The 59295-nt window shown below is 33.8% G+C and overlaps 8 protein-coding genes and 1 non-coding gene across 13 annotated transcripts; 4 read left to right on the top strand and 5 right to left on the bottom strand.

Annotated features, from left to right (window-relative positions):
- Positions 1-3924: 3924 nt before the first annotated feature.
- On the bottom strand, positions 3925-9838 carry LOC108196295 (uncharacterized). Of its 4 annotated transcripts, none has more exons than XM_064081326.1 (13): positions 9506-9837; positions 9007-9045; positions 8767-8915; positions 8511-8586; positions 7602-7902; positions 7401-7510; positions 7243-7290; positions 6964-7167; positions 6596-6697; positions 6353-6486; positions 6109-6247; positions 4320-4445; positions 3925-4238 (listed from the first exon to the last, which is right to left on the bottom strand). In XM_064081326.1, exons 1-13 carry the CDS (start codon positions 9700-9702, stop codon positions 4214-4216), a joined length of 1650 nt encoding a protein of 549 aa, XP_063937396.1. In that variant the 5' UTR covers positions 9703-9837; the 3' UTR covers positions 3925-4213. The 4 variants fall into 4 exon arrangements, with proteins under 4 accessions (XP_063937396.1, XP_017219013.1, XP_063937394.1 ...); XM_017363524.2 differs by having other exon boundaries at positions 6353-6483; positions 7602-7899; positions 9506-9835; XM_064081324.1 differs by having other exon boundaries at positions 6353-6483; positions 6964-7290; positions 9506-9838.
- A 3068-nt stretch (positions 9839-12906) lies between these two features.
- Positions 12907-13013, bottom strand: LOC135148114 (small nucleolar RNA R71). The gene has a single exon (XR_010286007.1). It is a non-coding gene; the product is annotated as a small nucleolar RNA R71 (small nucleolar RNA).
- A 13196-nt stretch (positions 13014-26209) lies between these two features.
- Positions 26210-28401, top strand: LOC108194976 (heat shock factor protein HSF24). The gene is made up of 2 exons (XM_017361911.1): positions 26210-26407; positions 27760-28401. Exons 1-2 carry the CDS (start codon positions 26210-26212, stop codon positions 28399-28401), a joined length of 840 nt encoding a protein of 279 aa, XP_017217400.1.
- A 4791-nt stretch (positions 28402-33192) lies between these two features.
- Positions 33193-34992, top strand: LOC108194974 (heat shock factor protein HSF24). The gene is made up of 2 exons (XM_017361909.2): positions 33193-33390; positions 34181-34992. The coding sequence occupies exons 1-2, from the start codon at positions 33193-33195 to the stop codon at positions 34832-34834; spliced, it is 852 nt and encodes a 283-aa protein (XP_017217398.1). The 3' UTR covers positions 34835-34992.
- A 3929-nt stretch (positions 34993-38921) lies between these two features.
- Positions 38922-41686, top strand: LOC108193679 (probable calcium-binding protein CML20). Its single transcript, XM_017360446.2, has 7 exons — positions 38922-39028; positions 39945-40065; positions 40151-40187; positions 40291-40318; positions 40970-41122; positions 41211-41313; positions 41501-41686. Exons 1-7 carry the CDS (start codon positions 39026-39028, stop codon positions 41563-41565), a joined length of 510 nt encoding a protein of 169 aa, XP_017215935.1. The 5' UTR covers positions 38922-39025; the 3' UTR covers positions 41566-41686.
- A 734-nt stretch (positions 41687-42420) lies between these two features.
- LOC108195682 (cell number regulator 1-like) lies at positions 42421-43559 on the bottom strand. The gene is made up of 3 exons (XM_017362660.2): positions 43044-43559; positions 42750-42962; positions 42421-42665 (listed from the first exon to the last, which is right to left on the bottom strand). Exons 1-3 carry the CDS (start codon positions 43291-43293, stop codon positions 42589-42591), a joined length of 540 nt encoding a protein of 179 aa, XP_017218149.2. The 5' UTR covers positions 43294-43559; the 3' UTR covers positions 42421-42588.
- A 128-nt stretch (positions 43560-43687) lies between these two features.
- LOC108193246 (B3 domain-containing protein Os01g0234100-like) lies at positions 43688-47105 on the bottom strand. 2 transcript variants are annotated; one of them, XM_064081608.1, is made up of 7 exons: positions 46651-47105; positions 46455-46547; positions 46063-46094; positions 45843-45978; positions 45540-45746; positions 44765-44855; positions 43688-44631 (listed from the first exon to the last, which is right to left on the bottom strand). In XM_064081608.1, the coding sequence occupies exons 1-7, from the start codon at positions 46876-46878 to the stop codon at positions 43871-43873; spliced, it is 1548 nt and encodes a 515-aa protein (XP_063937678.1). In that variant the 5' UTR covers positions 46879-47105; the 3' UTR covers positions 43688-43870. The 2 variants fall into 2 exon arrangements, with proteins under 2 accessions (XP_063937678.1, XP_017215314.1); XM_017359825.2 differs by having other exon boundaries at positions 43688-44628; positions 46651-47102.
- Positions 47106-50348: 3243 nt separating this feature from the next.
- LOC108193518 (uncharacterized membrane protein At3g27390) lies at positions 50349-54018 on the top strand. Its single transcript, XM_017360210.2, has 9 exons — positions 50349-50584; positions 50689-50797; positions 50953-51154; positions 51245-51378; positions 51499-51787; positions 51873-51979; positions 52111-52279; positions 52905-53347; positions 53626-54018. The coding sequence occupies exons 1-9, from the start codon at positions 50497-50499 to the stop codon at positions 53810-53812; spliced, it is 1728 nt and encodes a 575-aa protein (XP_017215699.1). The 5' UTR covers positions 50349-50496; the 3' UTR covers positions 53813-54018.
- A 3113-nt stretch (positions 54019-57131) lies between these two features.
- LOC108193482 (cyclin-dependent kinase inhibitor 7) lies at positions 57132-58436 on the bottom strand. The gene is made up of 4 exons (XM_017360155.2): positions 58001-58436; positions 57864-57916; positions 57588-57767; positions 57132-57450 (listed from the first exon to the last, which is right to left on the bottom strand). The coding sequence occupies exons 1-4, from the start codon at positions 58286-58288 to the stop codon at positions 57381-57383; spliced, it is 591 nt and encodes a 196-aa protein (XP_017215644.1). The 5' UTR covers positions 58289-58436; the 3' UTR covers positions 57132-57380.
- Between the last annotated feature and the right edge of the window lie 859 nt (positions 58437-59295).

Here is a 59295-nt window from a genome sequence, read left to right as displayed (position 1 = left end):
TATGTATGAATTGCGCGCATTAATTTATCTTGTTTGTATATTATTTTTATCGGTTTTGTAACCGAAACCGAGCCGATTATAACCGAACCGGGGTTTTTTAAACCGTAACCGAAACCGACTCCGAACCGGCGGTTGCGGTTATTGATTTTAAAAACCGAAGATATATGGTTCCGGTTCCGGTTTTATCGAAAAACCGAGCCGAACCGGCCCATGCTCTCCCCTACTTTATAGGCCCTTAAAGCATGCACTCGCCATGCATCTTAATTTTGTTTAAACATTCTACGCCTCCTAAATTGCACATAATCATATCTTTAAAGTACCCTCTACGGTAATTAGCTACAAAAAGTACCCTCTAAGGCTGTAGATATGTTGGGAATAATGGACCGTTAAAGCCATCAAAAGCCGTTTAGTGGCTTGTTTAACTAGTGATTTCCAGAGTAGGTTTTAGATTAGGGACAAGCAACATTGATTAACTAGTCATAATCCAAGCTCCTGGTGAAAGTGGGGTTGAAGGCTGATTGATGGAGATGCACGCTTTGGTCAACCAACTTATGGTGCATGAGTGTAAATCAATATTCACAAGGAGATTGTGGAACCTGTACCTTTATGCAAATCAAACTAATCATCCATCTAATTGTTTTATTAAAGGGGTTTGTCTAGGGTGTGGCCGTGGGCACATGCTAAGCATCAAATTTTATAAGTTTAGTGGATTTTGATCGGTGTGGTTGGTGAATTTGCAGGGGATCCATCATTATAAAGAAATAGAAGCCAATCAAAATCACCCAAACTTATGAATTTTAGTGCTTAGTATGTGCACATGAGCACACGCTAGAAAAACCGTTATTAAAGTTAACTGCAACTTAGTGTGGTAAGATTAAAATGTCATCCTCGTAACTCCTTCGGCTTCTTTTTAGTAGTTTTGAGTTTTTATCCACAATTTCAAATGCTTGAATTGAATAGTTAAAATCATAATAAAAATAGTTGAAAATAACAAATTTTATTTTACGATTAATACTCCTAGATTTCTTTGTCATAAACGTGGTCGCAGTAATCAAGAATCGAAACTAATCAGTTCATCTATTCATGATTTATTAAAAATTTAGCAGAGGTTTTTCCAATAAACAAAAATTTCGGTCAAATCGGAGTTTAATTGATAAATCGGTAAATTATTTTTTAAAAGTTAATCAGAACTTTTTGAATAAATGAAGGATCTTTAGAACACGAGTAGAAGTGACTTACAAAAGAAAACGGTGATAAAATATAAATTTAAAAATACAAAAATCTGCTTTAAAAATAATAATTTTCATATTATAAATGAAATAAATCTCGAAAAATCAAAATTTCAACCCAAGAAAAAAGAAAAACATAGTGTAGAAAGTAAGATAGCATATATCCCCCGTGTGGGTGATCGACTGATCATATTCGTATCAAGTTCAGTTGTCGAAAGGATTTGGTTGTGTAGCCAAGAAAGTAGCAAATGGAAGGAGAATATTCAAAAAGTAATGTGAATGGCAGCAACTGAAAGAAAAGACATTTCATTTTGGGAAAGGGCAAGGCATCTCGATCTTTCTTTAATCTCTCTATCGAATTTCTAGTGTGTATCATATTTCATTATCTTTTTTACACACAATGTTAATGTGGGTGTGATCGAAATGGAATAAAGCAAAGTTTTGGAAGCAAGTTTCATCTATTTCACTTTATTCTTTTCATGAAACATAAAGGAATAGTGAGTTCCGTGTGGTGGAATCATAGAGATACATCAAGTTGAAGTATTGGGCAATTCCAAGAAAAGGAAGCTTACAAAGAATCGGCTGGCATTTTCGTGGATATTTAACAAGTCCTTTGCTTGTGAGATGAGACTTTAGAACGTAATTTGCAATATTCATTAGTACAATCTACTGGTAATTAACAACAATTTGAGTTTTTTTTTTAAAAAAAGCAACAATATGAATAAGATTTTGATACATCGTTTTCTAATAATTTTATTCCCATCCACGTGTCTGAAAATGATAAACCTCCTAGCTGCTGCTCCCTCTGTTTTGTTTTATAAATCATTTTAAAAAATGTTGTTTGATCATAAATATAGGCCGTTCTCTCTTTTTAAGAATAGTTGGGTTGTCTAATGACTTTTACTACCCTTATTTAATACTATAAGTTAAGAGAATAAAAAGGGAGGAGAGACATTAAATGAGGGTAAAGATGGAAAAGAAATGATCAATGAATGTTTTTTTATGTACTCCCTCCGTTTCAAATTAGATGTCCACTTTCAAAAAATCACACAGTTTAAGAAAAGTGGTTATTCACAAATTAATTGCATTAAATGAGCATAATATGTGGTGTGAGATTGATCTAGGAAATATAAATAAGACATATGTGGAGGAGAATTGACTTAGGAAATATAATTTTGCATTGAAAGTTGAAGTGAACAAGTGATTTGAAACAAAATAATTTCTTGAAAACGGACATGTAAATTGAAACGGAGGGAGTAATAAATCTAAAACAACTTAGGTTTGTTTAGTGTGTGCCAATGTACACATGCTAAGCACTAACATTTATAAAATTGGAGGGTTTTGATTGGTGTGGTTGTTGTAAATGCAGAGAGTCTACCATTATTAAAAAGAATAAGAGCATCTCCAACTATTGAAAGCCCTTAGCTAAAATGTGAGTTGGCAAACTAAAAATAAAAAATTTAGCCAACCTCTCAAAAAATTCATACTCCAACCGCACCTAGCTGTTTTCTATAATTTTAGCCAACCTCTTATGGATGACTAAATTTGTCGAACCTCTACAGATCTGTAAGAAGTCTGTAGGAAAGACTGCACATCATTTATTACCATATTGAACTGATATATTATATTTTAACAATCTAAAATATTAATAACATACTCCCTTTGGTCTTTATTATAAGTCACCATGACTTTTTGCACACACTTCTAGGTGCTTTGACCACACACTTAAAATTATTTTTTAAAAATTTTTCTTGTTCTGAATTAAAATATATATCAAATATTTTAATTCAGAAAAAAAAATTAAAAAAATAATTTTAAGTGGGTGGTCAAAAGACCTAGAATTATGTGCAAAAAGTCTTGGTGCCTTATAATAAGGACCAGAGAGAGTACTATTTTTAAATTATAGCCAACCATTATAGTCAATACCATCGAAACAAAATGTCCTACAGGTTTAACAAATTTTATATAATGTCTTCTGGGTCCAATTTAGCCAACGCCGTTGGAGATGCTCTAAGCCAATAAAAATCATCCAAATTCATAAATTTTGATGCTTAATGTGTGCCAAGGGCACACCAAAAAAAACCGATAAAACAAAACAGAAGGAGAATTTAACAATGACTTCAGACAGTGTTGTAAAAGTACTGAAACTACAGTTCCAAGGCTTGCTCCTTTATTGGGGCAAGTGATCACCATGGCCAAGAAACAACAACATTTTCATCAACTCAGCATCTGAATCTTAAACTTTTCTTGCACGCGGAAACAGGAGTGTAAATTTTAAGGTAATGGGTGGGTTGTCGATAAACCCGTAGTTAAACGGGTGAAAATCTTAACCTGAATTCGACTTCAGTGGCAGAATAATTCAAAAAGGGTTTTTCCACTGTGTTTCCATGGACACATGCTAATTGCTAAGCACTCAATTCCACAAGTTTGACTATTTTAATTGGTTGTTATTTATTAATAATGGCAAACCCCGCATATACAACCACACCGATCAATATATACCAAACTTATAAAAGTTGATGCTTAGCATGTCCTTATGGGCACACACCGGACAAAAAATAAGTTCACAAGATAAGTTTACAATATATGTAGTTTCATAAGTATATGTCAATATATGTAGTTTCACACATGTCAATTTATACATTTATCATCTTGTGATATATCAATAAAACTACATATATTGAAACCAAAAACCTTAAAAGCAACATTTAATTAGCAACAAAAAACAAGTAGCTTCATCAAATGCTGATTAATGATTACCTTCATTTGCCAGCATTAATTACAAACCCAAGCTCAGTTCAAACAAAATATAATGCTAATCACAACACTTGACGTTCTGGAAACTGGATGAACTCAAATTTGAGAAAAACCAACATTTCTTAAAAACATAACAGAGAGCATTACATATACTTTCCACCTCTTTATAGTCTAGCTATACAGCAAATATCCGTCTGCTTGGAGCCACTCCCAGCTAGAAATCACGATCAATACCTAGACCGGCTTCTTGTCCTGCAACCATCAGAGCTCCACTCAGATTGTCCCTTCAGTCAGAAGTAAAGGTTGCATCGTTGAGCCAAAACATATGCTTACCGAGGTGACCTGGAACGAGACAGGGAACGGGAGTAGGAGGGTGAACGAGATGGTGAGCGAGAGCGTGAATAATGTCTTCTTCGTGAACTCTTGCCCCTGCTTGGGCTTCGGCTGCGACGGTGCCTTCTGTAATAAGGCCACAAGCTTGTCATCATATACACACACACACACACACACACAGACTAATACGAAGAAGGGATCAACTTTATGGATTTTTCAACCATCTGAGTGGGGTATCTTATAACTTTATTCAACCAGAAGAATTAACCACAAATCAGCTACTTTAGAGTTTTAGATAGAAGTCCCAATAAGTTCTTTTAACACGCATTTGTCTAACATATGTGCTATGCAGTGTTGCCTGTGTATTGTGCAAGAGTAGGTAATTTGAAAGGAGCATTTTTGACCATGAGGGACTAAGCGACAGAATATAGGCAAAGCAAATCGAACTTTAAACTAAACCACCACACTATGGAGACAGATAAGTTTGTACAATTAATGAAAATTCGGTATGTTGCTAAGCTCATTCCATATGCAGACGAGGCAGGAAGGATCAGAACCGGGTGGTTGAAAACAATATTTCGGATCATGAGGGTATGACTGTGTATGGCTGGTTTGGCCAAATTGAGAGGGCCAAACCATTAATCAAACCAACCGAATTAATTAATTTCGTTCGGTTGACCGAATTAATTCAAGTGAAAACCATTAATGCTCCTCCGACAAAATCAAAGATGGAGTTAGTTGTTAATATGTACAAATTCTTAGAAATTCTAAAATCATATATACGGCGAATTACATCCTTGTATATAATTGGAGTAACGCAGTTAATGTGGTATGGTATTGGTACAGACCTGGCCAGTCACTGTGTGGTAGGAAAATGAATAACTAAAGTTTACTAAATACAAGGGGAAACTACAATTTACTAAAAATAAAATTACATTTTAAATTAAACTGACATCAAATATAGTTTCCACCTTGAAATCAAGAAGACCAAATTATAAAAAAATAATTATGTATAATTAAACATATAAAATGATTATAATTAAGTAAAAAATAACCCGTGCATTGTATAGGTCCAATACTAGTTCAATATAAAAAGCATTCATATAGACTAATCAAAGAGTGCCTGGACCAGACTTGATAACATGGAAACTGAAAAATGAAAGGCTGGATGCATTTGTTAATAGTCTGTAAGCATGTACATCAGTACAATAGCTATTCTAATGAGACTAGATCTTATAATTTATGTGCCCCGGACATATTCAAATTTAGTACATTTTAAATCCTGGTTCAATTTGGTTTTATGGGTCGGCTCAGAAGTAAAACCCAAAAACAAACCAAGAATAAAAGTAAAACCCAAAAACAAACCAAGAATAATGCTTTTCAATATTTTAAACCATTACCAAACCGAACCATCAATTTGCCAAAAAAAACAGATTGGTCAGTTTCGGTTGGTTCGGAAAATTTTTTCTCACCCCTACATGAAGGACAGGTGACAGAATACAATCCAACCAAATCGAAACTCTTTTACTTCAGCCATCAACTTTCAACTAATCTACCACTATGAAATAGATAAATTTGTAAGATTCAGGGAAAGCTGATTTATTGCTATGCTCATTCTTTATAAGACAAAAGAGGCATTTCCGGGATGGAAAACAAATATTGTTCAGTTAGTCCTATGGAATGCAATTGTCCACAAATGAACAAATGAAGAGAATGCTAAATTTTTTTTTAAAAAAAAAAAAAGGAGAAGAAGAAAAGATGCAACATCAGCAGATTGACTTCAATTTACCTTGGAGGAGAACGACTATAACTTCTGCTCCGGCTCCGACGCCTATACCGACTCAAGCGGTTAGTTTCAGCAAGTTTCTCAAGCCGTTGACGATCTTGTTCACGTTTCTTAGCCATTTCAACAGCAGTGTCCTTCTTAACTACAAAACCAATTACCGATCAGTTAAGTCTCAAAACATGACTAGAGACTCTTTAGTCTGTAATAATGAAAAAATTGATCAAGTCAGATGTTCCGCGTCACATACTCTGTTTGTTCAGTTGTTTGCTCATAATCCGTTTCAGTCGCTCTTGTGGCGTTTCTTTTTTCTCAGCTGGCTGCTTAGAAAGGCTCCCACTACCTGTTGCTTTACTTAATTTTGCCAATGCTGATGATGTGCTGCTAATTTGGATGAACAAACATTGCTTAGTGTAATATAACTAAAAGATCATCATGAGAGTAAAGCATGTAGGCTACATAATTAACCACAGGCCCACAATCCCTATCATACCTTGCTGGTGGTTTTGGCAATTTAGAATTCTTTTCCTTATCAAGTGATACACCAGATGCAGGATCAACATGAAGGGCCTCAAGTATGTGACCAGATGATGGCCTGCAGAAAAGGGGAAGCATTAGAGATGCCCATTTAACGCTTCTCGGATGCATTCACATATAGTCCATTTCAGGGAGAAAATTAAACTTCAGACAAAGAAGTTTTCTTCTATCTTCCTCTCTGCTTATGCTGACAAAACCCTAACACTGATCTAATTTTAAACCACAAAAGTTTGCCTCAGCTAACAAAATGGGTGTGATAAGCAGCAGCAGAGTAATGACTGTCCAATCTATCTTTTGCAAGAATAAAAGGTCAAGTGCTCCGACCGGTTTAAAGAGCCAGCTTCAGACCGAGGAGATGGTGGTGGTGAGTAGCCCACTATCTTTGGCTCAGCACCCTCTCCAGCTCCACCAAATTCAGTAATGTATTCTATTTTTGGAGCTCTTGACTTGCTTCGAGGAACATCATCTGAATGAGCACCGCGAGCATGACGCCTAGAACGTGATGGGGAATATGACCTTGACCTTGATCTAACAGAGGCAATAAAGAAAGTGAGTAGAGTGAACATTGTAGCAAGTAAAATTAAAGAAGTACAACAAGCATGCCTTCTAGAACGGGGATAAGCTTCATAAGTTGGACTTCGTCTGGATTCCCTGGAATGTGGAAACCATGTCGATCAAGAATCATTAAGATGTCAAAGAATATCCAGTCCATATACATATTTTCAAGCTAATAAAAACAAGCAAGATGATAAGGAATATACCGATAGGGGTCATGATGAAGCACTCTACTTCCAACACCCCTAGCAACTTCTCTTTCCCTCTCCCTTTCTATCTGAGATGCCTTTCTCCTGTCTTTGCGACTCAACTTCTTCTGCAAGTGAAAGATTATCCATAGTCGGACAAACCCAAGCTTACTTAGAATACATTAGCATCACTACATATGATTCTCTAAGAAGACATACCATTGCAGGATCTCCCTTGACTATTTCTTTTTGCCTTCTTTCTTCTTCTTTAGCCTTTTTATCCATGAATACAAGCCACCCATATCTCTTCACCCCAAAATCTTTTGCAATTAGATCCATTCCTTCATCATTGCTATCATCACTGTTAAAATCCTCGTCATCATCCTCATCCTCATCTTCGTCCTCGTCATTGTCATCTCCGTCTGAATACTGTGTTTCTTGTTTCCCCTCTCCGTCATAAGAAAAACCGACCTGAGAATAAGCACCCTTGTTTGCTGGTGGCTGAGCAGGTTGAGATCTACTGATTGGATAGAAAACAAACATATTTTAAGGAAGTATACAATGGAATGAGGTGGGTAAATTTAAACTTTGTTGTCAGCACCTCATGTCATAAATTAATCTACAAAGTGGAAAGGTGTAAGAAAAATAATTGGGTATACATCTAAACAATCTACTATTCGGTCAATTTTTCCAATTGATATTGTCAATGCTATTAGCCAAGGACTGAGCCAGGACCAACAGGTTGCGCTAAAAATTCCTAACACTTCATACATATATACATACATGTTACTGTCATACATATTAATTAGGAAAATTATAAACTATAAAATATGACAAATACACTTCCAGAGTTCCAGTACTATCTATGACTTATTTTTGGACACCGTCAATTCTATAAAAAGTTGGATATTTCATTTACAAATGTACATATTTGGAGGGGAATATATTGAATAAGTAAATAGATCACAATTAAATCAGAAAACTAACAAAATCATATTTAAAACAAGTTGCAATTATATAAAAAACTAACAATTAAATCGCCACCCCCTATCACAATCACTGTTTTCAACATAAGTTGCATCAAGTACCCAAATAGAAAAACCAGTAAAAGATATATATGATGTGAACCTGTCTAATCCAAATAATGCAACATTCTTTGCCTCCATTTCAAGATGAACATGTTGCAATCCATCTTCATCCGTAACTGCCAGGAAGGAAAAATGCACAGCTCGTAAAGCCAGAGTGTATATATATTCCTTTTCTTCCAGAAATTATAAAAATTTTGTGGGGCATTGTAATGGTTGCCATGTGAAGAACAGAATTAGACCCATTCTTTACAAATGTATTGAGCCAAATAGATTATATGAAGTAAAAAAGTACCGACATCCTCTACGTCGATGCTTAATTAAATCCCGATAACGCTCAAAATTAACGAACTCTTCAAGTTCTTCCTCTTCCTCTGTCTTATCAGGAACCCGGATTCGTCGCGAATCAGAATCTCTAATAAAATCCAGAAGCGCACGACCATCAAATCTGCCAAGGGTAAATCCAGGCAGTATTAACACTCCCACTTTCCCTCTACAAGTCGGACAAGATTAAAACTTATTCATCTTGGAAAAGTTACCTGTCAATCATGATGTCTTGTTTCCCATTCCAAGGGATCCTATTTTTAAAAACAAGATAGTGATGATTAACAAGCATGCAATACAAAATATTGATTGTATAGGTAAACGAATGGGCAACAGACGAAACATAAAAGTTATCCCTTACAAATTACTGTAATCAATATGCTTGTATACATCGTACAACACAGAAACCGTCATACAGCTACTCAAAAATCACACAACAAAGCTGAAGTCAAATTACAGCTCAAAAAATAACAAATTGCAATTAAATTTAATATAAACATATCAAACAAACTATCCGTGCGAAAATCACCGCCTTTCTAAATCAATCCTAATCCTAGTGCAAAAATATACAATTACAGATACACATATGCTACATTAACAATCAAAAGAACATTAGGTATAATATAATAACATTTAGGCCAGCAAAGAGATTATAGGAATTATAAATACTTATTAAAAAGATATTGAAAATTGGGGATTTTTTTAGATACATACAGGCCTTGCTGATCTTGAGTAGCTTGATAAAGACCGTCGTCACGGTACATACGGCAACGAGATCCGGAAACTTGAATGGATTGTTGCGGGTCGCCCCGACGCTTGGCGAGATAAACGGCGCGTCTCTGAGCTCGCTTACGAGCCGCATCCATCATGTCGTGGACCTTCCGCTCCGATCGACGAGCTTCGTGCCACATCTTTGATCAATTTTATTCGGTTCTTTTTGGGTTAATATGATTCTGATTGTTCGAGTTTGTGAAACCCTAATTATAGAACATCCACGTTCGTATCCCTTGGGCTTGAACTAAAATGTGATTTTCGCTTTCTACTCGAATATCTGAATAAAACCCGAGTCCATGTATTTTCTCAAAAATGCCCGAAAAATCTAGTTGAGAAGCCGCGCGTCGGCCTATAAAAATTATATTAATGATTTAATATTAATATTTGTAGAATAAAATAATTTTGTGGATGTCTACAAAAACTATATTAACGTTTCAAAATTAATATTTGTAGGATAAAATAAATTTTATATTATAAAAATCTTGATGTAATACCAATACTAATGTATAAAATTGCAAAATTGGACTATAATTCATGATGAAAAATTGAAAATAAAGTTATACACGTAATTAACAATTTAAAGCACGACGAAACTTAATTTTATTTGTATGTTTTTTTTTTTGAAAAGTAATCATGTTCTTACATTGTCAACTTCCGCCAATTTTTTTTGATTGATTGTGCACAAAAACATCTAAATTAAATCCGTGAGGTTGTAGTATTGAGAGGGAGGAGGTTGTGTTTAGATGATCTAAAACTTTACGATCTATAGGGGTATTTATAGGTGCAGAGAGACGTGTGTGCTACTCTTTCTCATAATTAAATAATCTGAAACAAAATCAGATTAAAACTTTAAAGCTACTATATTCCATAAATAATCTGAAACAAAATCAGATTCTGAAACTTGCTTCTAATATACCCAAAACTAAAAAGGTAGTTCTAACTTTTGATATTTTTCATCCAAAAATTCCAGAAAATTAGAAAAATAGAACGGAGCGATGTGAGAGGTGCCACCTACACGCACGTCGCTTCTCCATCATATTTTTCTGTATACAAAGTAAATCATATAAAAATTAATAACAAACATGTCCGATGAACAAAACAAATATTATAAAAGAATAACCAACACACATACATCACTAATAGTTATTTATTGGTATCATCCATCAATATCATGTCAAGACTATATTTCTTTCCCGTGTTTGAATTTGTCGGTATTGAGAGAGAGGAGCTTGTGTTGAGATGATCCAAAAGGACCAAAACCCTACAATCTATAGGCGTATTTATAGGTGCAGAGAGACTTGTGTGCTACTGATGTGTGATATTTATAACACACATTTTTCCCATATTTTAATTACTTTTGCATGAAACTGGATTTTATTTAATATATATTTTCATGTTTTCTTGTAGAAAATAAAGAATTATCATAATAGAAGGAATGGAGCAAAAAGTGCATTATTTGAAGTGATTTCTAGCAAAATTCGGATTTTGGGATTAATTGTGTTGTGTTCATTGTTTTGATCATAGCCGGAGTTCTGTAAGTCCGTTTTGGGCCCGTAAACAGCCGTTGGAAAGCTTGCGAGAAGACCTTTAATTCAAGTAAGGTTTCAGAATTTATTGACATTCCAATCAGCCCAGAATATGGCCAGAAGCAGAAAGTCCGAATTTTCTACTTTGAAGTCCTATTCTATTTGAGAAACTTATTTGTAGTATTTATTTTATTCAAAATATAGTATAGGTAAAATAGATCAGTTATTGTTTTGTTTTCTAATGGGCTTGGGAGTTACATGGGCCAAGAGACACAAAAACATCACAGGAGAGAAGTTACAAAAATGAGACAATAGACACAGGGAGGGAGATACAGAAAGAAGTTGCACGCAAGAGAGCAAGGAGGAAGAAAGCAATTGGAAGAGACAAATATAGAGTTTTTCTTCTCTTCTTTACCTTTCTTAATTGTAACATGGATTTGATGTCTTTATACTTGTGTTTAGTTCTTAGTAGTGTGATGTTGAACTAATTTCTCTTATAGGCCTTTAATGGATTCTATTGATTATATATAAGTTGTTTCTTCATTTCTCTATTCTTGTGGTCATATTGATTGCTTATGTTGATTTGTGCATATTGCTTCTCAAGGATTGATCACCTTTGAGATTGAACTAGTAACTTAAGAGGACTTGGGAGAGAAATCTTAAGTTTGGACTCAATCAACATAGCCTAAGATTAAATTTTTATATTGATTTGTGGTTGGGACAGGAATGTACCTAAGCACCTTGGGTAGTCGATTAAGGTGATGTTTAATGCTATTTATGAGTTTAAATTCTACATAGGGATATGGGGGTTAATTCATAAATAAGAGTCATTTGAGATTCGGAAGGTCCTTATGAATACTTGTTAGCCTTAGATTAGTAATTAGATTAGACCATGAGAATTGATGTATGATGAGATACTTGTTGATATCAAAAGATGAAGTTTTAGGCCTATCTTGTTAATCTTGTCATTGAAGTTGTGTTAGTTAGTTCTCTAGTGTTAATTATTTTAACTTTTTTTAGCCAATGTGTACTTTAACTTGAATTAGGAGAACAATGGTGTATGGTACTTAACAACTTATTTTTAGTCTCTGTGGGAACGAATAAATATACTACTTGTAACGATACGTGCACTTGCGTATAAGTTGTAAAATCGCTAACAAGTTTTTGGCGCCGCTGCCGGGGACTTTTTTGGCGCCGCTGCCGGGGACTAATTTTAAGTATTTATTTGTTAATATCATTACATTGTTAAGTATTTTAAGATCAAGTTATTTATTGTTCTTTTGTTGAAATTTTGTAGGAGTTCTACAGTGTATGCGTAGACTGCGCTCATCTTCACTTATTCCACTTGATTTGGAGATTGAGAAAACTGCAAAAGCAAACAGAAGAAAAGCTAAGGAATCTAGGAATCGCTCATCCACGATGGGTGATGATGCAAATGTTCCTCCCAGGCGTTTGCGGGTGAAGGATTATATTATGCCTTCTTTCGATGGCATTCATTCTAGTATTGCAAGGCCAGCTATTGCAGCAAATAATTTTCATGTTGATTCAGCAACAATGCAAGCTATTAGAGACAACAAATTTAATGGCCTTTCTGCTGAAGATCCTAATGCTCATTTGAGGAATTTTCTTGAGATTGTTGATAATTTCAAGGTCAATGGTGTTCCCGAGGAGACTATTAGATTGAGATTGTTTAGTCGCTCACTTGATGGAAGGGCTAGAGAATGGCTGGATTCTTTGCCAAATAATTCTATTACTACTTGGAATCAGCTTGTTGAGAAATTCTTAAACAAGTACTTTTCTCCTGCAAAGACCGAGCGCCTGATTAAGGAAATTCAGAATTTTCAACAGTTTGATATGGAGTCTTTGTATGAAGCTTATGAAAGATTCAAGGACCTTTTGCGAAAGTGCCCACATCATGGGTTATCTGATCAACAGAAGATCCGTACTTTCTATAATGGGTTGACAATACAATGTGCTACTCAAGTTGATGGTGCAGCTAGAGGTTCATTGACAAACCAATATCCCGAGGATGCTTTTGAGATATTGGAGGATATTACTTCAAATAATTGTAGAGCCTATGATCGTTCAAGTTCAAAGAAGGTAGCAGGTGTACATGAAGTTGATCCATTGACATCTTTTTCAGCACAAGTGGTGTCTCAATTTGAAGCTTTAAACAAAAAGCTTGAGTCTTTATCAGTGGATAGACAGCAGCCAGTTCAGTCGGCTCATCAAGTTCAGAATATTCATGTCTTTTGTGATATGTGTGGGGAAGGCCATCCGACTCAGCAATGTCCATTGATCTATCACGATGTGGCACAGTCTAGTTCCGTGAACTATGTGGGAAATTCAAGCAATCAGCAAAACAATCCTTTCTCCAATACCTACAATCCAGGTTGGAGAAATCATCCCAATTTTTCATGGAATAACAATGTTAGGCCAAATATGCCTTTCAAGCAGAATGTACCACCTGGTTTTCAACAGAATCCAAGGCCACAAGAGATGGAAAAGAAGCCTAACACTGAAGATCTTTTACTTCAATATATGCAGAAAACTGATGCTTTAATTCAGAGTCAAAGTGCATCCATGAGAGCTTTGGAGATGCAAGTGGGTCAACTGGCTAGTGCTATCAACAACCGACCTTCGGGTTCTTTGCCTAGCAACACGGAGCCAAATCCCAAAAATGACAAAAGAGAGCATTGTAAGGCAATTACTTTGAGGAGTGGAAAAGAAATTGAAGGAAACACAAAGAAAGTTGATAATGGTGGAGATCCTGAAAAAGTTTTGAATGAGGAACCTAGTGTACTCTCAAATCCGAAGGCTGATGCATCAACACCAAAGAAGCATGTATATCCTCCACCTCCATTTCCTCAACGTTTGCAGAAGCAGAAGCAAGATAAGCAATTTCAAAAATTTATGGATGTCTTCAAGAAATTATCAATCAACATTCCTTTTGCTGAAGCATTGGAGCAAATGCCAAGTTATGTCAAGTTCATGAAAGATATTCTGTCACGGAAAAGGAGATTGGAAGAATTTGAAACTGTGGCCTTAACTGAGGAGTGCAGTGCTATTTTGCAGAAAAAGCTACCACCAAAACTCAAAGATCCTGGAAGCTTTACTATTCCATGCACTATTGGAAATCAATATTTTGGAAAAGCTTTGTGTGATTTGGGGGCAAGTGTGAATTTGATGCCTTTGTCAATTTTTGTGAAGTTGGGTGTTGGTGAGGTAAAGCCTACATCAGTGCGGTTACAGTTGGCAGATAGATCTTTGGCATATCCAAGGGGTGTAGTTGAAGATGTTCTTGTCAAAGTTGATAAATTCATTTTTCCCGCGGATTTCATTGTTCTTGATATGGAAGAAGATGCTGACATTCCCTTACTTCTTGGTAGGCCATTTTTAGCTACAGGGAGAACTCTCATTGATGTTCAGAAGGGGGAGTTGACTATGCGAGTACAGGATGAACAGGTAACATTTAATGTTTTCTCAGCAATGAAATTTTCTAATGATGAGGAGAGTTGTTTTTCTGTGAGTACTTTCACAGGTGGAGATGATTTACCCTTAATGTTGGAGCAACATTCCACCGATCCTTTAGAATTGTCTTTACGAGAAGCGGGTGATGAAAGCAATGAAGAAATTGCTGAATGTGTGAAGGAACTAAATGCATTGCCTACATATCGAAGGCCTTTTCAGCAATTTGAGTCTTTTGAGATGCCGGTAAAGTCTAAAGCTTCTAAACCTTCCATTGAAGAACCTCCTGAATTGGAGCTCAAGCAACTACCAACACATCTCAAATATGCATTTCTTGGAGAGAATTCAACTTTGCCGGTGATTATATCTTCTACCTTGTCTGATGAACACGAAGGAAAATTACTTCGGGTCTTGAAGGAATACAAAAGAGCCATTGGATGGAAAATTGCTGATATTAGAGGTATAAGCCCTTCATTTTGTATGCATAAAATTTCAATGGAGGATGATCACAAGCCTAGCATTGAGCATCAAAGGAGGCTGAATCCTGTTATGAAGGAGGTAGTAAAAAAGGAGATCATCAAGTGGCTAGATGCAGGAATCATATACCCTATTTCTGATAGTTCTTGGGTGAGTCCTATACAATGTGTGCCAAAAAAGGGTGGAATCACCGTTGTGGCTAATGAAAAGAATGAACTTATTCCAACAAGAACAGTCACAGGATGGAGGGTGTGTATGGACTACAGAAAGTTGAACAAAGCAACAAGAAAAGATCATTTTCCCTTGCCTTTCATTGATCAAATGCTTGACAGATTAGCAGGCAAGGAATTTTATTGTTTTTTGGATGGGTATTCTGGGTATCATCAAATTGCTATTGCACCAGAGGATCAAGAGAAGACAACTTTTACATGCCCATTTGGCACTTTTGCGTTTAGAAAGGTATCATTTGGCTTGTGTAATGCTCCATCTACTTTTCAGAGGTGTATGATGGCTATATTTTCGGATATGATAGAGCAAGGAGTGGAAGTCTTCATGGATGATTTTTCTGTACTTGGAGATTCTTTTGATGCATGTTTAATGAATTTGGCGCGAGTATTGCAACGTTGTGAGGAAACTAACTTGGTACTCAATTGGGAAAAATGTCATTTTATGGTTCAAGAAGGCATTGTTCTTGGTCATAAGGTGTCGAGCAAAGGTTTAGAGGTTGATAAAGCTAAGTTGGAAACTATTGAGAAGCTTCCTCCACCAAGTTCTGTTAAAGGTGTTAGAAGTTTTCTTGGCCATGCGGGTTTTTATAGGCGATTCATCAAAGACTTCTCAAAAATTTCAAAGCCCTTGTGTAATCTTTTGGAGAAGGACACGAAATTTCTCTTTGATGATGCTTGTGTTGCAGCTTATGAAGAACTGAAGAAGAAATTAGTTTCCGCACCAATTATCATTGCTCCGGATTGGAGTCTGCCGTTCGAGTTGATGTGTGATGCTAGTGATTTTGCACTTGGAGCAGTTTTGGGGCAACGGAGCAACAAAATCTTTCATTCAATATACTATGCTAGTAAGACTCTTTCTGGTGCTCAACTTAACTACACAACAACAGAGAAAGAATTACTTGCGGTGGTGTATGCTTTTGAGAAGTTCAGATCATATCTTGTGGGTACTAAGGTGATTGTATATACAGACCATTCCGCCATCAAATATCTAATTGAGAAGAAGGATGCAAAGCCTCGTTTGATTCGGTGGGTTTTACTCTTGCAAGAATTTGACTTAGAGATCAAAGATCGAAAAGGTTCTGAAAATCAAGTTGCTGATCACTTGTCTAGGTTGGAAAATAAGGAGGATTCTGACAATTCTCAAATCATCAATGATTCTTTTCCTGATGAAAAACTTATGGCTATCACCAATAAGGGTCTGCCTTGGTTTGCTGATTTTGTTAACTATTTGGTGAGCAATATTATTCCGGCTGAGCTTAATTATCAACAAAAGAAAAAGTTTTTGCACCAGGTTAAATCTTATAGATGGGATGAGCCTTATCTTTTCAAGCTCGGGCCAGATAATGTTTTAAGAAGATGTATTCCCGATGATGAGATAGAAAGCATCTTGAATCATTGCCATAATTCTCCATATGGTGGTCATTTCCAAGGTGACAGAACTGCAGCAAAGGTCTTACAATCAGGTTTTTACTGGCCCTCTCTTTTTAAAGATGCTCATGAATTTGTGAAAAGATGTGATAGATGCCAACGTACAGGGAATATTTCTAAGAGGAATGAAATGCCTTTAAATTATATTTTGGAGGTTGAATTATTTGATGTTTGGGGTATTGACTTTATGGGACCATTTGTGATGTCATTCCGAAACCAATATATCCTATTGGCAGTGGATTATGTCTCTAAATGGGTTGAGGCCATAGCAACCCCTACTAGTGATGCATCTGTGGTACTTGAATTTCTCAAGAAGAATATATTCAATCGATTTGGAACTCCAAGAGCTATCATCAGTGACGAGGGAACACACTTCTGTAATAAGCAGTTTGCAGCTTTGTTGTTAAAGTATGGTGTTCGTCATAAAGTAGCATGTGCTTATCATCCTCAAACCAATGGACAAGCTGAAGTGTCTAATAGGGAAATCAAGCAAATTTTGGAAAAGACGGTGAATGCAACAAGAAAAGATTGGTCAAAGAAGTTAGATGACAGTCTTTGGGCTTATAGAACCGCTTACAAAACGCCACTTGGACTATCTCCTTATCAGTTGGTTTATGGAAAATCTTGTCACTTGCCAGTGGAATTGGAACACAAAGCTTTTTGGGCAATTAAGAAGCTTAATTTTGATTTCATTGCAGCTGGAGAGAGGCGTCTCTTAGAATTGAATGAGCTTGAGGAATTCCGATTGAAAGCTTTTGAAAGCTCCAGAATTTACAAAGAAAAGATGAAGAAATGGCATGACCAGAAAATTGTACCCAAGGTAATTGAGGCAGGTCAAATGGTGCTATTATTTAATTCAAGGCTAAAAATCTTTCCGGGCAAGCTCAAATCACGTTGGTCAGGGCCTTTTAGAGTAATTCATGTTGAATCACATGGTGCTGTTGAAGTTGAAGATATAAGTACCGGGAGAACTTTCAAGGTCAATGGGCAAAGATTAAAGCCTTACTTGGGTGGGGACATTGATAGAAATGCCTCATCCATCACTCTTGGAGAGGTATGAAGGCCAAGAATAGTCAAGCCATGACTCTAAATAAGGCGCTGCATGGGAGGCAACCCATGAGTTTGTATATTATCAGGTAAAAAAAGAGTAGTTATTTTCTTTAATTTGTAGATTGTTTTTTTTCCCCCTCCCATTTGGTGCAGTAATCTGTTTGTTGAGTGTTTCAGGGATGTAGAGGAATTTATTATGCATTAAAATACATCTTGCATCCTTGGAATGATTTTTGGGCATGTGTTTGAAGGCAAAAGTAAGGTCATACATGTGTGCCTTATACTTGGTGTGATTGTGTGAAGCATGTTCATGGAGACATGGAGTTAAAGAGCTTTGTCATGCTCAAAGTGGGGAACAACTCTGGTGAATTTTAGCACGTTGACATTCGAGTGCTAAACTTGCACGTTCATGCCGCTCTAATTTTTTTCCCCAGGCCTCTGTTAGATTTTTACATGTTGGCATGCGAGTGCTGGTCGCAGCATGATCATGCAGCTCCTCCTACTTGCTCCCTGATGATTTTGGGCATTTTAGCATGCTCGTGTTGATATGAGCATGTTCATGCTACTCTCCTATGTTCCCTCGGGTGAAATTTGGCATAATAGCATGCTTGTGCCAATCACAGCATGTTCATGCAGTGGGTTCACTCTTTAGCCCCTGATGTTTTTGCAAACATATGCATGCGAGTGCCAACCATGGCACGGTCGTGCAGCAAGCTTATTGTTCTCTGGTAGATTTTTGCAGGTTAGCACTCTCGTGCGGAGTAGTGCATGCTCGTGCAACCAAACTTATCATGTCCCAGGCTATTATTATGGCATGATCATGCCCACGATCATGTTGCACACCACGTTCGAGCAAACTACACCTCCCTGCTGCTTTTGTATATTAATTTTCTAACCACTAGCATTATAAATTATTTATAAGTTTATTTATATAAATAATTTAGATAAACCCTTTATAAATATTATTTTTATTTATTATTTATTTTTATTTTTATTTTTGTTTTTGTTTTTGTGCTTTTGTTTTTGTTTTTGTTTTTTTGTTGTTGTTTTGTTTTGTTTGTGAAATATTACTATTATCTTGTTTAAATAATATATTCTATATATTATGCTATATATGATATAAAAATATCTTTTTCCTTTATTTTCTTTCTTTATATATGTATGAGTAATTTATATATTATCTTCTTTAGGTCTTAGTATATATATATATATAAAAAATTGTATTATATATGTTTCATATTTATAATCATATTGTTTACTTTTTTTTTTTATTATTCTTTATTCTTGTTATAATATGTGTGTGTATATATTATTATTATTATTATATTATATATTATTATTATTATTATTATTATTTATTTTTTTATTATTATTTTTTTTTTACTTGTATATTTGTTGTAGGTGTTTTGTACAAGTGTCCTACTAATACTTCTAACCCTAGCAGCATGTACAGAGGAGTCTAACCAGGCGCACGCAACAAAAACATAGCATACCCAATCTCTGCAAATTCACCGGTGTGTCAAACTAGTTCCATACATTGTTTCGTGAGAGATTTCTGGCTACCGAGACAACATGAGAACAAACGGTGTTGGAATGAAAAGAAAAGCACAGCCTGCACAGTTTACCGACAAGAATCCTGGCTCCAGTGCTAAGCAAAAATCAGGGAAGACTCCTGTTGCTGGTTTGATGGACAAGAATCAGCTGTTATCGACATCGTCGGTACGTTCTAACAAGGACAAACTCTTACATCTCAAAAATTTAACAGCTGATCAAAGAATCAAATATGATGTTTTAGCAGCCCGGGGCATACTTCCAAACCGATATGCAGATAAACAGGCACTTGCAAGTATTGGTCTCTTAGATGATGTTACCAAATTGTTGGAGGGGATAGGCTGGGTGCAGTTGCTTGATTTTAATGCTCCATCTTATGCAGAGCTTGTGTATGAGTTCTTGAGCACATTTGAATTTAAAGAGCCTGGTCCAGTTTCAATGGCAAGTATGTTTCACTTTCAGTTAATGGGAAAACCATATGTGCTGAGCGATACAACTCTAAGAAAAATTTTTGGTTGGTACAATGGTTACCAAAGAGACCCTCCTGAGTTTGATGAAAAAGAATTTTGGCAAACACTAACGACAAAGAAATCTGCAGCATATTCAGGGCGAACTTCTAAGGCTTCCACAATGGTAGACCCTGCATACAGATACATCTATAAATTGTTCGCATATACACTATTTGGTCGTGGGAGCATTGGTCCGGTATCAAAACCTGAATTGACTATATTGTATTGCGTTCACAAAAAATCCAAAGTGGATTTCGCAATTCTGTTTGGTAAACGGATGAACGAGGTGATAGCTCAGAAAGATGGTCCAATAGTGGTTGGTGGTTTTGTAAGCATGATTGCTTCACATCTCAAAATTTCTGATCAGTCGCTTTCTTCTCTTACTATGCAGCCAGCCAAGATTCTTGATTTCTCAACATTGGTTACTATGCGCTTCATACGTTTATCAGGGGACCGATATGAGATTATACCTCCGGAAAGTAGAAACACTTCTTTAGAGCCGGTAGTGGAGCCACGAGTTAGTGAGCCAGTAGTGGAGAATAACTCTGTTGCTTCGTTGGTTAATCGAGTAGCGGTGCTCGAAGACGTTGTTAATGATTTAAAAGCAGATATCAGAGTTGTTCGCACGGATATTTCAAATCTACACGAGAGCATGTCTAGACAATTGACAGAGGTCTTGCACTGCGTCAGGCATCAGGGTCCGCCTCATATGCCTTGACACCTAGGGGAGTTCTCTTTCTTTTCTTTGTAGTTAAATATTTTATTTTATTTTATTTTTTTTATTTTTTTTAGTTATTAGTTCTCTTTTAGGAGAAGTAGTTAGTTATTTTGTTCCTTCAGAGTCATTGAGGGCAATGTCTCACTCAAGTGTGGGGAGGTACTCTCAATAAAAAAAAAAATTGAAAATTTTGAAAAATTAAAAATAACTCTAGTCTTATAAAATAGTTGGATGATCATATCATGTTAAGATAGATACTCATGCATTGCATATATTAGTTCATATAGTAGTATTTTATGTTAGTTCATTGCATAACATAGCATGATCCCATAATGTAATATCCCAAGTTAGTAGCCTATGATGATACTATGTGTAGCATGTTTTTATTATACTCTTGCTATGATCACATATTAGCAATGTTACGTGCATAGTGTCACTAGTGCAGAGCTTATTTATTGACACAAACTATCATGCTCTTGAATTTCGAATTGAGACTTAGGTACACTTACTTCTTGAGGGGTAGCCACTTGTTGATGATTAGAATTTTGTCTATTCCCTTTTGAGCTTAGTACATAAATGCTTAAGTTTGAGATGACTTTGGGGTGTAAACGTGTTCGAAAAAAAAAAAAAAGAGATTAATAAAGCATCAAATACTCCTTTGAGATCAACGGGTGACACACATGAGAGGGACGACCCATGTACTTGTGCTGGTAATAAGTGCAATTGTACTTGAAAGATATTTTCTTGGTGACTTTTCATTACCCTTGATTACTGGAGAATTATTTGGCTTAAAAAAAAAAGAAAAAAAAAAGAGAAAAAGAGCTTGTGAAGTCTTTAGGTGGTCGTAACTCACTTGCCCTGAGGAGCGTCCTGACCTTAGACCGAGCATGTGAAAAAAAATAGTAGTATTATAGCAATAAAAAGAACACATAGAAACTCCTAGTCATCTTGAATGATAGCTAGTTCTAAGTAGCAAAGTGTTTAGGATCTATTCTAGTACTCAACTTAGGAGCTATTAACTCACATGATTTGTCATGTTGAAGTTCGTATATCTTTGTTCTTAATTCAAAGAAGAGCATGTTGTTAAGAAAAGCACACACGCACACTCTGCATTTTTGTTCACTAAGTTGTGATATTGTGGTGTGAGCTTGATGTGTCGAAACTTGTTGCACATCCTGAGGGTTATCACTGATTTGGGAGACACTATTACTATTGGGATCCATTGCATTTTAATTGTTAGTTGCATTCATGTAGTTGCAGTTCTTGTGTTCTTATGGTCATCTATATTATTATTATATGAGCTAGATGGATTTTGTGGGTACATTCACTATAGGCCCTCACGAGACAAAACTCGTCCCACTAGGGCTGCCTAGGGGTTTAAAGGCTTGTTGCATATGCTCAATGCAATCGTGTCGCCTCCGAAAGTGGTGTTAATAAGTTTAGAAGTAATTTTTATTTGCATTCTTTCTTTGCCCGAGGACGTGCAAAAGTTTAAGTGTGGGGATGTTTGATGTGTGATATTTATAACACACATTTTTCCCATATTTTAATTACTTTTGCATGAAACTGGATTTTATTTAATATATATTTTCATGTTTTCTTGTAGAAAATAAAGAATTATCATAATAGAAGGAATGGAGCAAAAAGTGCATTATTTGAAGTGATTTCTAGCAAAATTCGGATTTTGGGATTAATTGTGTTGTGTTCATTGTTTTGATCATAGCCGGAGTTCTGTAAGTCCGTTTTGGGCCCGTAAACAGCCGTTGGAAAGCTTGCGAGAAGACCTTTAATTCAAGTAAGGTTTCAGAATTTATTGACATTCCAATCAGCCCAGAATATGGCCAGAAGCAGAAAGTCCGAATTTTCTACTTTGAAGTCCTATTCTATTTGAGAAACTTATTTGTAGTATTTATTTTATTCAAAATATAGTATAGGTAAAATAGATCAGTTATTGTTTTGTTTTCTAATGGGCTTGGGAGTTACATGGGCCAAGAGACACAAAAACATCACAGGAGAGAAGTTACAAAAATGAGACAATAGACACAGGGAGGGAGATACAGAAAGAAGTTGCACGCAAGAGAGCAAGGAGGAAGAAAGCAATTGGAAGAGACAAATATAGAGTTTTTCTTCTCTTCTTTACCTTTCTTAATTGTAACATGGATTTGATGTCTTTATACTTGTGTTTAGTTCTTAGTAGTGTGATGTTGAACTAATTTCTCTTATAGGCCTTTAATGGATTCTATTGATTATATATAAGTTGTTTCTTCATTTCTCTATTCTTGTGGTCATATTGATTGCTTATGTTGATTTGTGCATATTGCTTCTCAAGGATTGATCACCTTTGAGATTGAACTAGTAACTTAAGAGGACTTGGGAGAGAAATCTTAAGTTTGGACTCAATCAACATAGCCTAAGATTAAATTTTTATATTGATTTGTGGTTGGGACAGGAATGTACCTAAGCACCTTGGGTAGTCGATTAAGGTGATGTTTAATGCTATTTATGAGTTTAAATTCTACATAGGGATATGGGGGTTAATTCATAAATAAGAGTCATTTGAGATTCGGAAGGTCCTTATGAATACTTGTTAGCCTTAGATTAGTAATTAGATTAGACCATGAGAATTGATGTATGATGAGATACTTGTTGATATCAAAAGATGAAGTTTTAGGCCTATCTTGTTAATCTTGTCATTGAAGTTGTGTTAGTTAGTTCTCTAGTGTTAATTATTTTAACTTTTTTTAGCCAATGTGTACTTTAACTTGAATTAGGAGAACAATGGTGTATGGTACTTAACAACTTATTTTTAGTCTCTGTGGGAACGAATAAATATACTACTTGTAACGATACGTGCACTTGCGTATAAGTTGTAAAATCGCTAACAGCTACTCTTTCCCATAATTAAATAATCTCAAACAAAATCAGATTAAAATTTTCAAACTACTATATTCCATAAATAATCTGAAACAAAATCAGATTCTGAAACTTACTTCTAATATAACCGAAAGTAAAAAAGGTAGTTCTAATTTTTGATATTTTTAATCCAAAAATTCCAGAAAATTAGAAAAATAGAACGGAGCGATGTGAGAGGCGCCACCTGCACGCCCCTCGCTTCTCCTTTATATAAGTATATTGATTGTCCAGATATCATTTAGTAAAATCTGACGTTTTCAATTTGAGGAAAAAAACGTTCGATTGTGTAACGTTTAACCCCGGCAAAACGCTACACGATCTAAAAAAAGATTAACTTAATTAGACGCTGCATTATATAGCATTCTGTTAGGGTTAACCTAACATAACGTTAGACGATGTTGCGTTCTTGTAAAAAATCAAAACGCTGCACGATATAACGTTACCGAAATAATATTTTGCAGTCATTTTTTCAGATTTTTAGAGCATTAATGCTGGATATAGCGATAGTGAGTGCCGTATCTTCTTGTTAGAAGTTTTGGTTTGTGTCGGAAAAAACTAATCAATCAGCTATTTGCCGTTTTATGAGAAACAACTCATTCAATTCGCTAGTCAAAACATCTATTTCAATCAGCTAGTCAAAACATCTGATTCAATTCACTAACCGTTAATTGTTAACCGCTAATCCCCAAACATGACCATTACATATTAACTTATTAAAAGTACATGTACAAAAAAATTTGTTAGCCTTTTTTTCAAGTTTTACATGATTTTTAATTGTGTATATATAGTTTCTTTGGGCTAGAGAGCAAGAATGTGTCTTCATACAATTTTATTAAATTAAAATTTTGCCATAATTAATATAATATATTTTAATATAAACAATGATCAGCATTTTTAAATTTATTATAAATATATATTTTAGAGATAATATATGATATATGTCATTAATTTAAAATCATACAAATATTAAATTTATTAACTTCATTAGATGTGGAGTTATAATTTTGTAAAATGGGATGAGATAATCATATAATAGCTAATAAAATTTTGAGTTATTCTGGCAAAAAGAGAAATTGAGTTATTATATTTCAAATTTTGCAATTATAATATTATTACACCCACTACTTTTACCTATTACACCCACTATTTGTCTATTTTATACTATTTTTTTATTAAATAAACATTATTACATCCATTATTTTTCCCCATTTTACCAAATTTTAGTAGGTCCCGCCACTTTACTTTTTTTAAACTAAATTTACCGTTTCTTACTACTACATTTTTCTCCGTGAAAATCAAACCACCCAACATCAATTTGCACTGAGGTAGTATTAATATAATCCATATAGTAGGGTGAATAGTTAGGAATCTGGATACAATTTGAGACTTGTTCATGCTTTTGGCAATTGGCAGCTTCTTCCCCGTTATATCTGTCACACTAATTGTAATATCTAACGAGTAAATGCAGTCTAAATATTTCTACCCATAACTTTCAGTTGTGAATATCTTTTATTCCTCTATGTTCTTTCTCTTCATGTTATCTTGAAACCGCCAAGACCAAATAATTCATAAACTTCTATGTGTGGGTCACGGTATCAAAAATTATAAGAACATGTTATGTATATAGGAATATACTAAATTATTCAAAGCATGTATCAACTATTCCAATACTACTAATTATTCTCAGCATTTATATACTATTTATTCTTAACAGTTGGAATGAGATATGATCGCATTGGACCCTTAACAATTGATTATTTTAATTGATTATAAAATAATTTTTATTTAATATCTAACACTAGAGATCCAAATCTAATTAATATATTATATTTTAATTATTGACAAAATAATATATTCACATAACATTAATGAGATCTATCATATCATCTCTATCATATTTATTGAGATATTTTATTGATATCAAAAATATTTATACCAAACTCTATTGTTAATATAGAATTTAATACGATTACAAGATGTTATAATATAAAACTTTTTAAAATCTTTAGACTCTAAGACCTTATTCAAAATATTAATTTAGTAAAATAGAAAATTATATTAATTTAAAGATTATATATTCAAAATCTTTAGATCTTAATAAATTATTTAAAAAGGATAGTAATAAAATACATCTAAAATCTTTGAATTTTAAGATGATATTCAAAAGATGAGGAATTAGATAACATTTCTGCAAATTATAACATATTATTCATATCAAATAGTATTTAAAAGAACAAAATATTTATTGTAATATATATAACTCTAAAATAAATGCCTCCTATATCTTAAAATCCAGATTGAATCTATGAGATTTTATATTAATTTTTGTATCTTTTAATATGTGCAAGATTTTAGTGGATCTTTGGTAGTTGGTACCTCAAGATAATCCCCAAGCATTGAATTCTAAAAAATCTTGCATATTATAAATTGTAGTATTGTACCCTTGATTGTGGGGTCAAGCAGGCAGGTGTCCAGGTTCTAAGAAGAGCACTACCAAAAACTCCCCTGCAGAGCTAGAGAGTCTTGTAAAATCAAGTATGGTATTTTTTGTGCAAACAAAATAGAAATGGAAGAAGTCCAATCTTTTAACATCAATCTGGCTTACTCTATTAATTTTTTGTCTGGTTTTTTATTGCTGGGATTGGGAATTTCTCACTGCTCTTTTGCTCTTTAGTTGTTCTATTTAAATCCATTAGTGATTCATGTAATTTATTCTTTTGATTATTTATTTGTTTGTTTAAGATACACAATACAGATTGTTTTTAATCCAGGAGAAGATGGCCTCGAGGACACCACCGTTTCTGACAAACACGTATCAGCTGGTTGATGATGAGAGCACAGACAGGATCGTGTCCTGGAACCAAACTGGAGATGCTATCGTTGTTTGGGACACTGCTGAGTTCTCCAGGGATGTGCTGCCTAAATACTTCAAGCACAACAACTTTTCTAGTTTTGTGCGCCAACTTAATACCTATGTAAGTTTTTCACGTGCACATCTCATGTATACGATTAAATGTTGGTAAATAGATATTTTTGAGATATGATTTATTTTATGTTGTACTCTTTCTTTGAAGCACATCTTATGTATACGATTAAATGTTGGTAAATAGATATTCTTGAGACATGTTTTATTTTATCGGTTTTTTTATGGTGTGCTCATGACACACACTAAGTGCTAAATTCTATGAATTTTGAAAATTTTTGATTGGTTTACACTCTCTAATAATGGTGGACCCCTGCAATTACAAAAACCACGCCAATCAAAAACATCCAAATTTATGGAATTTAGCGCTTAGCATGTGCCATGGGCACACGGGACAAACCCTTGTTTTATTTATTTAGTTGACAGAATGTTTTATTCCTTTTTACAAAGATGTGATTTGAAAGTTTTTGATTGGAATTTTTGATTGGTTTACACTCTCTAATAATGGTGGACCCCCTACAATTACAACAACCACACCAATTAAAAATGAATTCAGAAGTTTTTGATTGGCTTACACTCTGTAATAATGGTGGATCCGCTGCAATTGCAACAACCACACCAATCAAAAACATCCAAATGAAATTTAGCGCTTAGCATGTGCATGGCCACACCGGACAAACCCTTGTTTTATTTATTTAGTTGACAAAATGTTTTACTCTTTTTTTGAAAGATGTTATTTGACATTTTGATACAATCAAATAAATGTGTTTTTTAGAATAAAAGACGAGAATTTCATTTAAAAGGTATAAATCATACTACTTCTGTTCTACCAGATTTTTTAGGTTATTTTTGGCACGCATTTTGAGACTCGTATAAAGTATACTGACAAAATGTTGTTTTTTTTTAAAAATCTTGAAAAAAAAGTTTGAATTTTAAACTTTTATTCAAAAAAGAAAAAATTAAATATATGTTATAAAATTATAATTTACAAGAGTCTCAAAATGCATACAAAACAATGTACGTAAATAATCAGGTGGGACGGAGGGAGTATATAAGAGTCTCCCTCAAGATAGGGAGACAAAAATTCATTTGGACAGCAGTAAATATGAAATTCTAGTAAATTCTAGTCACTAGATCAGCTATCTTGTTTGCTTGTGATTGCATTACTAAATTTTTTATTTTCAAATTTTTTTTTTAAAAAAATAATATTAATTATATATATGTTTGTTGTGAAAAAAGTTTATAATTTTAATTATATAGTCAAAAAGTTTAAAAATATTTAAAAAAATCAAATAAATCATATTTTAAAATGGAGGGAGCCATTTTCTCTCGATTGGATTTGTTTCCATCATTTGTATCATATGCATGTGTATTTAATTTTCACGTAAATGTTCTTAATTTCAGGGCTTTCGGAAGATTGTGCAAGAAAAATGGGAATTCAAGAATGAGAACTTCAAGAAAGGCGAGAAGGAGCTTCTACTCCAGATCCAACGCCGGAGAATTGAAAATCGTTCTCTCGCTTTGACTGTCAACACCGGAAATTCAGGCAGCCCTACCGCTGGCCAAACAACTCCAGCGAACTCCGAAGTGGACCTAGTCTCTGGCTCAACATCCCACATCTCACTTCCGAAAAACACCGTGATCATCGACTTGGCAATGGTACACCAATATGAGGCGATATCTAAAGAGCACGAGAGGCTCAAAATATTGCATGAGCAAGTGTGTTCTGAACTCGCTGAGTCAAGGATCAAGTGTGAGGAGTTGACTGGGATTCTGCTTCAGCAGAGGGAAGTGGGGTCAGAGATGAAAAGTCAGAGCTGTGGGTCCACTGCTGGTGCTGTTTGTGTTGGGGACAAGGGCAAAAGTGTAAATGTCGTGAATGGTGGTGACCAAAATGATGACGAGGACCCAAAAAATGTGAAGATTTTTGGGGTGATGATGAAACAGGAAAAGAAGAGGGGTGGAGATGAAATTTTTGATTCTTGTGGGGGCAGTTCCGGCAACAAAGAAAGGAAGATGGGAGGAGAGAAAGTTGGGACATCTTAAGCGGCCAACGAGGTGATCAAACGTTTCTCCATGAGAAGAGAAACAAAAGTAGTCTTTTTCTTTTTCCTTTTTTAAGGAAATAAGAATTTATAGACACAGCAAATGTTAAAAAGACCGGCGGTTTTTTTTTCCTTTCATTTTCTATATTTCAAATTTCAAACTTTTTATGAACTCATAGCGGGTCTTATCTGGTTACCTGCAAATGAAATTTCATTTGTGTTTTGGTAATGTTTGGTTTAGAATTTTTCTGTTTGCATTTTTATTATGTTGATAGCTTATTGTCCCTGCCAGAGACGGAGTTAGCATGCATGTCGCAAGGCACTTGTTCTCATGATTTCTGAAATATTTTTTGTGTTTGCGGTATGAATTAGTAAGTTATATGTGTAATTTATAGTCCTATTGTGCAGGATCTGGAAGCATTTTTTCTGTACGAATATGACGCCGTCAACTTATACTTGTTATTATCGGCTTTTGTAATTCAGTTTCATTTTTCATCAACTTCTTGTGTTTAACATGCATATCTAAAACTTTTTAGAAAAGTAGAATTAAGTTATAGAAATTTTATAGTTTATGTTTGATTTTTCGTGACAAAATTTTTTTCCTTATTTTTTTGTTTACTGTAGTTAAAATTCTAGATCCATTTATGATCCCGAATAGACTCCCAATAATATTGTTCTTGTAGGTATGAATATTTCAAGTTTGTGTTGAAAATTTCCGGGGAGTATTTACGAAACGAGAAAAGCACCAAAAACAAATAGTTATAAATTTGAACTTTGGAAATTTTCTGGTCCTTGTACACGGCTTTGAATTAGATTACATTTTTTAAACTAGTTTGCTATAAATTTGGACAAAATGCCACTTCGAAATTTACTTCTTGGTGTGACTCGTACACGAATGAGATGAAATTCTCACATACGAGAGTACTGCACGGAGATGTACAAGTTTGTTGTGGCAGAGCTAGAAAGGAACAACATGAGTATATGTCAAATTAATTAATTTAACTATATTTGAAATTAAGTTAGTTCTTCATTTGTATTGTAGTATAATCTGCTAGTTTAAATGTGTTTTGTGATACACTTTTCTTACTTCTTAGCAAGATCGTGATATATAGATTAAAACTTACAAAACAAATTAGTTATACCAAATTAAATCCTCACAAACATTAAGCTCAGAGTGAAAGCAAGGTAGACCACCATCTGTGATGGTCGTAGAGTGGCTCAGTCCCTCTGTATATGTGCACTTCAATAATTCAATACCCATTAGCGTATGGCGGTTGTAACTTGTAAGCTCCGTTCATTTACGTGCAGATTAAAAAAATTTCCAGTTTTTTTTTTATTTAGTGGCAGAATGAGAAGGGCTGCCTCAGAAGTCAGGGGTGATTGACTTCCTCACAGCTTTCAAAAATACTACGATTTTAGATGTGTGTTTTCTTGAAAGATCACAAAATTTAATTAATATTTAAATCAAATCAAGAAGATTAAACATTATAAGATAAGAAGATCTCAAAACAACAACAAAAGAGACTAAAAAGAATCATCTTTAACTCTCTTTAAATCTTATACAAAGAAGTTTGATACAAAAAAAATTAAAAACATTAGACTTAATTGTATTAAGGAGAACATTTCACAAAACAACAATAAAAGGAACTCAACACAATCATCTTCAATTCACATACAAAAGAGGATTAAAGACATTAAACTTAAAACTATATTAACAAAGATAAGATGTTCTTAAAAAATAAAGTTAATGCACTCCTAATCTCAGGGTCATGGGGATTAGATGAAGATGTTCTTGAAAATAAAGTTAATGTAATCCTAATCTCAGTATCAGCGGTATAGATGAATTCTCAGAACAAATAAAATTGTAGATATCACTTGTGATCTTAGTACTATTAATGCAAAGAAAAATGTTAGCCTATTATTCATGATAAATCACTATCACCTTATTTTTTTTTTAATTATACATCAACACTTAGTAAGATATAAAAATGAAGATATATAAGCATTTTGTATAAATCAATTTTTGCAAAAAAATGAATTAGGAAGTTGTTTACTAACCTATAAATATATGTTACATAAGCTCTGATTCAGAAGACTACAAAAATTTAGTTATACTAACTCACAACGTTTATTATGGGGTAAAGAACTGGGAAATATATGTAGACTCGCTATATCATTTTTAGAAGAAGGTTATTGGGTCACTGATATAAAATCATACTAGTACTTATTATGAGTCTATACTAATCCACGCTAAATATATATTAAATAAAACCTGTAGTTAGTTTTGGTACATGTATTTATCACAAAGTTTACAACTGTTTTTCCATTTTTTACTAGGTCTTTCGTTTATAAGATAGCTAAGACTAACATTTATTTATATCATAACTGGAATAAAGGCTACGTGTATCCAGTTTTATTATTATGTCAGTACTAACCCGCCTAAAATATATCAAAAATTGAATTAGGGTTAAATGTATGTATGTGCGAGTCCCGCTTAAAGTATATTAGAAATTAAAGTAGGGTTAGGTGTGTATCTATATATGTTAGTCCGAATCTATACTAATCTAGAGATGAATAATTATCATACATCAGTGTCGAGAAATATTTATTCTTCTTACAATTTAGACTAGGGCTGTTAGTAATCGTGTACTCGGTATTAAAATTATTAATATGTTTATATATGTTAATAAAATCGAGGACTATTTTTATTTTAAAAAAATTAGTTATAAAGTATATAAATTAAAATCAATACTACTTTTATATATATATATATATATATATATATATATAGATATATAGATATATATAGATAAGTAGTTAGGAGTACATATGATACGATAACAAGTAATATTAAGTATTTATCACTTATTCAAACTCTTTTATTAATTAGGCTCATGAAAAGAAATTCAAGTTTACACAAGAATAAAGATAATATCTTTTTATTAAATAACAAAATAATAATATAATTATCATTTTTACCATACTTCCTAAATCTTGACATATTACGAAATAAAGTCTACATTATTTTTTATCATGCATATAAATTAAATTTTCAAATATTTATTTAAAACAAAAAAAATGTTAGTTTAAAAAAATAAAAAATATGTCTTGTCAAAACAACATTATTGGTAGAACTCAAAAAAATTACTATTTTATATGTTAATATTATTAGTCTTTTGAAAAGACAAATATATTAAAATATATAAAGAGGCCATACAAATATTTAATAAGAAAATTTCTCCATTTCTCATTCATATGTTATTGCTAAATTAACTTTTATTTATATATTTATAATGATATTAAAGTGTCATTTTGACACTAAACAATTAATTATTTTAATTGATTATAAAATAATTATTATTTAATATTTAACACTAAAGATCCAAATGTAATTAATATACTCCCTCCGTTTTGAAATATAGGTCGTTTGACTTTTTTGCGCGTATTTTTAAATTTTTTGACCGCATGCTTAAAATCATTATTTTTGAAATTTTCTTTTCTTGAATAATAATATCAATCACATATTTTTATTCAAAAGAAAAAAATTTCAAAAATAATAATTTTTAGCATGCGGTCAAAAGACTTGGAAACTCGTGCAAAAAAGTCAAACGACTTATATTTCAAAACGAGGGGAGTATTATATTTTAGTTATTGATAAAATAATATATTCACATAACATTAATGAGATTTACATATCATCTCTATCATATTTATTGAGATATTTTATGGATATCAAAAATATTTACACCAAACTCTATTGTTAATATAGAATTTAATACGATTACAAGATGTTATAATATAATTTTTTTTAAATCTTTAGACTCTAAAACCTTATTCAAAATATTAATTTAGTGAAATAGAAAATTTTATTAATTTAAAGATTATATATTCAAAATCTTTAGATTTTAATAAATTATTTAAAAAGGATAGTAATAAAATACATCTAAAATCTTTAGATTTTAAGATGATATTCAAAAGAATGAGGAATTAGATAACATTTTGCAAATTATAACATATTATTCATATCAAATAGTATTTAAAAGAACAAAATATTTATTGTAATATACTCCTTCTATTCCTCTCATTTTCTTACGTTATTTTTGGCACGTTTTCCACACTTATTTAAGGTATAGTTCTGTAACTTTTTTTTTTAATTTGTTTTCTTTGAATAAAAGTTTAATGTTTAAACTTTTATTAAAAAATGAAAATTTTAGAAAAAAAATTATTAAACTATATTTTATCGGAGCCCTCAAAATGAGTGCGGGGACCGACGGAGTATAACTCTAAAATAAATGCCTCCTATATCTTAAAATCCAGATTGAATCTATGAGATTTTATATTAATTTTAGTATCTTTTAAAATGTGCAAGATTTTAGTGGATCTTTGGTACCTCAAGATAATCCTCAAGCATTGAATTCGAGAAAAATCTTGCATATTATAAATTGTTGTATTGTACCCTTGATTGTGGGGTCAAGCAGGCAGGTGTCCAGGTTCTAAGAAGAGCACTACCAAAAACTCCCCTGCAGAGCTAGAGAGTCTTGTAAAATCTAGTATGGTATTTTTTGTGCAAACAAAATAGTAATGGAAGAAGTCCAATCTTTTAACATCAATCTGGCTTACTCTATTAATTTTTTGTCTGGTTTTTATTGCTGGGATTGGGAATTTCTCACTGCTCTTTTGCTCTTTAGTTGTTCTATTTAAATCCATTAGTGATTCATGTAATTTATTCTTTTGATTATTTATTTGTTTGTTTAAGATACACACATACAGATTGTTTTTAATCCAGGAGAAGATGGCCTCGAGGACACCGCCGTTTCTGACAAACACGTATGATCTGGTTGATGATGAGAGCACAGACAGGATCGTGTCCTGGAACCAAACTGGAGATGCTATTGTTGTTTGGGACACTGCTGAGTTCTCCAGGGATGTGCTGCCTAAATACTTCAAGCACAACAACTTTTCTAGTTTTGTGCGCCAACTTAATACCTATGTAAGTTTTTTACGTTCACATCTTATGTTTACTTATTCAGTTGACAGAAGATTTTACTCTTTTTTGAAAGCACATCTTATGTATACGATTAAATGTTGGTGAATAGATATTCTTGAGACATGATTTGTTTTATTTATTTAGTTGACAGAATGTTTTACTCCTTTTTTTAAAGATGTGATTTGACTTTTTGACATATATCAAATTAATGTGTTTTTTAAAATAAAAGCGAGAATTTCATTTAAAAAGTATAAATCATACTACTTGTGTCCTACCAGATTTTTTACGTTACTTTTTTAAACGTATTTTGAGACTCGTATCAAGTATACTTACAAAATGTATATTTTTAAAAAAATTCTGAAAAAAGGTTTGACTTTTAAACTTTTATTCAAAAAGAAAAAAATTAAGTATATGTTATAAGTACAAACAATAAATAATCAGGTGGAAAGGTGGGGAGTATACAGGAGTCTCCATCAAGAGAGGAGACAAAAATTGGTTTGGACAGCAGTAAATATGAAATTCTAGTCACTAGATCAGCTATCTTGTTTGCTTGTGATTGCATTGCTAAAAATTTTATTTTCAAAATTTTCTTCTTTAGAAGAATAATATTAATCATATATATGTTTGTTGTGAAAAAAGTTTATAATTTTAATTATATAGTCGAAAAGTTTAAAAAATCAAATAAATCATATTTTAAAATGGAGGGATCCATTTTCTCTTAATTGGATTTGTTTCCACCATTTGTAGCATATTGATGTGTATTTAATTTTAACGTAAATGTTCTTAATTTCAGGGTTTTCGTAAGATTGTGCAAGAAAAGTGGGAATTTCAGAACGAAAATTTCAAGAAAGGCGGTAAGGAGCTTCTACCCCAAATTCGTCGTCGAAGAATCGAAAGCCCTTCTCCAACTTTGACTGTTAACGCCGGAAATTCAGGCAGCCCTGCCGCCGGTCAAATAACTCCGGCGAACTCCGGAGGGGACCTAGTCTCCGGCTCAACATCCCACCCCTCTCTCCCAAAGAACAGCGTGATCATCGACTTGGCAATGGTACACCGGTATGAAGCGATATCACAAGAGCACGAGAGGCTCAAAATATTGTATGAGCAAGTGTGTTCTGAACTCACTGAGTCAAGGATCAAGTGTGACGAGCTGACTGGGATTCTGCTTCAGCAGAGAGAAGTGGGGCCGGAGATGAAAAGTCAGAGCTGTGGGTCCAATGCTGGTGCTGTTTGTCTTGGTGACAAGGGCAAAAGTGTAAATGATGGTGAGGAAAATGATGACGGGGACTTCAAAGATGTGAAGATTTTTGGGGTGATGCTGGAACAGGAAAAGAAGAAAAGAGCCAGAGATGAAATTTTTGATTCTCGTGGGGGTGGTTCCGGTAACAAGGAAAGGAAGACGGGAGAAGCTGAAGCAGCTGAGGGGATAAAAGTTGGGACATCCTAGGTGGCCAAGAGGTGATCAAACGTGTTCTCATGGAGAAACACAAGTTTTTTTTTAGCATAATTCTAGGAAATAAAAATTTACAGGCACAGGAAGTGTTAAAAGGACCGGTGGTTTTTTTTAATTTTCATATTTCAAACTATTTTTGAACTCAGAGCAGATCTTATCTGGTTACCTGCAAATGAAATTTCATTTGTGTTTTGTTGATGTTTGGTTTAGAAATTTTTCGGTTTGCGTTTCTATTCTATTGATAGCTTATTGTCCCTGCCAGAGACGGAGTTAGCATGGAGTAGTGGGGATATTTGCTCCCATGACTTTGAAATATCTATGTTTGTCTCATAAACCGGTAAGATATATGCATAATCTAGTCCCATGATGAGGGTTTTGGAGGCATTTTTTTGCACTTATACGACCTGTGTCATGTTCATATGTTCATATGTTTTATAATTTGGTTTTATTTTGGTTCAATTTCTTGTGTTCAGCATGTATACCTAGGTTTTTATAAAAAAGAAGTAGAGTATTAGTTTATAAAGATTTCATAATTTATGTTTATTTTTTGGTGACGTAAATTTTATCCTTCCTTTTCCTATTCTCTCTAATTAAAAATTCCAGTTCCCCGTGCATGGTCCTTGCTAAACCTCCAAATAATATTGTTCTTGTATGTATGAATATTCAAGTGGTGTTGAAAATTTCCAAGGAGTAGTTGTAAATTTGAACTTCGGAGTTGTTCTGGTCCTTGCACACGGCTTTGAATTAGCTTACATTTTTTAAGCCAGTTTGGTTGGTTTGCTATAAATTTTGATGACAAGATGCCATTTTACTTGTTAGTGTGACTCGTATAAGAAATGGGATGAAATTCTCAGATACGAGTGTATGGAGATGTATAAGTTTGTTGTCGCAGAGCTAGAAACGAACATGAGTGTGTGAAAAATTAATTAATCTAGCTGTATATGATATTAAGTTAGTTCTTCATTTGAATTGTAATATAATCCGCTAGTTTAAGTATGTTTTATGATACACTTTTTTACTTCTTAGCAAGATCGTGATACATAAATTAATGCTTACAAAACAAATTAGTTTATACCAAATTTAATCCTCACAAACATCATATCAACTATAAGCTCAGAGTGAAAGTGAGGTTGAACCACCATCTGTGATGGTCTCAGTCCCTCTGTATATGTGCACTTCAGTAAAACTCAATACCCATTAGCGTATGGCGGTTGTAAGCTCCGTCCATATACGTGCAGATTAAAGAAAATACCAGTTTTTTATTTAGTGGCAGAATGAGAAGGGGTCAGGTGTGATTGAGATCCTCCCAACTTTTTAAAATACTATGATGTTTTCCTGAAAGACCACAAAAATTAATTAATATTTGAATCAAGTTGAGAAGATTAAACATTATAAAATGAGAAGATCTCAAAACAACAACAAAAGAGACTCAAAAAAAAATCACGATTAATTCATATATAAAACAAAAGCTTAATACAAAAGCAATATAAAATATTAGACTTACTTGTATTAACAAGAACATTTCACAAAACAACAATAAAAGGGACTAAACACAATCATCTCTAATTCACATACCCGGAAAGATATGAAAATACAGGTATCACTTGTGATCTTAGTATCATTAAAGCAAAGAAAAATGTTAGACATCACGTAGGATGATAATTATTTTCGATACCACTTTAAATTTTATATTTTAAATGATAAAATAACACGTAGTAAAATATAAAAATGAAAATATATGGGCATTTTCATATAAATCATTTTTGCAAGAAAATGAATTATATATGAAGTTGTTTACGAAACTATAAATATATATTACATAAGACTACAAGAATCTAGGTATTACTAACTCACAATTATTTACCCGATTTATTATGTATAATCAACTAACAGATATATATCAGATTATATCATCTTTGGCTATGGATATAAAATTATACTTATTATGTGTTTATACTAACCCTGTAAAAATATATAATAAATAAAATTAGGGTTGCGTGCTAGTTCCAGATACAAAAATTTATAAAAAAGTAAGAAGTGTGTTTTTATTTTTACTATGAATTTCCATTTATAACATTTATTTATTATATATAAAGAACTAAGAAGTGTATATTAGATTATATCTAACTGGAATAAGGGCTACTTGTATCCGATTGTAATTATCATGTCTGTATTTACCGCCTAAAAGTATATTAGAGATTGAATTAGGGCAACATGTATTTAACTTAGTCCGAATCTATAAAATTAGTTTTACCCGCCTAAAGTATATTAGAGATTGAATTAGGGCTACATGTATTTGTGTTAGTCCGAATCTGTAAAATTAGTTTAGAGATAAATATTTATCATAGACAATTGTTTATCCACTATTAAGACTAGGGTTGCAGTAATCATGTACTCGATATTAAAATTATTAATCTGTTTACATTTAAATTAAAAATAAAAGATTATTTTTATTAAAAAAAATATTAATGATAGAATATATAAATTAAAATCAATCGGTAGTTATAGTTAGGAGTATATATGACGGATATGTACACTGGCAAGTAACAATCAAGTATTTATCACTTATCCGAACCCTTTTATCAAATTAGGTTCATATCCAAATTCAAATTTACATTAAAATTAAGACAATAATTTTTATCAAACAATAAAATAATATACAATTATCATATTTGACATACTTACGTGTACATTATTTTCTATCGTGTATAAAAAATTAAATTTTGAAATACTTATTTAAAATAAAAATATGTCCTTGTCAAAATAAAATTATTGATAGAACTTTAAAATAATCATCATTTTATATGTTAATATTATTAGTTTTTGAAAAGATAAATATATTAAACTAAATACAAAGGCCATACAAATAATTAATAAGAAAATTTCTCCATTTCTCATTTATATATTGTTGCTAAATTAATTTTTATTTATATATTTATAATGATATTAAAGTGTCATTTTGTTATATATATAAAATATTATTTAAATAAGCATGTTTTCTTAATATATTCACGTCTCCACAAAACACACTTACAAATGTTTTTTACATCAAATTTTTTGTCCAATTCAAAATAAATGTTTCAAATATCAATATCAAATAAAAAATGAAAAAAATAAGTTAAAAAGTATTTTAGACCAATAATAATATAATTTAAATAGATATTTGTTGTTGATAAAGAGGTTGAAAGAATATGCGACAAATTTATAAAACTTTATGTGAGGTGACAATCAAATATTTGGGAAAAGTGAATAATTGGAAGTTAATTTTTTAGTACATATTTTTTGAAATGTTGATTAGATGATTAATTATATTATTTTTAATTTTTAGGTGAATAATTTAATATTTTTGCTGAAAATGAAAAAATTAAAAATAACGACAATCTCATAATAATAGATATTTAAAAATTTAATTATTTTAACATATAAAAATTATATAATCTTAAAATGTTTAATTTAAATTTGACTCGTTCCTAAATTTGTCAAACAAGTAAAGTTGTTATTGTTTAAGAGTCATGTTATATATGTTTTTATAAAAAGTTGGGATGAAGAAAATTTTATTTTACCAAACAAATGCTTATTATTATACATATTCTTTTAAGTAAAAAAAATAACTACTTTTTAAATAACTAATATTTAATAAATAAGTCCATGTAAGTATTATTATTATTATTGCAAGTATATATGTATTATTCATTTTTTTATAAATAATATTGTATATAATATTATGTGAAAATGTTACTTTATTGTCAATCAAAATTTTAAAATATTATAATATAATAATACAAAAATATTAAATATTATAATATATCATTATTTATTAAAGATATTATTTTGTTTTCAATAATATAAAATAAAAATTAAATAAATTATTTTATTGTATATTTATAATTAATATTTAAAATAATTTTTTGAATATAGCTAATAATTTTAGCTAAACCACGGGAGCAAAAATACTTACGGACTAAAAAAAAATTTAGCTAATTATATTTTAGTTAAAAGTTTTATCTTTAGCCCAAGATGGTCTAACCCAGAATATTTCATATTTAAATCGGCCCATCAGCATTTAGGCCTGCTTATTAGCATTTTGGCCCAATATAGAGCAAATTTATGTTTTGAAATTAGATCAATCAAAGCAATTACAAGAAGACTCTCAAGAACATCCTCTCAAGGAGCATATAATATAGCATGGTATGTATGTGTTAATTTATGACAAACTAACCATGTGTTTGATAGAATTAAGTCGAAATTGTATTTAATTGTGATTGTTTGACATAAATTAGGGTTTCTTAGAGATGAAAGTTATAATTTTTATTTGATTAAAGGTGAAAGATGGGAGCTTTAGCTGCAATCTGATGTGGGGTGTGATTTTATTATTGTTTTTTAGAGTTTATGTTATGATGGTTCTATGATTTATACGGGGAGGCTGATAATTGGTGTTTAATTAAGGATCTTTTGTATTTAGACACAAGATCTGCACTTGGTTAGACTATAGAGCACATGCTTGAGATGTTAGGAAGAAGAAAGATTAGGTTTGGATTGGAGCCCTTGCCATTTTTTTTCGAAAATATCTTTTATTGAGGTTGGGTTAAATAATTAAATTGTTATGTATCTGATTGTGAAGTTGAGATTCGCGAACTGTTAGGTGACTAAGTAGGAGGGAGGGAGGGGTGGAATAGAGGAAAGTTTGTTCTTTTATTGTTCATGATCGACATTTGGATCTGACTACATGATTTTTGACATGCCATTGATGCCAATGAGTTATGTTGGGTTTCCAGACTTACGATCAATTAGGGTTGATTATGAGCTGTATAGAGGGCAGTATAATTCTTCTTTTATTAGTTGATCCCTAAACACTTGATTTTCACAGTGTTATATGAGGTTAAAGATGGAATGAAGGATATAATGGCAAAGAGAAAGAAATGTAACTGTTTTTGAAGAGTTAGTTGTTTATATGATTTGATAGTCTGATGTGCTGCTAAAGTTATTCGATTTAATATTACCTCTTAGGACCTCTTGTATTCTGCTTTAAATGTATAAAGCTCAATTTTCCAGATCCTTGAATATATCTATGATGCATGTATAGATTAAAAAACTTTTTTGTTAGGCAAACCTGTCTAGAGGAGTATCTAGGAAAGATAAGCCCAGAGGACGCCATCATGGGCTAAGTCAGCAGAAAAAGCAAGAGATCAAAGAAGCTTTTGAGCTATTTGATACTGATGGCTCTGGTATGCAAGTGCTCCTGTGATTTGTGTAATTTAAATCTATCCTGAAGTTTCAGTTTATCAACATTGTTTCGCTTCCTTTATGTAGGTACCATTGATGCCAAAGAGCTGAATGTTGCAATGAGGTACGATTCTCATTTCACATCACTGATTAATGCCAACTTCTATCTCCAGGTTTTGCGTAATATATCTAATGTTATCTTTCTCATACCTTGATGCATATTACAGGGCACTAGGTTTTGAAATGACTGAAGAGGTAACATCTATATGCGAACTGTTGATGCTTTGCCCTCTCTACCTGATCCTTAACTAGTAGTGCTTTTTTCATAGGAAGTAGGAACTATTCAAACTCAATTTGCGTAATTTTTATTTACTAAATTCATCAGGATCTTAGTAAATATAAATAGATAAATTCATCAGTGAATTTGTCAAGAGCCTCGCCCACTTTCTGGTATACATTTAACTTTGTGAAGAATCAACTTGCAGTCATTTTATATAAGATTTAGGGGCTAGCGTCTTTCCCAACTTGAAACTTCCCAACGCGGTAGATTACAAATTAAAACTTCCCTTTAGCCACGTTTTTGGTGGGAAGGGGAAAATCACGGATTCCGTACATAGCGGAAGAACTATATGCCTCGCGGACAGCCCTTAGCTTAGCCATTCAAGGAATCACTTTGAGTGATTGATCAGCTGGCCTCGTTCAAAAGATATTCAACTTCGCTGTGGACCTAAATCCATTAAAGTAAAATTTTGCTATTCTAAATTACTTTCAAGGTCTATGAATTGCTTCTATTTACTTTGTATTTTGTACTTTTCATATCTTGAACGTTATAGGCAGAAGTTACTATTCATATGTATTGTACAAGTCATTTTCCTCAACTGACATGAGTTGTGATACCCATTCCAGCAAATTACCCAAATGATTGCTGATGTAGACAAGGATGGCAGTGGTGCAATTGATTTTGATGAATTTGTGCACATGATGACTGCAAAAATGGGCGAGAGGGATTCTAAAGAGGAGCTGACAAAAGCATTCCAAATCATTGACCAAGATAAAAACGTGAATCCCGCTGCTTCATGACTCCTAATTTTGGCTACTCTACACTTAGCATGTATATTAACTAGTACTGTATTCTGTCTGTATATAGGGAAGGATCTCAGTTGCAGACATTCAGCGCATTGCCAAGGAGTTGGGTGAAGCTTTTACAGAGAGAGAAATTCATGAAATGATTGAGGAGGCAGATCGTGACCGTGAGTATTCCTCTTAACATAATAAACTGCACTTGTTTCCTACCTTCTATCCATCTGACTGCAATCTAGCCTTAATGAGTTGCAAACATATGACGTGCCTGTCTAGGCCTACTCAGGCTTTAGCTTATTACTTCTCAGTTCTACCTGTTGCCCACTTCTTACTGTTATTTCTTTTCTGGAATTTCAGGTGATGGAGAAGTAAGTTTTGATGAGTTCATGAGGATGATGAGAAGGACTTCGTATGGATATTAAACTTAATTATGTAATATAGCATGTACACATTTGAGGTGATGCTGATGACTTGTGACCTGACACGAAATATTTGCAATTTTAACTTCAGCTTGTTTAATTTATAGTACATTTTTTATATGTATATCAGCCTGTTGAAGCTTTTGCTAATTATCATGCACGCTTACATAGTACTTTTTAGGAGTACCCTAATGGTAATATATGCAAAAGAGCTAGAGAGATCAACAATTTAGTTTCAGTTGGTTAATATATTGTTTCGAATACAAAAACTAGCGATTCGAAATATTTTTGTTCAGTCACTTGCAATGTCGAATAGATGAAAAACGTGAAGAAGGCGTGGTCCTTGCTTTTAGACAGAAAGTGCTTTGTAATAACCAGATCCACATCTAGGATTCAAATTTTTGGGAATGCCAGCCTAATTTTTGAAAAATACTTTTATATTTTTAATTTTTAGGAAAGTATTTCTATATTTTTTTAAAATTTAAAATAGTAAAATATGTCAATTTGTTTTTTTAGGAAATCACTTATTATTCGTGCTTTTTAGTAGATCCGTCCCGTGTCTCTTATCATGTCCGTCATGATAATAACCAAGCAATTCAAACATGGACCTTGTTTAACATGAATGGCTCATGGCAAGCGAGGGCCATTTCAGACTTGTTTCCAGAAGCTTAATATACTGTTCTTCTAATTAGCCAAGTACATAAAAGTTTAACATCTTCAAGTCTTGTAGATCACTTGACTTGAGATCTGGTTTATATATTAGGAGTAGCAAGAAATATTGATATCAATGTTCAGGGTGTTGCTTATAAGCCTGTCAAGTCAAATTGTGACTTCAATTTCTAGGAAAGTGACTGGAGCATAATAATTCGAAGATTATTTATTCATCGTATCAGTTATGGTCATAAGTGCATCAACTGGTTCATTACACATGAGAAGTAGAAAATGAAAGAAATTATAATCACCAATATGTGATGTTGGCTCTAACTAGTTATTAGTAACAATTTACAAGAGTATTGCAAATGAACTTCATCTCCTCATGGTTCCCTGAAATGGAGCTACTGTTGTTGCTCGTCCTTGCTGCCTATTCATGTTTGCTTCCCACCCTTCACATTCAACAAAACTCATCATTACTACATGTTTCGAATCTCGAATGAAAGTGAGAAACAGCTTAACATGAAATGAATTACCTATACCCATATCAAAGCCGCGATTTTTAAGCTCTCTGTATTCTTGACAGAGGGCACAAGTCTCGCAGCACAGGTGAAGCACACAATCTTCACAAGGTGCCTCCTCTAGCTCATATTGCCCCCTCATTCTTGATCTGTAAAAACACGAATACAGGCAGGCGAAGCCAGTGACTCCTAGTAAAACTCCGTAAATTCCACCACTAGCCAAACAAGCTGAAACCAGGCCAAGAAAGTATTCAGGAAATGAACTGTAAAATAAAAATAGTGAACGCTTACTCTTTAGAATGAACTTACATGTTTCGCCTTGAGTGATTATTTCAGCAATCTGTCCAAAGGTGACACATGGGCAAATGCAGGTAACTAAGCAGTTGACAGGATCATCAAAACAGTGGCAAAGGTTAGTAGACCACTTCCCCAAAGTGTTGGGGGTGGGCGTGGGAACGTGAACACCAAAGGAAGGGTAAAGCTGGGCCGGAGGGATGCTCATAGGAGCGCTGGGATATCCGGGTGCTGCATATTTGGTATAATCATTAGGCGGATGCATATCTTTAGCGGTGATGCTCTAGGATGAATGGAGGACTAGTATATGTAGGAGCTGAAAGTGGCTTGATTTCCGAGACGTGATGTAGTGATAACTTAAGTATGTGGCAACCGGGGAAGCTTTTAATCTTTTGGGATGAACTAGGTACATAGAGATTGTGAAAATGCACTTGGATCCCCATGATCTCAGGCCTGTGACTTGTGAGCCTCACCACATGCTATATTTTGGTTATATTTTCATTCATTCCCTTGTTTATTATATTCTTCCTAACTGATATTATCCAAAGACATTCACAACAAAATCTCTCCACTGCACACAAGCAATGATAACCAAGAACGAAATCAATTATATATACTACATTTAAACTCTATAACTTGCATGATGAGTTATGGCCAAGTCAGAGAAGTTTAAGGATCATATTAAACACAGCCCAAAGTAAAATGTTCAAAGTTACAACATAAACGATGGGGCAGAAATACAGTAAACGCTAGCTTTCACAGGTCACAAAGTTTTCTTCTGCCTATTCTTGATCTAAACATACTATGCATACAAAACAAAGATTAGTTTTCATCCGGTACAGTCACCAGGGAGCATCAACCTCTTCCTGAAATTCAGACTCATGCTTCTCAGCTTTTGACCTCAGCATCTCAATGTCAGCATCATAATTCTCACAAGCAGCCTTCAATTCCACGAGCTTTGCTTCAAGATTCCTTATTTCATCTTCAGCATGAATTCGTTTAGATATTGCTCCTAGATAATTTTTGAAGTCTGAAGCACCTTGAGTTTCAAATGCAAGTCCCCTCAATGTATGCATACGATGACGAATAAATCCAACTTTCATGCCCAAAAGCTCAAATGATTTTAGGGACTTCTCCCAAACTGCAAACTCATCCCAAGAGGTAGTGAGTTTGCAACTTTTTATGGCATCTGCAATGTTCACAGTTTCACCAATGATACCAGCAGCCAGTTTAGAATAGAGACCTGGTAGAAATCGGCTGTGAAGGAATGCATTTTTCTTGCAACAAAGCTCATAATACTTCAACCTTATATGCTCAGGTAATTCAGAATCTATGCACAAGTCATTCACCACAATGTGGAAGTCCTCGAAGCTTTTAACATCTTTAAAAGGAACCAATGTTTTAGACAACTTGGAGCCTTCCAATACTTCTGAACCAAACTCTTCACTGTCATTCCCAGATTGTTCCCTTAGCTGCCCCAGGTCACGTACTGATCTTGACACCAACATTTTCTTGTTCTTCTTTTGAATGAGAGCTGATGCACTTGGACGCTTCCGCTTCCTAATCAACAGAGTTTTAAGTCTAGAGAAACTTCCTCCCTCTATTGCATTTCAAAATTTTATAGAAAGTTTAGTACGCCAAAACTTAGGCATAACAAAAAAGTTCAACACACCAACCATTTGAGATATGCAACAAAACAAAGTAATAATGGAAAATCGATTTAAGTACACACAAACCTGGTTGTGGTTGTTTTGTTTTCACATCCAGATTCAGAAGGCTAAGAGCACCATCTACATCTGTCAATTCATTTTGCCTTACTACATATACCTGTGAAATATAAATGTGTCTAAATCACGCGAAAAAGCAATAACAAGTAAAACAAAATAAGAATCTCATGTCAAGTTCTCTACGAAATGTTATTTATAGTCCGATGATAGCCTCTATTTGCGAAACAAAAACTCCAAGTCTCCAACACCAAGGCCTTGAGCATTTCTAGATATTGAAAAAGTGTTGTTATTTCTCGATTATAACCTCGATGCTGTGACTTGTATGCAAGACTTTAGAACTCCTAAGAATGATGGAAGACAATGCAACATTATAAAGGGCAAAAGAGTTCTTTCCTACTAAACATTTGTACTAAAACCTGTTTCTGTCTATCACGTAAATAACTCGCTTTTGTTTGTCATAAACTCCGTAGTATTTATCAATTATAACTAGATTCAAGCTTAACTGGAAAAACCTAAATGTAACAGATGAAAATGGGTAATCTATAAATACTATATGACAAACAAAATGAGTCATACAATTATTATTATACTTCACAGTGACGACTTCTTGACATAGGTCCTGATAGTAAACTGGGAGCTTGAAGCCATGATAACCATTTTTATTAGATGCTGAAGCAGGAAAACTTACTGCTCCTTTGTTTTTTAGAGACATAACATATGTTCTGAATAAACAATATCAACTCAAAAACACATTGCACGTGAATTAATCAAAGTCCAGTGTCACCTTGAACTTCAGTGGCTCAACTAGATGGAAGAGCAAAACATCTCCTTCAAGCAATTTGTGTCCAACAGCGAACTTTCTCCATCCAGCGCTAAGTCCTGTCTTCTCTGCTATGTACTTCAGTTCAGCACGATCACCATTTTCATCCTCCAGGATAAGAACAACATCTCTGTTTGGTAGATGGAACTTGCAAAATGGCATAGGAAGGCCCTGCACTCAAAATTAGCAACAATTTACTCATGTATGACCATCCCAAAATATGATATTGCTGGCTGAATAACAATCATAACATTTAACCGTGCTTACCATCCAGAAACAACTGGAAACATGTGATCGAACCAGCAACTTGACAAAGCTCGGGAATTCAGATCCAAGACCCGCCTGCATCTCTTCAGCCCGAATCACCGTTGCCGATTTGAATTGAGGAGGAGTAGCCTTCTCCCTATTGCAGCATCATACAACATCACAGTCAGTACTGTCCTTTAAATTATCATAATTATTTCAAAAAACAATCTTAAAAACTCACCTCACAATCCTTATCGGCATATCAGATAATGCCTGTCAATTGAACAAAAACATTATTCCCCCACATTCAACTTCACCACTCAAAAACAGGCAACACATAATGCAAAGCAATTATCCGAAGACAAATGTTCAAAATCCAATAAAGGAGTATACTAAAACTAACTACACACAGCAAAAGCAAGCACACACAGAATAATTAACAATCAACAAAGCATATCACAGGAGCCAATGTCGAATCTGGAATGTAAAGCAAACGACACAATTATACAAACAATTAAATACAAAAAACAAAAACTGCCAGCTTTTTCACACACAGATCACAGACAGTAACACCAAATCCTTGCAGCACAGCCTGTAACAATTACAATTAACACCAACCAAAAGACAGCTTACAAGCTTAGATTTAGAAGAAGGCTTGGTCTTCCTTTTCGCCGGGAGCGTAAGTCTGAGATCATTGAGGTCCCTGGACTTAACAATTGCCTTACCCTGAAACCAACAAACCAGATCCACACAATTCATCAACAATTCAACAAAAGAAAAAACTTACAAATACACACACAGACAAATACAGGCATGGAAACCAAGAAACCTGGCAAGGCGGGGTGGTGGAGCTAGAAGGCAGAGATTTATCGAGATCAGGAGTAAACAGGGCGAGAACAAGGCCTTGTTCGTTATCAGGGGCTTCTTTCTTGATGAACTCCTCGTCACACCCGATGTTATTGTTATCGTTGTTGGTAACATTGGTGTTATCAGGGCCTGGATTGGGGAGAGGCAGCGAGACGGAGACAACTCCACGGCTAACAACTTTGAGCTTCATGATTGTAATGTGATGAAACAGGATTGATGAATTGGTTGTGCAAGAAACCCTGAGATGAAATGGTGGATAAAAAAGACTGCAATGATAAACATAAAAATAAAGAGACTGGACAGGAGGACACTCCAACGACCAGGAATTTACGTTGTGCGATGCACCCACTTTCTCTGCTTTTACAGTTTTACTGGATGTTGTGAGCACTTCGATTCATTTCGCTCAGGCGTTTCGTTGGACTTGGACATAAATTCGAGCGGACCCAGATTGGACTTTTAATTTATGTTAGAAAAAATAGATTAGTTTTCGAACTACTTTCAGTTTTGTCTGAAGTCTCTGAACCTTAAAGCTTGGTATGCGTAATGTGTTAGGTTGTCTAGTTTTTTTTTTATTATATGTTGTGTCCAAATTTATGTGAAAAATATATATTTTTTTTTGAAACAGTGAAAAATATATTTTAAACATGTTTTGAGAAATGAGCAATGTAAATAGGTCACATTTAATTTTGCGAGGAAAGTCAGTATTTAACTGCAAATTTCAAGGAGCTCTATCTAGTAAGTAATGTGTGATATTACTAATAAATTTTTAACTTATTCTTGTGGTTACTTTACAGAATGAAAATCTGATTATTAAATTATATAACCTCCTCTTTTGACGGGTATATAACATCCATCTTAGTAAGAAATGATTGGTTATTAGGTAGCAGATATTTTAAACACGTATGATTTATTTTAAGGAAACTATGTTATGACCTGTATTTTGTAACTAAAAACTAAAATCTACTTGAGAGGCTCCATGACACTACCTGAATTAACTAATTGGGCCAACTTTCATGTGGGCTGAGTGTGAATCAAAAAGGTGTAGTGCCAGAAATTGAAATATCATCAACTCCCATTTAAGTCTAGCCGGCTATGACGCAGCTGTTAATGCACCATCTTTGCATGACAATTCATATTTGATATACCCCTGATTATTTTGCCTTGAACCACAATAATCGAAAAATAATAATATGGATTTAAATATGTCTAAATTTTGATATAGGATTGTGCCTACCAATTCTACAATACAATACTCCAAATTTTTGAATATACGTTCTTTTTTAATTTTTTTAACCAGACATATTATTTTGGAATTTTTTTTTGATGTAATATTTTTTATTAGAAAAAAAAATAATATTTTAATCATATAATAATTCATTTAAATCTACTTTAATATAGGTGCCAATATATCTAAGGGACAAATATTTGAATAGGAGTCGAGGGTACATGGGAATATAAATATCGGTGGGCCCAAAGTTTGAGAAAGGGACAAATATCCAAAGTTTTGGCACCATAACTTACGATTATCATCTCAAGAGTTTCACAGTCCAGCCCATTTCATATAGATAAACTTTGAGAATCAAAGTTTAAACTTGAGGGAAAAATCCTTGTGTAAAAATTTTTTTTTACCAGGTTCGCGAAGAAACAGGAAAAGATTACTGAGGAGAAAGACTAAAAGACTAAAAGAGGGGCGGAGACGAAGGGGGCCAACAACAATTGACTACATAAATAATACCAGAGCCTCACTGTTTAATGGGCTGTAGACCGGCAATGGACTAGTCCTGGTTTATCCATCAACAAATATCATAAAACGGTAACAATCATGTTCACGTTTTTTTCATTTTCTCGGTTCTCAAGCGGTCAAGCCCATTAGCACTCTATCCACTCTTTAAACACTAATCCCCAAATCTAATCAAATTTATGACCAGTAGACTTTTTGGATATAAATTTTTTGCTCTATTCAACTCACATTCATTCTCTCTAAGAAGGTGTATTAGATTGGGATTTAAAATATTTTTTTTATTCATGAAATTCGAGGGTATTTGATTGGGATTGTTTGAAATCCATTAAAATCTAGAGGTATTCAATTGGGATTTTAAATTATGCTATAAAATCCGGTGGTATTCAATTGGGATTTTAAATGATACTTTAGAATCCGATGATATTTAATTGAGATTTTTTTAAATCCATTAAAATATGATTGTATTCAAATGGTGATGGATTTTTTTGCATTTTATAAAATGATTTGTGGCATTCTTCAGTGTATTTTAAGTTTTTTGAAATCCCACCAAAATCAATAAGATTTTGAAGCATTGTGCTTAAATTCTATAAACTCTACGACATTTTATCAAAAATCCGCATAAAATCAAAATCACACACAATCCATTAAAATTCATAGACTAAAAACAATCTATTAAAATCTCACCCCCGTAAAATTTTAAAACCACTTTATTACAATATTATATTTTAATGAATATACTAAATTATTGTAAACGATACTCCGCATGAATAAAATCTATCCGGTAAACTTGGCCTAGCTCACTCAAAATTTATGATGGACTTTTTGAGGAGCGTAGAAAATGGTTAATATGCATGCATCAAGCCATCCACGATGATCTCCGGACAGAACGGGTCAGAGTCTCAGAACTTATCATTCCTCGCTGTCAAACTGTAACTAGTTTAGGTTAAGTCAATTTGAAACAATGACGAGGTGTACACAAAATTTTCCAGGCATTTGACGACTTCAAGCCCTCTGCATTTTTTTTTTTTTGCTTCGTTGAGTGCAATTTGTATATACCTGATTGTTTTAATTTTTAATCTATGTGTAAATTTGACTATGAAATTATCAAAGCATTTAGTGCTTATCGAGCCATCGAGGTAATACTGTTTGAGTTGATAACTGTTCTGTATTATTTTTATTAGAATCTAAAAGTTAATATAGTGACATTCGAAAATATATTTCAGCTTCTATCCTTAAAAAAAAAAAAAATCTGTTAGGCGATTCTTTCAAAATCAAAGAAAAAAATATACTCTCTCTACTTTTTAGCACGTTTATCCACACTCATTTAAAGTATAGTTCCATAATATATTTTTTAAATTTTTTTTCTTCTGAATAAAAGTTTGACGTTCAAACTTTTATTAAAAAAAATTCTTAAAAAAAATTATAAAATCATATTTTATACAAATCTCAAAATATGTGCAAACAGTATGCGCAAACAATTGAGGGACGGAGGGAATACTTATATACCAGGGCTGACGGAAGGCATGATTAATGATTTTTGGCTCACATCATCACCTATTCACATGTTCTTTGACCGCCCCCAACCTTGCATTGCAACGGCAGCGGCAGCCATTACTAGTAAAATAATTAAAATAATTATACCCTCCCCCGTTTTGAGCTAAATGCCAGACTGCATTTTATGTAACGCATTTTTCTGATATTAAATTTCAAAAGCGTTTTTAATTATTCAAAATAATTCAACTCGATTCCAATTATTTGTTCTAGAAGTTTTTCTCACCCTTTTTGACTTTAAATATCTTTAGTAGTTTAATTTCATCGGATAATATTATCACTAGGTAAGACTATTCACATAACTTGCCTAGCAAAACACTCCATTTCAATAATACCAAACCATCTAATAAGTATTTTATTTTGACAAAATATCTGGCGTTCTGCCTTTTCATTTGTCCAACACATTTTCTTATTGCGTGTTCTTACCATTTCTTGGCGTTTCAGAACTCCTGCTCTTACTTTGAATGTATTACAACTACTTTCACAACTGCTTGTTCTTGTTTTTCATGTAAGAAAATGTTGCCAAGCACTATAGAAGATTGGTTAAGGATCATCTATGTGGTCTTTTCATTCTTTGCTGCTCTCTGCTTGGGTGCTGTCAAAAGTATGTTTGGTCTGATTTATCAAAAGTATTTTTTTTGATTTTTTCATGATGCATGTATGTGTGTGTTAAATTTTGAAATGTTTATGTAAATTTTTATTTTTCAGGTGTCTTGGTGGGGCCAGTGGCTGCTGTGATACTGATTTTTGGGAATGTTGGGGTGATTCTTGGGCTTTTACCTTCCCATGTTTACTGGACTTTCTATACCCTTATCAAGTAATTGCTTGTTTTAATCTTTATGTTTATATATAGGTTGAATTTGTGTTGAAATATATAGGTTTATTGTTAGTGAATGCATGTGTTTGTTGTGTGTATTGATTGATTCTTGAAGTGGAAATTTCTGATTTTCACCCAAATTCAAATATTTGCAGGACACAGAAATTTGATGCATACCTTAAAGTAGCTCTGGTGTTTGCATTGCCTGCTTTGTTTGCCATATGGGTGGGTTTAAGCATAGCTGGTAGTGTTCTGGTGGGTGTGGGTTATGGCTTCTTTACTCCATGGGTTTCATCTTTTGAGGCCTTCAGGCATGACCACGAGAACGCGTATCTCATGTTCTTTCATTGCGTTGTGGTAACCTATATGTTCTTTCGTGTCTTGAATTAATTCAATCTTGAATTAGCTTCATTGTATTGTACTTATCTTTTGTGTGTGTTATAATAGGATGGAACTTGGGGGACTATTAAAGGAAGTTGTACTGTGGTTCGAGATTTTGCTGACATGTGTATACATTCTTACCCTGTTTACTTGAAAGAGCTGCGTGAATCCCCTTATACAAATGAGTATAAACCGTTAAGGTATTGTTATTTTAAGCTCATTAAATTGAAAAATCAGTAATTACATTGGTGACTTGGGATCATGTCTAATAAGGAGAACCATTATTCTGAGATGTTATTTACTCGATAACAATGTGTCAGGTTGATTCATGTTCCTGGTTGTATTATTGTCGGGATTATGGGACTTGTTGTGGAAATTCCCCTTTTTACTGCTATAGCCATAGTAAAGAGTCCATACTTGCTGTTCAAGGGATGGCAGAGACTTGTACATGATCTAATCAGCAGAGAAGGCCCATTTCTGGAAACAGCTTGTATCCCTATTGCAGGCTTGACAATTCTTATGTGGCCAATCATTGTCATTGGAAGCATTATAATGGCTATATTCTCTAGCTTTTTTATCGGATTGTATGGCGCAGTGATAGTATATCAGGTTTGTCAAAATCTAGTGAAGGACTTTACTATTGTTAAATGTGCGGCTTTAAAACTGTATTACAACAAAATCATCATTAATGCAGGAACGTTCTTTTCAAAGAGGTCTGGCTTATGTAATTGCAATGGTTGCTGAATTTGACGAATACACAAATGATTGGCTGTATCTTCGTGAAGGGTCCATCCTCCCAAAGTAATCATTTTCTCAATTATCGTTACCTTGTGTTTTTTGAAATGCATATATTGGTTTGTCAGAGCAATGCTGCTATAAGACTTCCTCTGTGTTTTAGTTTTAAATGTTGTTATCACCTTGCTCACAGCCAGGCCCAGATATAGGAAAAAGTTATCTTCATTAGACCCTTCTGTGGGAGCTCACTCAGCTGATGGTCCTCGGATTGGCTCTGTTATTAGAGAAGCACCACCAATTCTCATGGCAAGCCTGTCATCAAGAAGATCGGTCAGGGAGACTATACATGAAGTGAAAATGGTCCAGGTTTGCTTTCAACATTATAAGTTTCTCAAGTCCGCCATACTTTAGGATCTCGGAGATCAAGATATGCTAGATTACTTGAACAAAGTTAATGCTAGATTACTTTGATGGATTGAGTTTATGCTAGAACTTTAGAAGTCAATGTGAGTACTCCTTATTACAGTGAGCTGAATTTTATATATCTGCTGAACATGCCACCTCTTGCTGATAGTGCAGAACTGCAAATATATTGAGAACCAAAATATTTATTAAGTAGATTGAAAGAGAAACATTTGGTCTTAATGTTCCATGCGCAGCCAACCTAAATAATCAGCTACATTGTTTCGTTTCAGCCTCACACATTTAAAATTTACAAGAAAATGACACTATTTCTATATTCAACTAATAATCGTTCTTGTTTGGGGTGAAATCTGATGGATAGTGATGTCAGAACATGTAGATCATCTACATCTGGCTGTAATTAACATATCGGCACTTTTATATAAGAGACAGGAGAGGGCACCTAAATGTTTTTCACCATATTACAGAAAATATTTCTACACCAAAGTATTATATGACTAACTACAATAATCTATAGAAGCAGAACATTAATCTAATATCTAGCATGTACATTTGGAAATTGCAATAGGTATGGGGAAACATGATGAGATCTTGTGAAATGCGAGGAAAGGAATTACTGGATGCCCATGTAATAACTGTTACTGACCTCTGTGATTGGTTGAAAGCAAAGAATAGTAAAGAAGCGGGCATTGTTGGTGTTGGAGTGCCTTGCTACACACTCTTCCATAATATCCTTTACTCCATAAAAGCTGGATCAGAAGGCCTGTTAATTCTTGATGATGTTGAAATAACTCATCTTAATAGGCCAGAGGACAAAATGATAGACTGGTTTTTCCAACCGCTAATGGTTCTCAAGGAACAGATCAAGTGCATGGAAGAGAATGAGGTCAAGTACATGGAGAAAATAATTCTATTTGGAACAAATCCTCAGCGCCTCCAGGCGTGGGATAATGGCAGTGTGGTGCCCCAGAATGCAGTAAGAGTTGCTCAACTAGAGGGCATTGCTAGAAGGTATGAGGCTCTCTGTTTTCTAAATTTATTAAATTTTGAGTTCGTTTCATAAATAAATAAGAGAAAATAAGGAAAATAAAATGATTGCATATCTGTTTTGCCATACATATTTATAACATATATTCATCCAACACGGCTTTTCACAAATGCCAACTTAATAATAGCGAACTCGTAAATTTCTTATAATTATTAGTCCTTTTTTTACAAAAAAGATGGTTTGTATTAAAAACGGGATTTAGAAGAAGTTTTTCTGAAATTTGAAATGATATGCTTTGCAGGATGGTGGGGATGGTAAGGCGAATATCAATGTTTCCGACTTACAGAAGACGATATCGCCATATAGTGAAGTCCTTGATAGCAGGGAAAGAAAGTTGTGCTCCGAAAGAAGGCTCCTTTAGGTCTACAAAAGAAGGCTCCATCAAGTCCATATCAACAAGATCAAGCAACTCTATTGAAATTGTTTAAAAAAACTATAAAGTCGTCTTCTTGTTTTGTTTAGTCTTCTGTTCCCTTCCCTTGTCGTGTGTGTGTATATTTCTTGATTCGATGATTTGTTTTAGTTGGTCTGTATATAATCAATCACATTATGACGAAAGAGGAGATGCTTCATTTTTGAGGAAGACTTGTTTATACAGTGGAAATTACTTGGAATGTGATTTTAATTCGTTCAAGTATGGTGTTTGAACCCTTCACAACAAATGAGAGATTGCAGACTCTAGCATTATGTGGTTAACTTAATTGGGATGTTTGGGTGATTAGTCATTTAGCAGGACTCCGTGTCTGGTAGACAGTTTGTTATTAGACCTGAGTTAGCAAATATAACTTTTTTAACGATATGTTCAAGTTGTTTGGACAAATACACTTGAGCAGGTATCTGTAATTTTATCATTCGATAATTTTAGAATAGAAAAAATTACCTTACAGTATCTATACTTAAAAGCATCGAGAAGCTGCCCAATGTATTTAGGGAACGAGGATACAAATCAAATTAATCTGAAAACTAAAAATCATTATGTACATTTTTAATTTTATTACACTCACTCCATGCAAACTAAAAATTACTAAGTACACTCTCAATTTTACTATACTCAGCTCCAAAATTGCTAAATGTCTTGCAGGACTTCATTTTTTTAATTTTTTTACCGGGGCCCATTATTGATGTGGCAGCAAGCCCAGTGCCGACGTGGCGGGGTTGCTGGTGTGGCAAAGACGTGGCAATTGATATGACAGTCTGGGTGGCCCCAATGCTAACATGGCGGGCAACGTGGCGTCTTGGTAAGTCTCATTGCTAACGGGCATTTGGGTAGAAAGTGTAAATTTTAGAAAATTGATGTGCCAACCAGAAGTGCATATTATAGTATAAGGTGATTTTTGATTATTTTAAACTAATTTTCAGATTTTTAGACTAACATTAGTTTGTATTTGATCATCTCCCAAAAAATATAATAATAATGATGCGGATCAGAACCGCTCCACAATAGTGAATGACGGGATGCTATCAATGATATGGTACTAAATTCTTACTCCATGTGTACATAAGATTCTTTTCTTTAATTTTTGACAGGTATTTTGACGTTACATAAATAATAGTTTTATAATAATTATTATATTTTTTTTAAATCTGTTTTTCATGAATAAAAGTTTGACATAATTTGGTGTTTAAACTTTTAGTCAAAAAAATATAAATTGAAAAATATTATAAAATTATACTTTAAACAATATTTTTGAATAAAATATCTTTTGATAGTCTATAATTTACAAAATCATGTTAAAATTATCCACATCTTAGATACTACTGCACTTCCTAGCGTTTCATGATTCCACGGATATTCTTAGTGTCAAGAAAAATAGGAGGATGTGGACTTGAGTATGCACACATCTTTATTCCTTGAACGCTGGCGCCCTAGTACTCTACATTGTCAGCCATGTTTGGAAACAAAATGAGCAACAAAACACGCATTGATCTTGCTCATCAGATCCATACAAATTATAACTAATCCTAGTTATTGTAAGTTATTCAATTAAAACATCTCCCTTGACTATAAACTTGAATCAAAATACCACCACAAAGAACTTAAAAATGAATGTAGATGAAAAATTTGCACAATGTTTTGACATGGACACAAAAGTCAAAAGAAAAGCATATTAAAATGCAAGGCCAGGAAGTGGCAGTGACCACAGGGCACAACAGTGTGAGACTGCGAGTCCACAACTTGGCATCATTAAAAGTTTAAAACACCTTCTAAAGCGAGAGCGAGTTCCAGCATGTGCGTCTCCCTCTCATTCCGTAACCAATCCTTATCAATTTTAATCATCACAAACTGTTAACTGTAATGCGACAAACGCCTTCTTCCTCAGTTGCCTTTTCTCTGTATTATTCTTCTTTGGTCAAATGAATCTTATGTCGTATTTCAATACTCCTTTTTCACTCGAAATTTCATCTTTTGATTTGAAAAGCGGACAAACTTCTGCCAAAATTCGATCTCTGATATTATATTAAGAATCGGTTCATTCAAGATCTTGACATATTAAAAAAAACCTAAAATAAATTTTATACTATATTCCAACACTCTTTTATTTAATTATTATTAATAATTAGCTCAGTCACTCTCCTAAGTCCTATCATCACTTCTGAGTTATGAGCCACCCTCTCCTCCTTTCTTAACCATGGTCCATGCAGCCTCCATGGACCACTCTTTCTTACATAAACGCCTCCACTCTATCACCTACCTTCGTACTACAATAATATTATAATATTAATTATTACACACAGTCACACACACACACAAATCACATTGTGCAAGTTTACTGTCAGAGTAATTTATAGTGTCAGGTAAAACACTAAGAGAGAACTATATATGAGGGAAACAAAGTGAAAGGGTTAGGAACCGGAGGAATCACCAATCCAGATATAAAAGACATAGATAAGGCAAAGACATGTCTGTGGCTGCCATAAACACAAGTTAAACCAACAGAAACATGCAGCACTGACTGGAGTAAAAGAGTGCACCAACTAACGGCAAAAACTGCTTTTACTGGCTAGAAAGCAAGAAAAAAACAAGAGAGTAGAAGTAATAATTCCTACGAGAGGGGGGATCCAGGCTATTTAGCAGAATGTTGTACTTTCATTTTGCATGTACAATTGTGGGGTTAAAAAGCTTGTGAAATTCACAATAAAAAACACAACAAGATGCCTACTGCCAGACTATATTGTACATTTTTGCTAGTACTGCCATCATCATATCAAGTCCTTTCCATATCACATTTTAGTTACCACATGGGACTTCAATTGGACTACTCACTCTCCTTTCTCTCCCCCCAAGTCTCCGTTGCTTACATACCAAGCACCGTGTACCTTTCATTTCTTTCACTCTTCTCAATCCCCAACCCCCTGCACAGCATATTCATATTCTGATTCCACACACAGTCACACAGATAAAAACAGAAGAAAATTTGTATTTATTCGTAGCTTTATTACTCATCAGACATTCCATTCTTCCAATTTCAAACTAAACTTGATCTCTCGCCAACACAAACATGAAAACTCACTCTGAGTAACATTTTATCATCAGAGTTTTGAACCATTCTCCGTTGTCCTTTCCATTGGCGGAACTTGGACCATACTTGGAGGAAAGAACGATTTCTGGGAACTATACAATAACAAGACTTCTCAGGAACTCAATTTCATAGATTTAGAAACACTGCAATTTCTACTTAATTTCCAGTTACAATACTTAGAACACGGAAAGAGAACTAGAAACAGAGAATTTCAAGAACATTCATGAACACGGAAGAGACTGATCTTATATATCCTCCCCTAAAATCTGTAATGGCCTTGAGAATAATAGTAGAATTTGCAGAGCTAGCTAGCTTAATTTGTACATGATTCAAAGCTAACAATTAACACCTAAAATCGGATATTAAATTAGTAACTACTACCAGAAACAGAGCAGGTTTTTGCAGAGATCATTTTTAAAGAAGACTCTGTTTATTATACTACTAGTAGAATAGTGTTAAATTTGCATCTTCTTCTTCATGGCTTCAGTGGAGCCCACTCGTAACGTCCTTTCAACGGCTTATCCTTAACAATGTCAAAGTTATACCTGTAAATCAAAACAAACTAACATAAACATCTATACCAGAGAGGGAGAGGGAGAGGGAGAGAGATCAAAACCAGAATATGTAGAGAGAGAGAGAGAGAGAGAGAGAGAGTGTGTGTGTGTGTGTGTTAAAAGCTTACTTTTCTGTGAATTCTTTCTGAATTTTCTTCTCTGCAGCAGCGAAAAACTCTTCAATTTCAGCATCAGACGGCATCTTCTCCGCCGTTGATCGACGGCGAGAATTTGCGGCCGGCGTTTTGGAATTTGACTCCAGTTCGCCTGTTTCTTCTCCGAGCTCACTCAACGGTGTCATCTCTCTCCTGAGAAAGCAAGGAGTGAAATGTTGAATAATTTGAAAAGTTAAAAGGAGACGTGAGAAAATGAATCACTCAAATAAATAAAAAAATTAAATTCACCTCTCTCTGCAGTTAGAATCACAAGTCAGGCTTTTAATTTCCACGCTCTCCTCCTGTTATAACCAATTCAAATTTCAAATTCAGAATCTAAACTTCCACACATGTATATATACACACAACTATACATACACGCGTACCTCTAGATCTGGAAACTGCAATTCATCATTCCGAATCTCCGTCGACGAACAATACGAAGCCGCGCAATCACCGGAGCTAGGGCTCGAACACTGATCATCACCTAAACACTTCACCTCACCACAATTCTCCGTCACTTGACGGCGCCGTTTAAACTGCACTAAACACGACGACGACGAACACAATTCCGGCTCTCCGTCGCCGACTCTCCCTCTCTCCGCCGTACCGGAGCTCTCATCCGCCGCTAAACCACGCTTCCTCGACGTCTCGCTAACTTGCGCCTCATCCATACCTCCAATTCCTCCAATTCTCAGCTCAATCTCGCAACTTCATCACCATCTCCAATGAAAAAAAAAGATTCTCCTCTATTCGTTAATTTGTGTGTGTGTATATATATGTGTGTGTATATGTAGAGTAGACTAGAGTAGTCTCATTGATTGATCGTCCGTTAGATGGTTGTTATAAACCACGTTACGTGTGGTCCTAACTCCGTTAACGGGTGGCCGTAACTTTAATACCCGTAACGGGATTATTGACGGCACCGTTATGAAAGGAGGCTTGGCTAGAATTGGGTAATTACAAAGTCACAGTGCTAGACATTACCGGATAACGATGGAATTTAAGAGAGAATATTATTGGTTGTTGTTACGAATCACTCACATATATAACGTTCTCAAGTCCGTTTGGTACAGAACTGGTCTTAAGCATAATTATTGTGTAATTTTGGTCATTTACCATCCTACCCCTACTTTTATTCTCCGCTAGTTTTTCGCTTTTCATTTGTCAATTACTTTCCTGCCCCTACAATTTTGCTCTGTTATTTTGTATTTTTGGCACCAAATATGTGTTTTTATGTAAATTGGGTGTGGCATGAGTGTCGGTTTGTGGGTTGCTTAAATTGTATAGTATATTTCCTGTTACAAATATTTTTTATCAATTTACGGGATCCAAATGAAACTAATAACCTGATTTAAAAAAATAAAATATGTTTAAAAGTAAAAACTATTTATCAAATTTCTTACTGAATCCTGATCTTAAAATAATAGGTGTATTTGGGCGAGTTTTTATTTTTAAACTTAGGAGCTTATTGTTTTCACAAAAATACAAATTTTCTATAATTTTTACAAATAACAATATTAAGAAGGTGTTTTATAATCACCATTTAACAAAAAAAACAAGAACTTATTTCAGAAAAATGTATACCTTTATACTCCCTCCGTCCCACCCATTGATAGTGGAGTAAAAGTAGTGTGAAAAGTAAAGAAAAATGGAGAAGTGTTGGGACCCATTGACTATT

The sequence above is a fragment of the Daucus carota genome, chromosome 7 (genome assembly GCF_001625215.2).
Source record: "Daucus carota subsp. sativus chromosome 7, DH1 v3.0, whole genome shotgun sequence".
NCBI classification, from domain to species: domain Eukaryota; kingdom Viridiplantae; phylum Streptophyta; class Magnoliopsida; order Apiales; family Apiaceae; genus Daucus; species Daucus carota.
Note: the sequence above shows the minus strand (reverse complement) of the source record. Positions and strands in the feature narration are given on the sequence as shown.

Coding starts and splice junctions, on each gene's coding strand:
- LOC108193679 (XM_017360446.2), top strand. Junction 40,188..40,290: donor GAGCTGAATGTTGCAATGAG/GTACGATTCTCA, acceptor TGCATATTACAG/GGCACTAGGTTTTGAAATGA. Junction 41,314..41,500: donor TGAGGAGGCAGATCGTGACC/GTGAGTATTCCT, acceptor CTGGAATTTCAG/GTGATGGAGAAGTAAGTTTT.
- LOC108193518 (XM_017360210.2), top strand. CDS start 50,497: ATGTTGCCAAGCACTATAGAAGATTGGTTAAGGATCATCTATGTGGTC. Junction 51,155..51,244: donor TGTTCTTTCATTGCGTTGTG/GTAACCTATATG, acceptor GTGTTATAATAG/GATGGAACTTGGGGGACTAT. Junction 51,379..51,498: donor AATGAGTATAAACCGTTAAG/GTATTGTTATTT, acceptor ACAATGTGTCAG/GTTGATTCATGTTCCTGGTT.
- LOC108194974 (XM_017361909.2), top strand. CDS start 33,193: ATGGCCTCGAGGACACCGCCGTTTCTGACAAACACGTATGATCTGGTT. Junction 33,391..34,180: donor TGCGCCAACTTAATACCTAT/GTAAGTTTTTTA, acceptor TCTTAATTTCAG/GGTTTTCGTAAGATTGTGCA.
- LOC108194976 (XM_017361911.1), top strand. CDS start 26,210: ATGGCCTCGAGGACACCACCGTTTCTGACAAACACGTATCAGCTGGTT. Junction 26,408..27,759: donor TGCGCCAACTTAATACCTAT/GTAAGTTTTTCA, acceptor TCTTAATTTCAG/GGCTTTCGGAAGATTGTGCA.
- LOC108196295 (XM_064081324.1), bottom strand. CDS start 9,702: ATGTGGCACGAAGCTCGTCGATCGGAGCGGAAGGTCCACGACATGATG. Junction 6,698..6,963: donor GAAGCTGGCTCTTTAAACCG/GTCGGAGCACTT, acceptor CCTTTTCTGCAG/GCCATCATCTGGTCACATAC. Junction 4,239..4,319: donor TCTCGTTCCAGGTCACCTCG/GTAAGCATATGT, acceptor TGATGGTTGCAG/GACAAGAAGCCGGTCTAGGT.
- LOC108193246 (XM_064081608.1), bottom strand. CDS start 46,878: ATGAAGCTCAAAGTTGTTAGCCGTGGAGTTGTCTCCGTCTCGCTGCCT. Junction 45,979..46,062: donor ATGCCGATAAGGATTGTGAG/GTGAGTTTTTAA, acceptor ATGCTGCAATAG/GGAGAAGGCTACTCCTCCTC. Junction 44,856..45,539: donor TTGAGCCACTGAAGTTCAAG/GTGACACTGGAC, acceptor TATATTTCACAG/GTATATGTAGTAAGGCAAAA.
- LOC108193482 (XM_017360155.2), bottom strand. CDS start 58,288: ATGGATGAGGCGCAAGTTAGCGAGACGTCGAGGAAGCGTGGTTTAGCG. Junction 57,917..58,000: donor TGCAGTTTCCAGATCTAGAG/GTACGCGTGTAT, acceptor TGGTTATAACAG/GAGGAGAGCGTGGAAATTAA. Junction 57,768..57,863: donor GATTCTAACTGCAGAGAGAG/GTGAATTTAATT, acceptor TTGCTTTCTCAG/GAGAGAGATGACACCGTTGA.
- LOC108195682 (XM_017362660.2), bottom strand. CDS start 43,293: ATGCATCCGCCTAATGATTATACCAAATATGCAGCACCCGGATATCCC. Junction 42,963..43,043: donor AATCACTCAAGGCGAAACAT/GTAAGTTCATTC, acceptor GCCTGGTTTCAG/CTTGTTTGGCTAGTGGTGGA. Junction 42,666..42,749: donor CGGCTTTGATATGGGTATAG/GTAATTCATTTC, acceptor TTGAATGTGAAG/GGTGGGAAGCAAACATGAAT.